Source organism: Ceratotherium simum, chromosome 5 (assembly GCF_057802395.1).
Source record: "Ceratotherium simum simum isolate JZ-2026a chromosome 5, ASM5780239v1, whole genome shotgun sequence".
Classification (NCBI taxonomy): domain Eukaryota; kingdom Metazoa; phylum Chordata; class Mammalia; order Perissodactyla; family Rhinocerotidae; genus Ceratotherium; species Ceratotherium simum.
This window is the reverse complement of record NC_141904.1, coordinates 48,172,889-48,244,620: the sequence shown is the minus strand read 5'-3', so window position 1 is coordinate 48,244,620 and position 71,732 is coordinate 48,172,889. Positions and strand designations below refer to the sequence as shown.

Here is a 71,732-nt window from a genome sequence, read left to right as displayed (position 1 = left end):
ACATAACTAAGAGTGGAAATGCTTGGTCTTAGGGTATGCGTATGTTCACCTTCAGTAGATGTGCCAGTTTTTGAAAATTTATGAGTGTTTCAATTGCTCCACTCTTCACCAGCACTTGGTGGTGTCATTCTTTTAAAATTTAGCCTTTCTAAAGGGCATGTAGAGATATCCCACTATGATTTAAATTTATGTTTCCTTGATTATTGTTAAGGGTGAGTATCTTTTCATAATGTTGATTGACCATTTGGATAGTTCCTTTTGTGAAGTACTTGGTCAAGTCTTTTCCTCATTTTAAAAACTGAGCTGTTTATCTTTTCCTTATTTGTTTGTCGGAATTTTTAAAATATATTTTCCATATTGGTTCTTTTTCAGTTACATGTGTGACAAATATGTCTCATCTTTCTACTTTGGAGATCTTTATAATAATAAACTTAAATAAAATAAATACCTACTACCTAAAATAAATAAAATAAAACCTAGAGGAAATGGGTAGCTTCCTCGAATTATAGAACATTAAAATAGACTTAACATCTGAATATTCCTATAATTATTAAAGAAAACCTCAGAAACTGGGTCTACGATCTGTGATTTGGTTTGTGTTCTAGGTGAGTTCTACAAAGCATTCAAAGAAAAGATAACTCCAGTTGTACACAGTTTTTTTTTTTACATGTCATAGAAAAGGAAGTCACACTTGATAACTCATTTTATTAGTATGGTATGACCTTGATTCATGAAATAACCAAGAAGACAAATTATAGGCCAATGTCACCTAAGAACTCAACTTATAAAAAAAACCCAAACCCACATACACAACAGCAAAAAAAAAAACCCAACAAAGTTAATCTAGCAATGTATTTTAAAATGTCTTTTTTTTGCTGAGGAAGATTTGCCCTGAGCTAACATGTGTTGCCAATCTTCCTCTATTTTGTATGTGGCTCACCACCACAGCATGGCCACTGACAGACAAGTGGTGTAGGTCCTAGTTGGGGAACTGAACCCAACTATGGTGAACAGGCCACCAATGTGGAGTGCACTGAACTTAACCACTAGGCCACCGGGGCTGGCCCTTAAAATTTATCTTGACCAAGTTGAATTTATGCTAGGAATGCAAGAATGTTTTAACATAAAATATATTATTATAATTCACCATATTAACATATAATCTTCAAAATAGATGAAAAAAACACAAATAAAAAACAGTGTTCAGTAAAATCTAACATCCATGTAAGACAAAAAGAAAAAAAATCTTAGCAAACTAGGAATACAAGGGAATTACTTTGCCTGATAGAGTAATAAAATTCTGCAGCAAAATCACTCCACAAGGTGAAACAGTAGAAGCTTACCCTTAAAAATCAGAAATGAGACAAGAGTACCTGCTGTCATTTAACACATGAGCCTTTATTCAGTGTTGTAATAGAGGTGCTAGGCAGCCAAATAAGTTATTAAAAGAAATGGTTATAGGATTGGAAAGGAGAAAGAAAAACTGCCCTTATTCACAGACAATATGATTGTTTACATAGGAAAAAATACCCCAAGAGAATCTACAGATAAACAATGAGAATTATTAAGAGTTCAACATGTTTTCTGGATATAGGATGCATAGACCAAAATTATGTGCATTTCAATACACCAACCACAAACGATCAGGCAACAAAAAATTTTCAAAGTGACATTTACAACAGCAATAACAATAACAAAACATTAAGGGACCTAAGAATAAACTTAACAAAAGATATGGAAGAACTTTATGGAAAAGTTATATAACTTTATAAAAGACATTTTAAGACCCAAATTTCTCCCGAGTTCTGAGAGAAGAACTTTCAGACGAGTTCTCCTCACGTGCACAGCCAGAGGAGTCAATAGAAAAATGTCAATGTTTTCCAAATTAATCTAAAAGCTCAATGCAATTTCAATCAAAACTCTGACGGGACTTTCCATGGAACTTGATGAGTTTGCTTCTAAAATTTTTATAGAAGAAAGGGCCAAAATAACCAAGACAATTTTAAAGAAGATCAAGTTGGGGCAGGAATTCTCCCTATTACATATCAACACTTATTAAAAACAAAACAAAACACTGTCATAATCAAGGGACTGTGCACACACTGCCTAATTAGATAGAACAGAAAGCCCAGACATGGACCCACCCACACCCAGAAATACGACACATGAGCGAGACGGCACTGAAGATTACTGGGAAAATGTGGAGCTATCAATAAATTTTTCCAGGGCAATAGGCTATCCAATAAATTCAATTAGATCCCTACCTTAATTTCTTGTGGATTAAGAACCTCAACATGAGGAGCCAAATTTGAAAATTTTTTCAAGTACATACTTTCACAAGACAGAAAAGAATGGCTATACATTTGACAAAACTTTTTTTCTTATAAGACACTCTTAAAAATGGAAAAAAGAAGCCACAAAATGGGAAAAGGTATTTTCAACACGTTTGAACAAAAAAAGAGTTAATCAATATAAGAACTTTATAAATCAAGGAGAAAAATATAAACGACCTAATAAAAAATGGGCAAAAGGTGTGAATAGTTAATTTACAGAAGAGAAAGTAGGAAAGGTCAATGAACATTTGAAAAGATGTTCAACCTCACTAGTAATCCAAAAATGAAAATTCAAGTCAAAATGAGGTAACGTTACACACCAGTCAGATTTGCAAAACCTGGAATGTTTGAAATACTGAGTGTTTATAAGCATGTGGCCCAACAGGGTTGCATAAACACTGCTGATATTGGTAGAAATTAGTACAACCACCTTGGAAAGCAGTTTGGCATTAAAGACCCACATGAATAGCCCATTCAGCTATTTAGCAATTCTACTTCTATGTATACTACCCAGAAAAACACTTACACACTTAGTACACAGATATGAACTAGACTAGTTATAGAAATGTCATTTTAATACCAGAATAACTGGAACTGCTCCATCCTCTGTGAACAGAGAAATGAATTTTATTAGAGTCACCCAGTGGAATTCTACACAGCAGTGAAAATGAATGAACCAGAATAGGAGTCAGCAAATGATGACCTGCAGCCAAATTTGGCCCATCATCTGTTTTTGTACAGCCCAAAAACTAAGAATGGTTTATAAAGATGAACATTTGCAATAGAAAGGAACATTAACTTCAACGTCATTCCCTCAAAAAGAATTCCAGTCTTCTTGTTACTAGACCTGTGTTACAAAAAAATAGCATTCAATTGTTATTATTATATTTTGAATTTCATCAATAAAAGCTTTATGGAAATTTGTCTTCCCTCTTGTTGTATAAGTGCTTACATAATATCATCAATTTCGCCTCTTGGTTCATACAGCCTAAAATATGTATTATCTGGCCCTTTACAGAAAGAGGCTTGCTGACCTCTGAATTAGAGCCACATATATCAACATGGACATATCTCCCAATCATAGGGTTGGGCAAAGAATTCAAGTTGCTGGAGAATATATACAGTATGATACCACTTATATGAAGAACAAAACCACAACACCATGCTCTGTGTCACTTAGGGAATCACTCACTTGCACTAACACATAAGAAAATACATAAACATAAAGGAGCGTGGATGCGACCAAGGAGAGGGCACATGGAGGCATTGTCTGCACTGACAATATTTCATTTCTTCAGCTGGAAGTGGAGTCTGATTGTTCAATCTTTCTATATTCATACACATTTTAAGTATTTTATAACAAATTAAAAGCACACAGACATAAGATGAGGGAAGGATTACAGAGTCTCTTCAGGGACTCCAGACTCCATGCCACTGGCTGGTCCCTGCCCAACTCAGGCCTTTCCTCAGGGTCCTGAGAGAGCCCGTGGCTGCGTTGTGGCTGTGAGCTGCCCTGGCTGTGGCACTAGGCAGTGGTTTCTATCTCGGGCTTGGGACGGTGTATGCTCCCTACCCTTCTAAATGCTGTGATGAGCATCTCTGAGAAGAGGGTGCCACGGCTAGCACAGGGAGCAGAGAACACAGTGGACTCACGTGAGAGAAAGCTGATTTGTAACTTTGGGTTCCCTTTGAGCCTGGTTTCCTTATGGGCCCTGCCCCCTTACCCCTGAGGCTGTGGCTGGCCTGTCCCTGAGACCAGCCCTCTATAGAGATGCTCACCTAGTCCAGGGACATCAGACACATCTCACTGCCACATACGATAGCCAGGGAGAGCCACCCAAGGAGGGATCCCTGGTCAGCGCCCCCAGAACCAAGATCCAAGTGAGCACTCCAGGCTAGGAGTTGGCAGTGGGAAACTAATCAGCCTGGCTGCTCCTGCCACCAGCACAGGGGTGCAGACCACCAGCCTGAGCCTGCGTTTCTCATTCCACTGGCCTTGCCCCAAGATGCCGTTAACAGTGCTGTGTTATTAAATTAGGACACATTCCTCTGGGGCCACGGCTGACCTTCCCTCCCAGCAGGAGTGCTCCTAGTGCAGCAGAGGAGTCAATAAAGAACTGTTAACTGTGATAAAGAGTAACTCCAAGGTACAAGGAAGCTCTATATGGTACCACAGGACCAGGGAGCGTGCTGAAGGAAGGACAAACCTGGAAGGGGCTCAGGTCTGTTGGAGAAGGTGTGGTCCGCACAGAGGACAGCAGAGACATTCACTGGGCGCCAGCGGGGACAGGAGGCCTTCTGAGTGCCTGAGCCACATGGAGCTTTGCACAAGGACTGCAGCTCAATATGTGACCCTTAGGGCCATAGGCCGCTGCGCGCAGGCCACGTAGAGGCATGGACAGGGAGTCTGGGCGCCAGCGCACAGCAGGCCTGAGGGCACAAAGTCTGCGCAGGGCTCCAGGCCCTGTGTTGAGAGGGCTGTGGAAAAGTTTATCACCAGGTCCAGGCTGCAAAGTTGCAGCTAGGCTGCAGGACCCCACTCCACCTCGCCCTCCCCGGCCCACATGGGAAATGGCAGGAGGGCCCTTTCCTCTTGCAGTGTTCCTCCAGCGCCCCCTACTGAGCAAGCTTACCACCGTGCTCACTCTAAAGGAGAAATACGTCAAGAATTCCAGCTCAGAGCACATACTGAAGGGTGCATTCAGAGCTGGGGCAATACGTTGATAATTGACACAAGCTTTATTACAAATACATGACCTAACTACACCGAAGGGGCTGGGGGAAAGGGAGCTGATTTGTTTCCCAGAGGGGTACAGGTTACCAATTCTGAAATTGCTTCACGCGTGTGCTGGGATTGAACCATTAAGCAAATGCATGATAGAAGGCAGGCCAGGTGGTTCCCACTGTAGGAGAAGGAAGCTACAGACACACAAGAAAGGAAGGCTGGAATGAAGCCTGAGGACTGCATTAGAACTGGAGACATCAGCATGAAGGTCAATATATACACAGATGGGTATATACAGAAACAACGCAAATATGTCTGTCTACACGATCACATATATTACCTAGCTCTGTCTGCTGGGAAGACCTAGTAGCAACAAGCTCACCCAGTACTCAGATCTTGGTTTCTAAATATCAATCTCCAATAAAAGGAATGAAGGCTTCTTGGTGAAATGGCTGCGTAAGGCACGGGGCAGGAAAAATATAAGATAAGCCTGGAACATCTTGTAGCGCCAGAAAGTAAGGAAGTTCCCCCAAACAAAAGGATGAGGGCATGTCAAAGGGATGCAGGAATCAACCTGAAAGAGCTCCCAATGGCCAAAGCTGGAACAATCTGAGCAAAAAAGTAAATAACATAGTATTGGATTATAACCCAAAGTATAAAATAAACATACATGAATTCACACTGAGCTAAATAAATGATTGAATAAATAAATAGGGGAGAAAGACAAATCTCTACGGAAGAATTCCAAATAACATACATAGATACTCCCCGCTCCAGGAGGTGAGACTTAATTTGGTCCCTACCATCCTCCTTCTGGGTAGGCTAACCTCACTTGCCTGTCCCTGCTGTGTTCCTTGGAAAAATAGTACCTTTACGGTGGGGAAGCCTAGAGACACACTTAACCAAGTGATGGAGGTGAACACCCCCAGTGATGGCATGTGGATGTCACCCACCCCTGATAGGAGGCGATGAGAAGGGCTCTCCTCCTCTATGGTGTTTTTACCAAAACCCACATCCCCAGTCTAGTCATGAGATAGACATCAGACAAAGCCAGACTGGGAGACATTCTACAGGACCCCTCAAGTATCCTCAAGGCTCCTCAGCACCTCAGCACTCCACAAGACCTTTAAGGTCGTGAAAAATAAGGAGCGACTCAAAAGCTGTCACAGACCAGAGAAGACTGAGGAGATGTGACAACTAAATGCAATGTGGTGTCTTGGATGTGGTCATGGAAGAGAAAGAGGACGTTAATGGGAAAGTTGGTGGAATCCAAATAGAGCCTAGAGTTTAGTTAATGGTAACGCACCGCTGTCAGCTTTTCAGTTTTGACAAGTGTACCATCGTAACGTGAGGTGGTAACCATGGGGGAAGATGGATGAGGGGGGTACGGGAAATCTTTGAACTATCTTTGCAACTTTACTGTAAATCTAAAATGCCCTGTGATTCTGAACCCGGGGCAGGGTGGGTCCTCAGCCTGCTCTGGCAGCACAAGCCCTGAGTTGTGAGTGAGAAGACGTGGGTTCCACCCTGTGGCCACACACACGGCTGTGAGCCCAGGATCCATCCTACCTCTCTGGGGTGTGGTGAGTGTGCAAGTAGAAGCTGTGTGTGAAAATGCTCTGGACCTGGCTGCGGGAAGCTCTGTCGGCAGCTATTAAATTAATTAAACAAGGAAGCCGTTAGGCTGAGGCGGCTCTAATGAGGAGGCAGCCTACAAAAGCAAACAAAAATCCAAGCCTGGAAATGCCTCAAGGTTATGAAATCAGAACACTGAGGACAACCAGTCACCGACAGCCCAGTAGGCTTCAAGCCAAAGCCAATCATCATTTCCTTTCTTTGCCTCCTTACCTTCTCTATATAAATATCACCCCCCCGCGGCTCCTGTTGGCAGAGCACACCTAACCACTTCCGGCCTGGTTCTGCCTGATTCGCATCGATTTTGCTCAAGGAAGCTCTTAAAATTTTTAATATGCCTCAATTGATCTTTAAACAGTTCTGATCATGTTTCCAAGCCGCCCAGGATGTTCATACTACCTACCTATCTGCCCTGTGCTGCTCCCTGAATGTCAGTTCCAAGAAGGAAGGAATTCAGTTGTGTTTGCTGGCGTAGCCTCGGGTGGGCCCAGGGCTCAGTCAAGGTTGGCTGAGTGAAGGGATGGCAGGAGTCCCTCACTGTGTCTGGGCCCCAGGGAAGGAGCCACGGTGGTCTGCAGCTATGCTCCCTCTCTCTACCTTCAGGGGACTGGCTGAGCTGGAGAGGCCCCTCAGATTTTTATTTTTAGGAGTTACAAACCTTCCTGAACACATGGCTCAGCCCTGAGGTCTGGCTGCCTGAGCCTCCAACCCCCTCCTGAGGGCACTGGGAACAGGACCTCTGCTAGCCTGCCTAGAGACGGGTTCAGCTGCCCTTCCCAGGGGGAACCCAGCCTCCCCGGCCTTCAGTTCTCTGCCTTTCAGGAAGGGTGTCTGATTTATTTGGGGGGCGGGGAAAGAGGAGGGGAGAGGGGAGAAGGAGGAGTGGTGTGAGAGATAACACAGCTGTTGAATACTTCCACAGAACAGATGGAAACCTTCCCCACATCCATGCACTGTAGCTGTCGTCCCTCTGGGGTACAGGAGGGTCACTAGAGGGGAGAGGAAATGTGTGTTCCTGCAGTTGCAAAGGTCTCTGGGAACTTTAAGTACTTTCCTGCCCCATGGGTGACCTGGCCCTGGCTTTCACTGGGAACTTCCATATCCCCTGGCAAATTCAGCCAAGTTTGCAGGGCTTTGACAGAGGCCTGTGGGGTGGGCTGGGCTGGGGTGGGGTGGGGTAGAGGGAGGTTGGGGGTGGGGAAGAGCCCTGGACCTGGAGTCCTAGCTCACCCTGGAGCCTCCCAAGGAGGCTTTGAGGAATTTGGCTGTGGAATCTGTCTTGACTAGCATTGCTACTTCCTATCCATCTCTCACCCTGCTTCCTTTCTCCCATTCATTCATTCAATCATTTAATCCTATACCAAGTGGTTGTAACATGCCAGCAGTATGTAAGTTGGGGGGTGGCAGGCAGGGCAGAAAGGAAGACTGGAACCAATATTTCTTTAGCGGGCCAGACACCGTGCCAATTTTTTTTTTACATACATTATCTAGTCCTCACGCCAGTCCTGGGAGAGTATTACTCCCATTTTAGAGATGAGAAAACTGAGCTTCAAAAAGCTGAATTAGAAATGCCACTCCTATAGCCCAGGCTCTCTGTTGGAAGCTGAAGGCTGCCATCCATCTTGTGGCTGGTTTATGTCATTCCCAAGCTCCAGGGGACTACCCTCTCTGAGATCCTTCCCCAACCTTGGCATCATTTCTCGCTCGGGCTTTCCTCTTACTCACCCCACAAGGGCCCTGCTGTGGGCAAGGAGGCAGGAAACCTTAGAGCTGCTTCCTTGTTCCTGCTGCAGGGGCAAGAGGGGGTCTGTCAGTGCAGCGTGCGGGAGAGTGGGGGTTCCTAGCACAGACGTGTTCTTCCTCCTTGAAGCGGCAGCCTCCTCTCACAGAACCCAAACAACTGTGCTCATTCCTGTCACTCCCAGAGGACAAGCTAACCTCCCTCTCCCCTTGCCTTTCTGTCCTTGCTCTTCCAGGGCTGTGACAGGCCTTAAAAGATTCCGAGGAGGGTTCTCCAGGACACTTTCTCTTCTAAGTTCCTTCCTGAGCCCTTTGCATGGAGGGCGGCAGTTCTGGTGTCTGTCTTACTGAAGTCCTCCCAGCTTCAATTCAGTCTACTGCCTCAGCTCCCTCCTCCCCCGAGAAGGAGCCCGCCTCACGCGTACTTACAAAGTGGAAGCTCCTCACCCAGTGGGCACAGCACACACCTGACCCCATCCGGAGGCCTTGGCCTCAGAAATGATGGGTGGACAGCCGACCTGACTGGGCCATGGTTTCTACACCTAGCAAATGGTAGGGGCAATTAATGCACCACAAATTGCTGGCATTACAGCAATGAACCCGGACCTGAAGCTTGACCACTTTACAGGTGTGAATTTCAGCACCGTGGGGAGTAAAGGAGCTGGTCAGCATGGGTGGGTTCTGTAAAGAGGGAGGGGCCAGGCCCAGGGAGGGTGTGGCTGGAGGGCCTTCTTGGCAACTTCTGTCCTCTGAGGAGGCCCCACATTCTCCCTAGGAGCCCTGTGGGTCCTCAGAACCCCCTCCTGCCACCAGCCTCGGCCTGTGGCCTCAGCATCCCTGTGATTGACATGAAGCAAGCAGACGGTCCTCCACTGCCACCAGCCGCTGTCACGGGAACTGTGGGTGGACACCCAGCACTGCAGAACTCCCTCTCTCCCACCATTCTCCTTCCTTGCCCCAGCACCCCCCATTCCTGCTCACTCTTGCTCCCCAGCAGGGAGCTCTGCATTCCTCCCCAGTAGACAGTGTCTTGCAGCCCTCATGGCTGGCCTGGGCCCAGAGCACAGACAGAACCCAGGGGAGTGAAGTCTGGAACCCGGCCAGCAGACCTGATCATCACCTCCCAGGCCGCCTGCCTCTGCCTCAGCCAAGCTGCACCCCTGAGCTTCCTGTGGCCAGCTTCTCTGATCCCGAAAACTCCAGCTGGGCCCTCCACTGAGGCCTGACTTGGCCCAGAATTTAGTCAACAAAAGAAAAGGAAGATGGCTCGCTCCTCCTGGAGCTGGCAGGGCCTTGGGAGAGCGGGAGGCTGGCCAGAGAGGAAGCATGGCCTCAGGGGCCAGGCCCATAGGTCACAGTGACTCTTTCTAGGCTGGAGCTCACTCTGCAGCCCCCAGGGGTGTGGAAGAGTTGGCCTTTCTGCCCCAAAGTGGCGGGTTCTTGCCCCGCAGGCACGAGATGAGATAGATTGTGCAGCTTCGGGTCTCAGCACTGGTGGGAAACGTTTGACTCGATTTTTCCTTTCTTTCCTTATTCCTCCCATGGGCCCCTTTGATGTTCCTGCTTCATCAACCATAGCTAATTTTGATCGACAGCAATAGGCTGGGCCCCCAGATTATAAGGGCTCAGTGCCAGTGTAGGAGGCGGGTGGACATCGGCAGAACATTCTGGGGCAGAACATTCTGGGCCCTTGGGCCTTTCTTGGTGCTGCTTTCCCAGCAGGAATGTGCAGTTTTCTAGGGGACTAGTGGTGGGGTGTGGAGGGGAGAGCGCAGCCCCTGGGGCTGTGGCTGCCTGGAGGGTGCTTCAGCTTCACTGCACTCCTGAGCCTCAGTCTCCTCATCTGTGAGGTGGGCAAGATGACCGCAGGCACTCGCTTGCGGGGCTGGCTGAGGATCCAGTGAGTGGCATACACACCGCGTCGTTTGTTAGTGTCAGCCGAATGTCTTTGTTTCTTCTTCTGTTCCTCCTCCCTCCCTCCTTCCCTCCTTCCTTCTCCAGAGCCCATGCCCCGGCTCCAACATCCGTCCCACTGCTGCTTGGGCAACCACGACTTTTGTCCATCTACAAAGATCCATCCCCTCTCCCTCTCCCTCTCCTCCCCAATCTCTTTGGCCCCTGCCAAGGGTTGATGTTCGAGGGAGGAGGTCATCTTCCAAGGAAAGCTTTGCTCTGCAGGTTCCAGAGGGCCTCGCAGAGGATTTCTGACACATCTGAATCAAGGACAGCCCCTTTGGGGGGTGCCAAGGAGACTACTCACAGGGCTGCAGCCATTGTATGCCTTCATGCTTGTGGCTTTTAAAAATAAACTTTTTATTGATGTACAACATACAAATAGAAAAGTGCATGGTTAGTATTTGCACAGCTAGATGAGTTATCACAAAATGAACACCCTCACGTAATCACCACTCAAGTCAGGAAAAAGATCCCACATTCCCAGCACCCGAAGCACACTTCTGCCCCCATCAGTCACTTTCCTGCCCCTCTTCCCCAGAGTTACCACTCTCCTATCTTGTGACATCATAGGCTAACTTGACCTGTTCTTGAGCTTCATATAAACCCAGTCAGGTGGTAGGTGCTCCTTCATGTCCGACGTCTTTTGCTCAGCATCGTATTTGTGAGATTCAGCCGTGTTATACTGGTTAGCAGCAATTGGCTTCTTCTCATTGCTTAGTTTATAGTATTATAATTTATTTATCCCATTGACTACTAAGAGACATTTTGGAGGTTTATGGGTAACACTCCTATGAACATTCCTGTTTACCTTATTGGTGCACACATGTACACATTTCTGTTGGGCATGTACCTGGAGAGGACGTGCCTGGTCCTAGGCTGTGCTGTGCTGGAGCTGGCTCAGCCTGGCTCACAAGAGCCAGCTGTTACATTGTCAGGAATTTGCAAAATTTTGCCGCTCTCTGACTTTCCTGCCTTTGCATTCCTGTGGCTCTTGAGGTTATTTATGTCTATTGTGTCTGTATGGTGGGAACACTATATAATGTGATATTACTCATCTCTTCCCAACTCCAAAGTCAGTGATGTCCATCCATGTTGGTAGCATGAAATCAGCCATGGGGAAGTTTTTACACTGTGGCAATTGGCAAAGCTACAAATCAGGGCTTAATAGATTTATTGCTTTGCTGATTGTCTAGACTTAGACTTAAGAAAATCATAGAGAAAATGTTAATAATGCGGATTAAATTTATAAGTGTGTCATCTCTATAGCTGTAACATTGTAAATAGCACAAAAAATTGAGGAAATATTCCTCCAGTATTGGAAAATTATTGTCTAATTCAGGAAAGAAGTTGCTCATGCCATTGACAAATGAGTAAAGTTCCACATATGTCTCTTTCGCCTTACTCTTTAACATAAACAAAAATATCAACCCAGAGCCAGTTATTAAGCACTTATCAGCCCAGCACTGGTCATAGGGCATATTCTGCTTTAGCTGATACTGACAAATACTTCTCCAAATTGGTTGTACCAATGTATATGTCTGTTGGTGGGTTTTTCAACAAAATTCAGTTGTACTTTGTCCTCCTGTCTCAGGACCAGCAGTTTCCTAGAAACTAAGACTATGGGTGAGCAAACAAGCTGGCACAGGCTGGTTGATAATTATGGGCAAAAGATTCCACAAGCAAATGCTACTTCCACATGGCCACTTGCTCAAGTGTGAGCCGGGCAGGCCAGTGGGCTGCAGGAAGGACGAGGGCATGCAGGTGCAGCTACTTGGCTTCCTGGGGGGGGCTGCACTCTGATGGCCCTGGGAGTTTGAGTGGGGAAGGGAGGCACCAGTCACTGGGGTGGGGACAGCCTGTGAGTTCTGTGGGGCAGGGAGTATGGCTGGGTCACTCCCATAAGCAGTGGCAGAGAGCTGGGGGCACTTCTCCTGGCAGATGAGTCACTCCTGTCCAGGTCTCCTGTCCTTTATGCATCAGCCCCGTGGCCTACCTGGAAGAGAACCCTAACTAGGCTGTCCCTGGGCATAATCCTAGTTGGAGGAAGCTCTGCTCCCTTCTCAAGGCTTCTCTCATAGGTTGAACTCTCACATTTTATATATCACTGCTCAGATCTAATCTCAATAAATTCTTTGGTGCACTGACATTTGTGGGCAACACAGAGTGGCCCATAAAATAATAAATCAACATTGTCCCCAAATGCACACAAACCCTTCTGAGGCTTGTGACTGGACCCATTGTTCTCTTTGCAGCCAGGCTAGACATTTCCTGCTCTTTCTCCCACGGAGAAGCCATGATGCAGTCAACAATCAACCACAGATAAGTTTCAGTTGTGAAACTCGCAGAGGCAGGCTCTGCACTCGATGTGGACCATCAAAGAAAAGCTTCAGCCTTCTTCTGAGTTCACATGCAAGGATGGACACAACATACGTGAAACAGTGGAGATGAATGTCTGCACTCTGCTGCCACAGGCTCGGGTGGGGTGGCGAAGAGGTGGGGACAGAAAGGTCAGAGTGGGGCTTGAAGGGGCAGTCAGGATAATTGTGGAGTCCCAGACTCCTAAAATGTGAGAATGATCTATGGACAGGATACAGAGTGTTTCATGAGCCCCTGGAGTTGGATACCGTGTTTTGTGTGACTAGGCATCAGTGTTATCCTGGGGAGAAAATGGACTCATGGTCCAAAAAATAATTTCAAGTCCAGTTCCAGACATCTACCTTTGAGTCCTGTGGTAGCAGCACCGCTCTGGGTGGCAGTGAGTCAGGGAGCTTCCTCTCTCACAATCCATCTGGAGGCCCAAGGGTCTTTCAATCTGATGGTATCCAGAATGGAACGTCTGGTCTACCTCCTCCCAAGCTGTTCCATCCAGACTTCCCCATCGCACTTAATACAAATCCATCCTTCTAGCTTCTCAGACCAAGTACCTTGGCCTCATCTTTCATTCCTGACCTTCACGCCCACATCTTCTGATAATGTAAGCGAATCTCATACTGTCCACCTTTAAAAGATGTCTAGAATCCAGCACATCTTGCCGCTTCCCCACAGCTGCACCCCAGACTAAGCTGTCTCATTCCTCGCCCAGATTATTGCTGAGCCTCCACAATTGTCTTTCTGCTCCCCACCTGCCCCTCCTTCTCAATCTATTCTCAGCCCCCTCAAATGGCTCCTACCTCTTCCGGAGTAAAAGTGGAAGTTCCTCCAGTTACTCACAAGGCTCCACAATTCCTGGTCTCTATAATCTCTCCCCCAGTCACTTGCTTCCAGCCAAGCCCACCTTGTGGAAGTTGTTGGAAGATACCAGAGTGGGGGAGTGTCGGGGCTGTCCCTGCTTCCTCAGAACTGCCACAGGTGGGAGGAAGACCTCCTCCCCCAGTTACAGGGCACTGGGCACAGGCATGTTCTTCCGTGCTTCTTCCTGGACATTCTCATCCTCACCTGTGGTGCAACTACCTGCCCCCTTGTCTATCGTCCTTGGGGGCACGGACCAAGTCTGATTCATGTTGGTGACCCCAGCACTTGACAAGGGCCTGGCCCAGAGTAAATGCTCCGTGAAGATATATTTTTTTTTTTTTTTAAAGATTTTATTTATTTTATTTTTCCCCCCAAAGCCCCAGTGGATAGTTGTGTGTCGTAGCTGCACATCCTTCTAGTTGCTGTATGTGGGACTCGGCCTCAGGATGAACGGAGAAGTGGTGCCTCAATGCGCACCCGGGATCCGAACCCGGGCCACCAGCATCGCAGCGCGCGCACTTAACCACCAAGCCACAGGGCCGGCCCCGTGAAGATATTTTCAACAGAAGGGACCCCCACCCCCACCCCCGACCAGCCTCACCCATGCAAGGAGTCAGGAAGCCAGAGTCTACCTAGCCCTGCCAGGGCAGGCCTGGGCAGGCCACATGAGCTCTCTGGGCTTAGAGACCGCATTTGTAAAATGGCGTCAAAGGAAACATTCAGCTCTGAGAGTGTCTGATTTTTTTGGTCAAATTATTTCATAGTAGCAACCTCAAGCCAGAATATTTCCAAATATCCTGGAAATTGCTCACTGCTCTGACTCTTCCCTCTGTTTCCAAATAGCCATCAGGTTCTGCTTCACCGACCAGGTCCTCAGGCTTTGCTCACCAGTTCCTCATTCTACGAGTCATCTTCTGCCTTTACATCCTCATCTTGGCCCTCTGGCGCCCATGTTGCAACCTGCTGCTGCTTCCTCATCAATCTGCACCTTCCCCAATGACCAGGTAATGATGGTTAAGAACCAGCTGGGCCTGGACTCACCCCTCAGTCCCTGGCACTCTCCATGGCCCCCGCCATTGCCTGCTAATAGGCAAAGCACATCATCTGTCCTTAGTCACCAACATGGTGACCTTCAGCTCCTGGGGAAGTGACCAAGTGGTCACATGGGCTCTGGGAAATCTTCTCTTATAGCCCAGAGATCCTTGGAGGTGGGAGAGAGAGGGTGTGGTGGAGCAGAGGTAGGACCTGAGAATTGGGAGGCAGCTGGCTGGGAGACAGATTAGAAAGTGCCAAGAAGAGCCACTGAGGCTGCTGGGAGGGGCCGTTAGGGGAAGTTTGAGGACTGTGGGGCTGAGGGAAGAGGGCAGGAGTAGTGAGAGAGACAGAGAGAAGTAAAGAGAGGCTGAGGCAGAGAGAGACCTGGAGATTGAGAAAGAGGTGGAAATCACAACAGAGAGAAAACAAGAGAGCAACCAAGAGTTACAGGCAGATAACGAGACAGGAGGGGACGGTGAGCTGGAGTGAGGACACTCAGGGATCAGAAAGACAAGGACAGGGGCTCACTGCCTGTTGGTTCATCTTCAAGCGGGAGACTTGGGGAAAGTGGCTCCCACTCTGTCCCCGTCCTATCTGCTCCTCCTCTGCTCTCACAGCTCCTTGTGGACGCCTCTGTCAACACCATCCACACACCAGATCATGGATCATCTGGAGCCTGAACATCTTCTCTGTGGGAAGGGATCTCCTTGCAGATTGGGATCCTCAGGGCCCCACACAGGGTCTGGCTCACAGCAGGGCTCAGAAATGTCTGGAAAGAGTAACAATAATAGTTAACATTTCCTGAGTTTTCAAAATATGGCTTGGCCTTGTACTGAACATCTTACATTCACTCATTCATTCAAAAATACCAGTTGAGGGCCGGCCCCGTGGCTTACCGGTTAAGTGCGTGCGCTCTGCTGCTGGCAGCCCGGGTTCGGATCCCGGGCGAGCACTGACGCACCGCTTCTCCGGCCATGCTGAGGCCGTGTCCCACATACAGCAACTGGAAGGATGTGCAGCTGTGACATACAACTATCTACTGGGGCTTTGGGGGGAAAAATAAATAAATAAAATCTTTAAAAAAAAAAAATACCAGTTGAGCAGCCCCCATGTGCTGGGCACTCTTCTAAGCATATTTATAAGTTACTTCATTAAATCCTAAAAATTTTATGAGGAAAGTACTTTCAATATTCTTATGTTCACATGGGGAAACTGGAAGCTCAGACAGATTATATGATTTACCCAGATTTGGAAAATGGGTAAGAGGTAGAGTTGGCTTCAAACTCCCACGCCTGTGATTTTTTTTAACCATAGATCTTATTTTATTTTATTTTTAGATTTTAAAATTATTTTATTGAAGTGATATTTGCATATAACATTGTGTACGTTATTTCAGGTGTACATTATTATATTTCAGTTTCTGTATAGACTGAATTGTGTTCACCACCAATAGTCTAGTTTTTATCTGTCACCATACACATGTGCCCCTTTACCCCTTTCGCTCTCCCCCCACCCCCTTCTCCTCTGGTAACCACTAATCTGTTCTCCTTATCCATGTGTTTGTTTAGCTTCCACATGTGAGTGAAATCATATGGTGTTTGTCTTTCTCTGTCTGTCTTATTTCTCTTAGCACAATACTCTCAAGGTCCATCCATGTTGTCGCAAATGCCATGCCTGTGATTTTTAACCACTCCCATCACTGCCTCTGCCTCTGGGGCACCAGACTATCTAGTGATGAAAGAAAGGACACGGGAACCACCTGGAATGGAATGAGCACCTTAGGATGTGCTCAGAAGAACTGAACTACATCTGAGCTTAGAAGAGCCAAGGGAAGAGGGCACAGAGCTGGTGGAGGAAATTGGAGGGAAATGGTGACTCTGAAGAATATATAAAGAACTCCTTTAAAATGATCAGAAAAAGACATACCAACCAATTAAAAAATGGGCAAATGACATTAGCAGCTACATGAAAAAAGAGGATATCCAACTGCTCCCCCCAAATAAAAAGGTGCTCGACTTCATTAGTTATCAGAGAAAGCTCAATTTAAAACCATAGTGCAATATCACTACATTCTCAACAGAATGGCTAAAAATGAAAAAGACAGAGAATTCCAAGCATTGGCAAGAATGTGAAGCCACTGGAACTCTCATATATGTTGGTGGGAATATAGCTTGTTACAATTAACTTTGGAAAACTGGCAGAATTTTCTATAGCAGAATACATGTGCTATGCGTGTGCCCAACAGAAATGAGTACATATGTTCACTACAGCACTATTGTAATAGCTCCCAACTAGAAATTACCCAAATGTTTATTACTAATGGAAAAAGACAGATTATTATTTTTGGTAGATTCACATAAACAAGGACTATATAGCAGTGAGAATATAAGAGCTATGTCTTTATGGAACAACATGGGAGAGTCTCCTAACCAAAATTTCAGACCAAAGGACTCAGGCACATTCTATATTATTCCATTTATAAAAACTTTAAACACAGTCAAAACTAATGCATTATGTTAGATGTCAGGATAGTGGTTACCTTTGGGGGTAGTGACTAGAAAGAGGCATGTGTAGGGCTTCTGGGGGCTGGTAATATTCTATTCCTTGAATTGGGAAGTGTTTTGTAGAGAAGTGTTCAGATTTTAAAAATCTACCAAACTGTACACTTACGATTTTTGCATTTGTCATATTACGTATGTTACAATTCAATGAAAAGTTACTTTTAAAAGCCGAATATTATATATATAATTTTTATCTGTGTGTGTGTGTGTGTGTGTGTGTGTGTGTGTGTGAGGGGATTAGCCTTGAGCTAACATCTGTTGCCAATCCTCCTCTTTTTGTTGAGGAAGATTGGCCTGGGGCCAACATCCATGCCCATCCTCCTCCACTTTATATGTGAGACACCTGCCACAGCATGGCTTGATAAGCCGTGTGTAGGTCTGCACCCGGGATCTGAACCCATGAACCCGGGGCCGCTGAAGTGGAATGTGCAAACTCAACAACTACACCACCAGGCTGGCCCCTATATATGACATTTCTTAAAAAAGAAATGTAATGTTGGTTTAGCATTCAAAAATAAATTAGTGCAGGGGCCAGCCCTGTGGCATAGCGGTTAAGTGCGTGCGCTCCGCTGCTGGCGGCCCGGGTTCGGATCCTGGGCACGGACCAACGCACCACTTGTCAGGCCATGCTGTGGCAGCGTTCCATATAAAGTGGAGGAAGATGGGCATGGATGTTAGCTCAGGGCCAGTCTTCCTCAGCAAAAAGAGGAGGATTGGCATGGATGTTAGCTCAGGGCTGATCTCCCTCACAAAAATAAATAAATAAATAAATAAATAAATAAATAAATAAATAAATAAATTGCAATCCATTATAACAGAAAAATCAAATGATTATCTCGATAGATGCTGAAATTCAACATCTATTTATGTTAAAAATTGGTATCAAAGGGAATTTCCTTAATTTACAAAAATCTACAAATCTACAAAAAACAACCCTACAGCAAGCAGATGTCATATTTCATGGGGGAAATGTTGAAGCTTTCCTTCTGAGGGCAGGAACAAGACTTGGATGTCATCATCTCCATATCTATTCAACATTGGACTCAAAGTCTTTCTAGTATGAAATGATGGGAAAGTAATAAAGCTCCCATTATTGTGTTTGTGGAAATTCCCAAATAATAGAATAAATAAGTGAATTTAACATGGTTGCCAGATATAAGGAAAATATACAATACTAGATGGTATTTCTAGTACTAGCAATTATTAGAAAATGAAATAAAAATCAGAAAATGAAAAAAATGGATGGTCTCACAAACATAATGTTGAATGAAAGAAACAGGTACAAAAGAATATATATTGTATGATTTCATTTATATAAAGTTCAAATATAGACAAAATAAACTATAATGTTAGATGTTAGGATAGTAGTTAACTTTGGAAATGGGGAGAGGGTGTTGGTTTAAGTAAAGGTGTAAGAGGGCTTCTGGACATTGGCAGTGCTTTCTTTTTTGACCTGGGTGGTGGTTACACGAGCGTTCTTTTTGGGATAATTTGTTGAGTTGTACATTTATGTTCTTATACTTTTCTTAATGAGAGCCATTTAAAAAAAGTAAAGAAAAGATTTCTTGGCCAGCTTGAGCTGGGTGACCCATAATGATAACTTGGCTATAGCCAGATCAAAAGAGCCATGTGGGTCAAGGGTAACCCCTTGCAGGGCAGTAAGGGTGGGAAGGATAGGAAAGAGGTGGGGGAGGGGAGAGCCAGAAGAAAGTGATCTCATTTCACAGGGGATTTCCCTGAAGAATCATAGGGTGCTCTCTCTCTTTCCTTCTCACATATCTGAACCCTCATACCTGTGTTGCTCAAATATGTTGGCTTAGCTGCTTGTTCCAGAACTACCTGGCTGCTTATTCGAAGTCACTGCTTCAGAATCTTTCGGAAGGAACTCAAGTTCCCCATTTCCGACTCTTCGACTGATTGATTATTTAGCTGTGTGATGTTTAGTTTCTAAGTGTTTGGAGATTTTCCTATCTTTTTGTTATTGATTTCTAGTTTGATTTAATTGTGATCAAAGAATACATTTTGTAGGATTTCAATTCTTTTAAATTTGTTTGAGGTTAGTTTTATGTCCCAGAACATGGTCTATCTTGGTAAATGTTCCATGGGAACTTGAGAAGAATGTGTATTCTGCTGTTGTTCGGCAGAGCATTCCATAAATGTTGATTAGATCTTGTTGTTTGATAGTGTTGTTGGATTCTTCTACACCCTTGCTAATTTGCTGTCTCTTTGTTCTATCACTTGTTGAGAGAGGGCTTTGAAGTCTTCAACTATAATTGTGGATTTGTCTATTTCTCCTTTCAGGTCTATCGGTTTTCTCTTCATGTTTTTTGCAGCTCTGTTTTTTGGTGCATACACATTTAGGATTGTTGTGATCTCTTGGCGTACTGACTCTTTTATCATTATGTAATGTCCCTCTCTGCCCCTAATAATTTTCTTTGCTCTGAATTTGACTTTGTCTGATATAAATACAGCCACTTCTACTTTCTTTTTTTAATCTTTGCATGGTATATATTTTTTCATCCTTTTACTTTCAACCTGGCTATGTAGTTATTTTTTTAGTGAGTTTCTTGTAGACAGCCAATAGCTGGGTTGTTTTTTTAAATCACCCTTCCAATTCCAGTCTTTTAACTGGAATATTTAGACTATTTATACTTGATATAATTATGATATATTAGGGTTACGTCTGCCATTTTATTTTTTTGTTTGTTTCCTCTGTTTTTACATTTTCACTGTTTTCTTTTTCCTACTGTCCTGTGGGTTACTTAAACATTTTTTAGAATTCGTATTACGTATAGTGTCTTTGAGTGTATCTCTTTGTATAGTTTACTTAGTGGTTGCTCTAGGTATTACTTCATACACGTGATTTATCACAATCACCTAGCCTGTTAGGCTGAATAATGGACCCCAAAGATGTCTGTGTCCTAATTCCTGGAACCTGTAAATATGGTACCTTACATGGCAAAAGGGACTTAGCAGATATGACTAGATTAAAGATCTTGAGATGGGAAGATTATCCTGGATTTTCCAGGTGGGCCCAATGTAATCACAAGAGTTTTTATAAAAATGAGGCAGGAGAATCGGAGTGAGAGACAGAGATGTGATGATGGAAACAGAAGTGGGAGTGATGTGGGGCCAAGATCCAAGGAATATGGTCAGGCTCTGGAAGCCGAAAAGGGCAAGAAGATGGATTCCCCCCAGAGTCTCCAGAAGGAATGCAGTCAGGTGTTCTTTAGCCCATTGAGGATGATTTGAGCCTCTACCCTTAGAACTTTAAGACGACAAATTTGTGATGTTTCACGCCACTATATCTATCATCTCCAGGGTTTTAAGCTGTACTTAGTAGTAGGAATAGCAAGAATAGGGAGAGATGTGTCTACTTCATCTTGATCCAGAATTGGAAGTTGGTCATGTTATTCTGAGGTGCTGGTGGGACTTCCAGGTTGAGATGTCTGGTTCATGGTTGAGTACACCTCCAACAGAGTACATGTGAGATCTGGGTGGGCAATACAGTTCTGGGACTTTTCAGCACAGATCAGGTAGTTTGATCCAAAGGAGGAAGGAGGGTGAGATTCCTCAGGGACAGAGTGTAGGGAGAAGAGAAGAGGGGCAAAGAAAGATGCTTTGGAACCACTGTTAACTCTATGGCCTTGAAAGATTCTCTCAGGGAAAGACTGTGGTGGGAGAGACGAGAGGCAGGGAGAGTGGTCAGATGCTGAGGCAGGAGCCCAAGGCCATCTCATGACCATGGAATGGAAAGAAATGTGTGGGCACAAGAGGCAGGATGAAGGAAGTTTGAGTGCATTTGGGCACCAGATCACACATAGTGAGTGAAGGAGAAGAGGGAGTCGGAAAGGATGCACAAGTGTTGACCTAGAGAGACTAAGAGCCTGGGCCCAGCCCTGCCAGACTGGAGTGAAGAGAAGACCATGAGGAGGGGTGGGGGTTGCAGAGAGGGAGGAAGACACAGAGAAAGGGCAAGAAGGAGAAGCAGAGAGAAGCTCTTTGATTGCTGAGTTTCCTTTACAAATGGGGCAACATTGGGCAACAACATTATTGGTTCACAGCGATTGCTCTCCTGAACCCCCAGCCCCTACCTCCTCAGCTTCCTCCTAATCCCCCACAAACACCATCCGCTCCAGGCAGTTCAGCTCTCTTTTCAAGAGGGCCAACCAGGTGGCTGAACTTTAAAAGTCTTTTCGCAAATGGATTTTTCTGGAAATTGACGCTCTCTGGAGGAAGATTTTGCTCAGGATCAAGATCTGCTTGGTGGATCAAGAAAAGGGGGCGTCTTGCTCTTCCTCTTTGCCGTTCCTCTTACTCTGAACGTGACCACAAGAAGGTTAAAGATGAGTGGACAGGATGCCCTGGAGCAAACCCTGGGCTACTGCTCTCTGGAACTCACCTGCTATGTGACCTTGGCAGAGTGTAATTGCAATAATAATCACACACTTGTAGGATTAAATGCCACAGCTCACGTGCAAGCACATGAGTGCTTGATTCAGCTGAACAAGAGTAGAGGGAGGAAAGAGGAGGATAGATTCTAGCGCTGGGAGGGAGAGGGAAGGGAAGGTCTAGGAAGGGAGGAGGAGTGTCCCTGGAGAAGACCTGTACGTGGAAGGTGCTAGAGAGAGAGGTCCTAGGCTACCATGGACCCCTCTGGAGATTCCAACAAGCCTTTGACTGCAAACTAATCCACTAAGATGAGAGCATCTCTGGCCTTGAAAGTGGAGTGCATTAGGGTTTGGGGGGCCTGGCTTCCTGCCTCCACAATTCTCCCAGCTCATCACTGGTATTTCCCCGGTGCCCTCCTGCTGCCCCCCTCTCCTTGTCTTTGGAAGCTGAAGGGAGCTGTAGGGCAGGAAAGAACCTTTCAGTACAAGTAGGTCCTAGCTTCCCTGTAGGAGAGTGCTAGGTGCTGGGGAGTGATGGAGGAATCTCTTCTCCAGCCTTTCCCATCAACTCCCTAGCTGCTGTCCTCATACCAACCCTCCTCAGGACACCAGACAGGCAGATGCTGCACAGGGCAGGGCAGGGGCACTCCTCAAGTCTCCCTGTGCTTTTATGCAGGGCTCGTCCTTCTCTGTTCCATTAGATGAGGACTTCGGTTCTGCTCAGCTCTGATGTTCCTGCTCCTCCTCAAGGTCAGAGGCAGGACCAGAATGTCTCACCTGCTGGGAGGTCTCTGCATGGCACAGACTGGGGAAAAGGAAAGATGTGTGCAGACACCCCTCCCGCACACACTGCGCTGGAGCTCAGTGCTCCAGTCATGCTCATGAGCCAGCTTCTTCCTCCCTCCAGGAGGATGAGAAGGGTGCTGTCAGTTAGAGTTGTAACCAAAGGATTTGTGGGGAGTCTTGGCCTCTCACCCCACCTCTCTCCACACTTGCCCAGTCAACAAGCCCTCAGTGACACTCTCCCCTGGAACAGGCCTTGAGCTGGGCCTTGAGGATCCAGAGATGGGTCAGCCACAGCCCTTCCCTCCTGGAGCTCAGCATCAGGGTGTGGGTGTGGGGAGATGGGTCACCAATTACAGTTGCTGTGCCAGAAGGAAGCTCAGCTGGGGTCAGAGCAGGCTCCCAGTGGAGGCGCATCCATCACAAATGTAGACGCATGTGTTTAAGAGGTAGAGAGGGAGAGGCAGAGCTGGAGATGGAGAAGGAAGCACAGGAGAGAGAGACAGAAAGAGAGATGGAGAGAGGAGAGCAGGGATCAGAGACAGAGATATGGAGACGGAGCCAGTGAGCAGGACAGGGTAAGACTGAACACTCTAGAAAACATGGCCAATTGGGGGCAGCCACTGCTCCGTTAGAAGGAGGGGCACGTAGGAAAAATAACTTTGCCATTGCCTCGGCCCCAGGGTGAGCTGTCCCGCACCCACCCCCGCCCCCGCTGTCAAAGCTCTCTGCAACACCTCTGTCAGGAGACCTGCACCCTGGATGTCGACTCTCAGCACACATGGCCACTCCCGCTGGGCCAGGCGCCCCCAGAGGCCACTTCCTGCTGCTCCTTGGACTCCTGTGCCCAGCAGAGCCCCCCACAGGGTTGGCTCATGAGGGCCTGCAAATATGGACAAGAGCTTGCCTGTACTGAGCGCTGTGGAAGCACCTAGAACATCGGGTTTTAACTCCACCCTCTTCATGAGGCAGTTATTATTTGTATCCATATTTCATACATGGGGAAACTGAGGCTTAGACAGGTGAGAGACTGGCCCAGGTCCAGGTGGCTGTTTCAGGTGGAGCAGGTTCAAACCCAGGTATCCAAACTCAATCTCCTGTGCTTCTAACCATTTCTCCCCCATGCCCTCCAGCCGGCCAGGCTGTCCAGCGAAGAAGTGAGTGGAAGGCTGAGGAAGGGAAGTCCCCCTGGAGCAGTGGTCAGGGGCCCGGGCACTCCCGTCTGGAGAAGCTGGGGAGGGAGAGCTCCGGCCTCATCCAGGAAAATGGAGGAAAACTGGCTCCTCGCTCCTCTGAGCACCCATCTTGAGCTCCTTCTCAGTAAAGGCCCGCCTGGCCTTCCCCTATATGGCGCAGGCAGCAGACACGGAGACCCCAGCCAGCTGAGCTGCAGATGCTGAAGGCTGTGGAGCAGGCCCCTTCCCTGCCAGAATGCAGCCCCAGGGGAGGGACAGCAAAAGGCACCCCAGGCTTGGGTGCTTCCCGCCTGGGGGTTTTCCTGGGCAGGGGCCTCATTCCTTCTGGGAAGAAATTTGCATGGCTGGCCCCGGGCCAGGCACTGCTACCCTCCAGGCTGCCCTTGGCTGGCACCTTCTTGGCAAACTCTCCCTGGGCCTGGCCTGCTGCACATTCTCACCTCAGAGGATGTGGTGATTAGGTGCTCATGGAGTCTGGATTTCTGCCAGGGACATGGGGTGCTACCCTGCCCAGGAGAATTGAAATCTTGCAACTGGGGAAACCTAGGATGTTTCCACTGCCCCTTGGATCACCGGGGAGAGGGGTGCAGTGTCGCTCAGCAGGTCTGTGGGGTGCCAGTTCCAGAGGGTCTGGGCCTGTGAGGAGAGGGTCCAGTGGGGCAGAGGGTCCTGATTATGAGGAGGAGTAGGTGAGGAGGAGGAGGAAGCGGGCTGTCCAGGGAGACAGAAGCTTTTTGTCTCTGTGGGTTCTTTGTAAATTGGGCAACATTTGGCAACAAGACATATTAGTTAATAAAGCCACTGCTTTCCTGCCTACTGCCCTTCAGCTGAGATCCCTCCTGATGGCAGCCCCCCCACCCCCAGGCACGCCCAAAGACTCTCCAGGACCTTCGGCTCTGTGCTAGGGGGCCCATGCGGGGCCAGTGTGAAGGCCTTGCTCTGGAAACCATGGTCTCTGTGACGGGATCTGTGAGGACTAGGGCTGGTTGAGAAGCAGGGAGCTGTCAGTCCATCTCCTCCTCATTCTGGCTCACTTCCTGCTCTCTCTTCAGGGTGGTCAGCAAAGGGTCACTGGATAGGGGTCAGCTGTGTGGCCATGGGTCAGTTGCTCGGTCTGAGTCCCTCATCTGGAAACAGGTCTACTGAGGCACTCCATGGTGCTTCCATGAGGACCAGAAGCCACGGCCAACGTGTGGAAGGGGTGGACAGTGCCTGGTCCAAGAAGGAGTTCAGTGCTTGCTGGGTTTCCCTCCTGCTGAGATCAAGAGTGGAGGATAGCCCTGGGCCTCAGTCTCTGCATCCTGAGCTCTCAGAGAGTTCTAGGCCCTGGGAAGAGAGAGCCCCTGGCTGTGGGCCTAACGGGACACTCAGGGCTAGCATCTCTTGTCTGTATCTTACTGGGTGACCACAGGCAACCCTCGGTTTACCTGTTTTTAGAGGGAACAGTGACTTTCTTCATTCACAGAGCTGTTGTTAGAGTCACATGAGACAAAGTCACTGACAGCTCTGTTTGGAGTTAAACGTGTCATCCAAATGCTGAGGATTATCATCTTGTCTCTCTCCTAGGATGGCACCCCCCCACACACACCAACATGGGCGATGCACGCCTCCAAACAATGACAAAGAAGGCAGCGGTGGGCTGTAAACTGGCTCTCCAGGAGGGGAAAATGCCCTGATTTGTAGCATTTGCTAATTTCCATGGTGTAAATACTCCCACTATGACTGATTTCAAGCTACCAATGGTTTAATGACCCACCACAAAATGCCTAAATATTTAACAAGTGGCTCTCTTCCAAGCCAGTAACCTTAAGCCACTGGCAGGGGCAGGAAGCAAGGCCCGGGTCGCCAGGCTGGAGTCCCCATGTGAGGGGCTGTCTGGGGAACTCCTTTTTTCTTTTATTCCATCCGGAGCTGGTTCTGCCCAAATCCCACACTTCTTTCCCAGCATTCCTCTTGGGGTTTGAAGCTAGAGGACTCCATGGAGGACAGGGTGTGGGGTTTACTGCCTATCTGTGGGGAGGTCTTAGCTTGGGCCAGTCCGTGAGCTGGCAAAGGGTCTCTGTGTGAGTTTCTGGGATGGAGAGGGAGGGGGGTTGTGGGAGAAGAGAGTTAGCCTCCCTCACCTGCCTGTGAAACACCAGGTCCTGCCATTACATGGTGGTTTGTACCATAGCCACCTTGTTTGTTCTCCTTATATTCATGCCATGCCACCCTTGCAGCATTTGGAAACCTGCATCCTGCTTCCCTGCAGGCTCTTCAAGATCTAGCCTAGCTCCTGGCACATTGGAGATGCCCCATGGATGGATATTGAATGAATGGGTAAATTAGTGACTCCATGCACACAGGCTGTGGGCAGCCCAGCATAGCCAGCCCTGGCCCTCACTGTCTTTCAGACTTGACACTTTGCCCTCCTTCTGTCCTTTCTCCTCATCCAGTCATTCATTCAGCCAATATTGATCATCAAGTGCCCATCACACATACAGGGCTGGCTGGTCAGAAGATTTGAGGATGACTCTGAGGCTCTTCATTTGGTGGCTTTGGCGGAAAGTGGTAGGGAATATGGGAGAAGGTGCAGGGCCTGAGGGAGCAGATGAGTTCCATTTTAGATGCACTGAATTTAGGTGCCTACAGGACCTGCAAGAGGAGCTGTCCAGAGGCAGATAGACACCTGGTGTGGAGCTCAGGATAGAGGGGGTGACTTTGTCAATCCTTCTTCCAAATCCTTCTGCCCTCTCCTCCGCATTGTGCTGTGAGCTCCTTAGGGCACGGATGGACCCATCTTTTCTGTGTCTGTCATGGTACCCACCAGTTCTGGCATGAATGAATGAATGAACGAATGTTGATAAGAAATCAGTTGAACTCAATTGAACTTCATCTGTCTTCTGGGCAGACTCACCCTTACATCAGCTTCCTCTGCAGATGGCCTTGGAGGGCTGCTCTGCATGTGTCCAGCTGAGCACATCCCTGGCCTGGGGCTGGGCCATTCCCTACAGACACAGCATAAAAACAGTCTGCTCTGTCGTCTCCCCCGTCCTGCTTCCAGGGCACCTCTTAAGCTCAGCCTCTTGGTTGTGGACCCAGGTTCTCTGTGTTCCCGCCAATGCTGTAATAGACATAGAGGCTCTGGAGGCCTCTGACCTCCCCACTCATCCTTTTTCTAATTTGCACTCAGAGATCGAGACATGGGTTGTGACATTTCTTAATTCTTTTATAATCACGCAAAGGCAAAGCTGAGTTGTTACTTTAGGAACAAAGATCTTCAGTGCTCTTGAGAATTAGTCAATTTTGTATTTCTTCACTATTTTTGAAATAGCTTATTGCAATTATTGATGAAAGCAACTTTTAATGTTGCGATACTGTGTTTCCAAACAATGAGACACCCTGGATCTGTCACCCCAACACCCAGCTGGTAATTCTAGTGCTGAACCGGGGAACTTACTCTCATGCACAGCAAGCAGGATTCCTGATCAGACCCCACTCTCGTGCCTTGGCAGGATCCAAGCCCAGGGCGGAGGGGCCCCATAGCCTCCTTGCTGGTCTCAAAGACCTGGGCTGGGTCTGCTTCTCCATGGCTGAGGGGCTGCTGCATGCCCACCCTCAGCAGGGCTGCCTCCCTAGCTCTTGCCCATCTTCTCTGGGAAATGCTTTCTGTACCAAGCAGTCTAAGCAAAGAGTCAAGACCAGCTTTTCAGGACAAGCAGATTTCAGAATAACACAATGGCCAGACTGACCCGTCAAGAGGGGGTGTTCAGGTGACCTGTGATTTTCCTCTGTTAGTACCTTACTTCTTCACTCAGTATCCCTTGGAGCTAAGTTCACATCAGATCATACAGGGCAGCCTGTCCTTTCTGAGGTCCCCAGCGTGTCCCACTGTGTGCACTGCACTACACTCTGTGTGACACCCCTTGAGATGGATGCTTAGTTTGCTTCCGATTGGTTCATGACACACAGTGCTGCCCTGGAATCCTGGCACATGAGCCATTGTGCATCTTGGGAGTGATTTACAAGATTTATTCTTAGAAGAAAAATTCTAGCTTTAGAATTTAAAAACAGCTTCCCGAAATAGAGTCAGCTTGTGTACGGAGGAGAAAATATGACATTTATCAAAATGAGGTGCCCATCTCCCACCTTATACTGCCACAAAATAAAAACAAAACAAATGGTAGGACATCCTTCTCATTGGCAAAGGAGAAAGGGAGATGGCCATTGGGCACTGGGTGGTGGGCATTCTCTCTGAGACCTCTGGCTCTGTTTTTTGGGAGCTGTACTGTGTTCTCAGCAGGGCTGGGAGGGACCCCATGGGCAGCTTGGTCAGACTCTGGGCGGCCTCTGTTATCTCTGCCAGCTGTCCCAGGCTGCTGCTGACCTCAGGCGGAGGCAGTTGGGTCCTCTTTAGGATTCCAGGCTGATTGCTGCCTCAAGATGGAGGCGAACCCACTTGTCCTGACTGGCTCTCAGGTACTTTAGACACCATCTGCTAAAGGAAAGGTCAGTCTCGCAATCAACATGACCCACAAATACTCACCTTAGGACCCCTGCTCTGTGCCCAACCCTCTAGGAGGCACTGAGACCAGAGGGAGGACAAAACTTGGGGGCTGCAACCCACCAGAGGCTTGCAGACTAGTGGGAGAGAAAGAACATCCCAGTAACCAGGCAGCACCAGGGTGGACTTGGGAGGTGGGGTGGGGGCTGGGTTTCCTCTCTTGTGGTGTCAAGCCCTGCCCAGGCACCATTCCTTCTCCCCTCCCCCTTCTGACCCCTCCCTCCACGGTTCTTCAGCCTCAAGGAAATGGGGGGGGGGCAGGGACAGCTACTGGCCAAAGGGCGGGGCAAACCCCGTGAGGTCACCAAGCCCTGGATAAAAGGGTGCAGAGCCAGCGCAGGTGGCAGAGCCTTCGTTCACTGGAGTCGCCTCAGGACCCCAGACATGAAGCTCCTCTTCCCCGCCCTGTTGTCCCTCGGGGCCCTGGGTGAGTGCAGGTACCTGGGGGTGCGACTGGCCGCTGGGCGTCCTGCTCCCTGTGCCCACCACCGGTGAGCGTCCTGGCCCCTGCGCCTGCAGCCGAAGAGGCGGCTGGGTCCCGCCCATGCCTAGGGCGGAGCCAGAGCAGGGATCCTCTAAGCCGGTCCGGGCAGTGCCTAGAGCTTCCCAAAGGAGCTTCCAGGACCCTGTCCCATTTTGTCTTACTAGGACCTTTGGTACCCATAGTACTGCATGCATTTTATGTGGTAGGAAAATGAGTCTAAGAAAGGCTGAGTGACTTGCCCAAGACACACAGGAGACGGGAGTTCAGATCTCAGCTCCTGCAAGGACTGTAACTTGGGCAAGACGCAGCCTTTCTGAGCCTTAGTTTCTTCATTTAAAAACTGTCCAACCATCATCTCACAGAGCTTTGAGGAGAAGGTGGGGTGCCGTCTGCTTCGTGGTGGGCAAAGTGGACACAAGCCTTCAACAACCCCCCCCTCCCCGGGGCACAGACCCTCCTGATGGGACCCCTCTGTCAGAAGGTGTGAGAGAGAAATGATTGATTTCTGGTTTTAAATGTGCCCAGACTAGAAGGGACTAAACAATGGTTAGCTCCGTACGCAAGAACCTGAAATAATTTCTGGGGTGCTCAGAGGGCACTCGCCAGTGATGGACGTTGGTGATGTAAATGTGTAAGAGCAGGGCCTCCTGTGGTGGAGGGGGAGGGGCTGAGGCAGCAGCAGAAAGGGCTGTGATGGGCATCAGCCCCTCGGCAGTGTGGCGGGCTCCGAGTGAAAGCCCAGGGGACCCCCCTCCCCCCATCAGCCCAGTGCAGCCTCCTCCTGTCTTAGGGCATCTACTCTACGTTGGAGGCTTCCTGGGTGGAAGGGGGTGGTTAGAGAGCAGCAGTGAGCTTGTGCCCCCACACCTGGGGAGCATGATGCCATCCCTGTCCCTGCCTTCTGGTCCTCTTCTCCAAATTCTTTCCCAAGGCTGTTGGTCACCTTTCTCTTCTCTAAGGCAGGATTGGGCCTGGCCAGGACCCTTCTGCTCCCTGATGTGTGGCCTCCTGGGCCCACAGCACAGAGTTAGGGCCACCTGGGAGAGGCCCGAGAGGTAGGAAGCCTTGCTTTTCCGGAGGTGGTCATGGGCCGTGGTCCAGGATCCTCGCTCAGAGTTGCACCAGTAGGTTCCATTTTCACTTGCATCTTTGGTTGTCTTGGCCCCCACACAGGTCTGCAGTTTAAATCCTGCAGTCAGTGGGGTGGTGGCCAGCACCCCAAAGTGTCCCGAAACCCTTGTCTTACCTGAGGAAGGAGTGGCAGCTGCCCAAGGGGGGTCCTGCCCTGCTCCCAATGGGTGCCCTGGCCAGCAGAGGTTGGGTAGGGTGAGAAGATTAACTCCATCCAGCTCCTGCCTTTGAGGCCAGGGCACTGCATGTCTGCACAGAAGGAATCTGAGGATGTGTACTTTCAGGAAGTCTCCATCCAGGCTCAGGTGGGCAGCATCTGAGTGGCTGACACAGTTCAGGTGCTGGGTCGGGCATACAGGAGGGGCCACACCCAGACCTGCTTCAGGGAGCACTCAGTCTTGAGGGGGCCGCATAGCTTTGGAGCTGGATGGTGGGAGCTGTGAGAGGGGATGAACGGAGTGACATGTTCTGCACCCAGCCCCTGGTGTTTGGGGGGCTGGGGCCTGTGGGTCTCTGAAATCCCCTCAGTGGTCCTTTAGTCTCCTGGTCAGCCCCTCCCAGGGGAAGAAGGGAGCTCTGCCCCGGGTTCCCTATTCCTGCCCCAGCTCATGCCCTCCCCCCAGCCTGAGGCCAGGTCTTCGTTTTGCTCTCTCCCTTCACCCCCAGGTCCCATCCATTACCAAGCTAATTTCTGACACCAACTCCCTTTTCCCGCCCTCTTCTACATTCCCAGTGCTTCTCTGCCTGGTTCCCAGGTTTCAGTCCACTCTCCTCCCTGCCCTAGGCAGAGCAGCTCTGATCTCTACTTTCTCCCATGAGTCACAGCTCCACGACCTCTGGAATAAGACCTCCTTGGACCAGCACTTTCCTTGGACCAGGAGGCTTTCCATGATCTGACCTCAAACTCTTTACCAACCCGATCTCCACAGCAGCGTGTCTCTAACCTATATAAGCAGGCTGCCTAATGGTAAGAGCAGAGCGGTTTGGTGTCTGACTGCCTAGGTGCAATTCCTAGATCCAATACTTACTACTGGGACTTGGGCAAGCCACATAACTAATTAAAGCCACAATTTCCTCTCCTGGCAAATGGGGATGCTGGCCGAACTCACAATCAAGAGGGGCTGGGGGGATCGATGGAGAGAGAACGTGTGAGGTGTGAGTAAAGCACCTGGCATGGAATGTGCCTGCGACAGTGCTGTGCACATGGGCCCATTGTTGCCTCCTCCTGGAGTGCCCTGCTCTAGTTACCAGCTCAGGTCATGGGGACCTCACTCTTGGTTTGGTATTTGTTTTCTTCTAGAGCATTCATCATACTTAACTTCCTCTTTTTTGGCCCTTTGCCTTTCCAGAGGGGAGATCTGGTCCTGTCTCCTTACATGTTCCTCTGCATATCACACAGTGCTGTGTATACAGAGTGCATCCAGTAAATGCTATTGGGTCACAAATGGCTGAATCTTCCAGGGTTAATTCTCATTTTGGGACAGTTCCGTGAGGGCTTCCGAGGATAGATTACATCTCCTGGGATTTCCCAGGATGATGGCTGGTGGAGGAGGACTGTGGCAGCCAGTCCCCCGAGCCCCTGCTGACCCAGCCTGGGAGCCACAGGTCTCCTCCCCACACCCTCCCACACTCTAGTGGGTCTGACTGTGCAGGGGATGGCTCATGAATAGGAGGTGGCAGAGGGCGAGTGTTCCACCCCAAAGCACATCCAAAGGGGAAGTGGGCTTTTGCAGCCAAGTGTTTGGTTTTTGTTTGTAACAGCTTCGCTGAGGTATATTTTACATATAATAAAATTTACCTATTTCAAGTGTACAATTCAATGATTTTTAGTAACTTTACCAAGTGGTGCATCCATCACCATAAATCAGTTTTAGAACATTTCCATGCCCCCACTAAGATTCCTCTTCCGACACAGAGGTGAATGCTGGTAGTGCAGGCACACTGCCCCATTTGGTACACTGCTTACTGCAGCTACTGACAAAGACTCAGGTGTATTTCCTTAGTTCCTGGCATCCTCTGGGGCGATGCTTGTAGACACAACAATCTAGAGGGATCTGGATTCCAGGCTGGACTTTGCCACTGCTGAGCAGCCATCACTCAGCCTCCTCAAGAGCCGGTTTTCACACCAGAAAAACAGGAGCAATAATCCTTTTCCTGCCTACCTCCCAGGTTCAAGTGGGACAAAGCAGGTAGAACTCCGTAAACTGATGCAAGGGATCATCATCATATTTTTAGGGGTAGGAACTGTGTCAGTCAAAGGAAGGAAAAGAATCCAAAGGCTCTGAGTGTCTCCTCTAATTTATTGAGAGTCACAGCCCTCTGGGCAGCGCTGAGCTCTCATTAGGCCAGCAAGACAACTCCACTTGAGGAGAGTGCCTGACTTAGCCACAGATTGGAGAGGGAAGGAGAGGAGCAGGGAGACATGGAGGGGTCTGGGGAGGTCCGTCAGAGGGTGAGGCACTCTCTTCCGTGGGCAGTGGGTCAGCCCTTGCTCCTTGGCCTCTTTCTCCCAGGACTGTGTCTGGCTGCCCCTAAGAGAAGAGTTCGATGGTGCACCATATCACCAGCAGAGGTAGCAAAATGCATCAAATTCCAAAGGAATATCAAAAAAGTGCGTGGCCCCTCTGTCCACTGCATAAAGAAAACCTCCCGCTTTGAATGTATCCAGGCCATTGCGGTAAGTCAGCGCCATATTTTGGGTGGGACCAAAGTGCACGGAAGGGAAAGGAGTGGAGTACAATAGAAAACGTGCTCTCCCCTTCTCCCTCTGCCTTTCTTCCTGGGTGCTTGTAAGTAGGGAGCAGTCCTCTCTCGTAGGACACAGTGCTATTTTGAAAGCAGAAACTAACATTCTGAAGTGGAGAGACCGTGTGTGGGGAAACTGGGATCTCAGCATGAACTGTTAATACAACTGTGCAGAAATGACACAGAAGTAGCCTTATTGGAAGAACATGTGCCACTGGCAGAAGTCAAGGTTACTCTGAAAGGTAAAACCTCCAGAAGATCATCACCTCTAAACCCCGAGAGAAATAAGCTCAGCTGGTCACCATCACCACGACACACTGCTGAGGCGGGGCCTGCTGGGCATCGGGCGTTGGAAAGACATTTGTCCAAGACATTTGCAGAGAAAGAGAAAAGGGAATCGTGACTTGTGGATGATTTCAGATTCTTTTTGTTTTTTGAGATATAAGATCTACGGAAGTAATTTTTACTCCTTCAGTCAACGGATACGTTCTGTGTGCCTGCCGCGGGCCCTGGTTGTGTGTACCCCACTCTAGCACAGCCTGGGGAATTTGCGTAAAAGTTTCCAACTATATCTAGGGTTATTGGAAAGCACTTAGGGAAAAAATCTAGTTTGAGCAATGTTCTAGGCTATTATTCTACAACTGTGGCCTGTGGATGAGCAGCGGCAGCATTTCCTGCTGGTTTACAATGCAGATTCCCAGGCCCTATTCTAACCCAGTCAACCCAAATACCTGTGAATGAGCTCACAAAATCCACCTTTTTAGTAAGAGCCCCATTTGAAATCAGTACTACATATCATGCATCAAAATAAAGTTGAGATAGATTAAATGGTTAAAAATAAAATGTGTATTATTGAAAAACTAGAGGACAGGTTAATTAGCAGAACTGTAGAGGGGAGAGAAATCTCTTAGCTTTTAAGCGATGAACCAAATCATGAAGTAAACTGACAGATTTCAAGATATAAAAAATTTAATTCATAGCCATTAAGAACATTTGAACAAAAAATTTAGAAAGTGCCAGAGTGAACATGTACCAGTTCTGAGAGTGATTACTGTTTACAGTCTATAAAGAACTAACTCAAATTGGTAAGAAAGGTAGGACTGAATAAGAAAAATAATATGAATTCGTAAGAGGGAATTCATAATTAATAAAAATACTTAGAAATGTCCCCCTTAATAATCAGAGAAATACAAACCTAAGCAATTTGTCAGCACTTGCATTTTCTAAAGTAGTAACACTTAATAAAATGAAAGCATGTCCAGCTGGTGATTCCATACTGAAACTGATCTTCACAGGCACTGGCATTCCAAATTGGCATTATGAATCTTCTGGAAAGCAGAATGGCAACAGCAGCCAGGGCTCTGAAGCTAAACATGCTCATTGTCTGGGTGATTCCACCCTCAGATGCCTATCCCAAGGCAACAGGTCATCAGGAGGAGAGAAGCTATGAGGACAAAGTTATCTATGAAAGCATAGTTTTGACAGCAAAAAGTTAGAAATAACCCAAGTGCTAAACATTTGGGGAATTACTTAATAAATCATGGAACAACCAAATTATAATAAAATATTATGAAGTCAATAAAATCAATAAAGGCTCTATAGAAGTAAGAAAATGTATGTAGTTTTAGATAAACATAGCAGTCCACAAAATATTATCTATACCAGATTGCAAATATAAGAAATACATAAGCATATGAGAATATGCCAAAGAGGATGAACGTGGTTTATTATGATAATTTTAAGATATCATAATAGTTATATTTTCTATTCAATAAAAAGGAACTTGAAATAAATATAAAGCAAAAACAGGAGAGAAAGCTTCTAGAACAAACAAGATTAAATATAAACGACTGTGAAGGGTACAGTGCAGAGCCATATAGGCGGGTGGGCACATCAGAGGCCATGTGCAAACCTCAGGAGTTAAAGCAGTTGAGCTGGTGCTCATTGCCCAAAATGAGGGTCCCTCGGCTCGTGCCACCTCTCACAGGACGTGAGTGGACATGATCGAGAGCTGACTTTTTTGAAGATTCTTCCAGCCATGGAGGCTTCTGACATCCTGAAATCCACTTGCCTGGGTTAGGGTGGGTTTTCTCCTGAAGTCTGTCTGGCCTCTTTGCTTTCAGGCAAACAAGGCAGATGCTGTGACACTTGATGGTGGTTTGGTGTATGATGCAGGCCTGGAACCCTACAAACTGCGACCTATAGCAGCAGAGGTCTATGAGACCGGAGGGAGTGAGTTCTCCCTGGGGACCCAGAAGCTGGGGTGGCCTTGGCTTTGGCCCTGGGCTCTGTGGAGTCAGAGTGGATGAGGTGCAGAGGTGGGGTCTCGGGCAGTATCACACTTGCTGGGAAAGGAGTTCCTGGGCCTTTAGGCCAGACGCTGACCCAATGGGGGAGGACACGTGTGTGCTTGCTGGGGAAACAGAGCAGGCTCTGGGCTGCCCGGCACCAGATGAAACTGCAGCATACAGTTCTCCTTCCCACCAGGGGCTTGGTCAGGGTGGGCTATTTTTTCCCCTCTGGTCCACGCTAAGAGCTTTCAATTCTCGCTGGCCTTTTGCAGAGCCACAAACCCACTATTATGCTGTGGCCATAGTGAAGAAGGGCAGCGGCTTTCAGCTGAGCCAAACACGAGGTGTGAAGTCCTGCCACACCGGCCTTGGCAGGTCCGCTGGGTGGAACATCCCTGTGGGGATACTTCGTCCGTACTTGAACTGGACAGGGCCCCCAGAGCCCCTTGAGAAAGGTGAGAGGGCTGGGAGATTGTGGGTGATCTCAGGCAGGGGTCTCTACTCCAGTTGCATACACAAGCCACCACTTTGGGATCACACACGTGAACATATGTGGTGAATCCAAGGTAGGGGTGAGGTTAGCCAGCTTGAATCATGCCCTGGCAGGCTCTGCTGCACCAGCAGCCCTCGGGAGGTGGCAGCTGAGTCTACTCTCAGCCAAGGTGCGTCTCTCTGAGCTCCCAGCCTCACAAGGAGGCTGTCAGGCAGGGGTGGAGGAAGCGGTTCTCTGCCCAAGGGAGCGTACACTGGGAGGTGTGACTGTCTGTGGCCGGGGCTCGCTCACACTCTGTGGTCCATTTCTCTGTATTCAACAGCTGTGGCCAACTTCTTCTCCGCCAGCTGTGTTCCCTGTGCAGATGGAACACAGTACCCTAACCTGTGTCGCTTGTGTGCGGGGACAGGGACAAATAAATGTGCCTGCTCCTCCCAGGAACCATACTTTGGCTACTCCGGTGCCTTCAAGTGAGTGAGACTGTCCTCTTCTCCCCTGCGGCCCTAGCACCACATGTCCTTGGGTCAGGAGGCCTTTTCTCTGGCCCCAAATAGAGCTCAGCCTGCTAGCGGGGACCACAGAGGAGGTTCAGTCCTCCTACTGCTGTGGAGATAGAGAAACTGAGTCCAAAGAGGGTGCTGACTTTACCCAGTGCATGTTCCTCTCCAGCCTCCCAGGCCTCACATGTTCCCCCTCACCTCTGCATCAGCCTGATGAGCAGTCACCTCGGCAGTGGCCCCTTCCGTCTCCCCAGAGAACCCTGAATCTGGCTTTGTCCCTGTGTTGTCCTAGGTTGACTTCTGCCCCCTCCCTAACCACAGAGGGACTGAAGGAGTCTTATCATGAGACCACTAGTCCCGGGCTTCCGGCCAGGCAGGACAGCCGGAGTGTCCAGGCTGATGTCGGTCTGCCACACCTGGGCCTCTCCCTCAGGCAGGAGACAGTGAGCTCTGCCTGATTCGCCCCTGCACCCTCTCTGCCCTCATGCTGAGGCTGACGCTGCTCCTCTTCCCCCATCTGCCCCCTGGGCTCAAGCAATTCTGCAGAGGGAAGCCTCCCTGCTTCTCCGCCGGCCAGGGCACATTTGCTGACTCAGTCCTGGGAGAAAGAACCACATGGCCAAGAATACTAAGCCTGTATCCTCCCATGTAGAGGTTTTGAAACTCTCTTTTACATAGAAAGACAAGTTTCGCCCTCTCGGTCCTTCAAGTGGAAGGCAGGGGTCTCTGGCCAGCACTTGAGTCCTTCTTCCTCAGAACCTACCTGGACGTGGCCCCTGACGTCTGCCCAGTCGAGGTGCCCCAAAGTCTCAGAGCCCTGCCCTTCTGTGATCAGACGCCCACGGGAGACAAGCCCCAGGGCCTGTTCCACAGGGAGGCATGAGGATGAAGTCTGGAGCGCCGCTCCCTGCTGACACTTCTGGTGCTTTCTCCTTTCACAGGTGTCTGCAAGAAGGGGATGGAGATGTGGCTTTTGTCAAGGATAGTACAGTGTTTGGTAAGAGGAGGGGGAAGAGCCACGGGTACTGCCTCCTATTATTTTATTTTATCGTAACTCTGAGTATTGAGCTAATTAGATTTCTCACTTCTTGGCACACTATTATCAAGGTTCCCTACAGGGCACAGCTCTTATTTTATGTTATTTCATATTTTAAATGATCAGTTTTCTTTAATCTCCCAGACCCGCTGCCTTTTTCTTCCCCTCATAGACACCATGCCAAGGTACTTGACATGTGTCCTCTGAGATATAGGTGGTCTTGCAAAAGGTATAGTACTGGTTTGTTTTACTAAGCTCACAGAATTTTTACTGAGCATTAGAAACCATGCTGCTGCCAAGGTTTTCCACTCAGCATTTTGTTTTATAGATTTATCCATGTTGTTGTATATGTCTAGTTCAGTGGTTCTAACAGTTGAGGAATGTTCCATGGAACACATCCACCAGATTTTACTTATCTATCACCCTGGTGATGGACTAGGTCATCCTGTCCTTCTCTCTACCACAAACAGCTCCATGAATCATGCCCTTATGTGTGTCCTCTTACTGTCCTTCAGGAGAATGTCCCTGAGAGACCACTCACTGAAGCACAGTTGCTCAGAATGCACAGGCTGAACACATTCTACCCAGGACCACCAGAGACAGGCCCACCACATTCACCCAGGGCCACCAGAGACAGGTCCATCACATTCACTCAGGACGGCCAGAGACAGGTCCATCACATTCACTCAGGACCACCAGAGACAGGCCCACCACATTCACCCAGGGCCACCAGAGACAGGTCCATCACATTCACTCAGGACCACCAGAGACAGGTCCATCACATTCACTCAGGACCACCAGAGACAGGCCCACCACATTCACCCAGGGCCACCAGAGACAGGCCCACCACATTCACCCAGGACCACCAGAGACAGGTCCATCACATTCACTCAGGACCACCAGAGACAGGTCCATCACATTCACTCAGGACCACCAGAGACAGGCCCACCACATTCACCCAGGGCCACCAGAGACAGGCCCACCACATTCACTCAGGGCCACCAGAGACACGTACATCACATTCACTCAGGACCACCAGAGACAGGCCCACCACATTCACCCAGGGCCACCGGAGACAGGTCCATCACATTCACCCAGGACCACCGGAGACAGGCCCACCACATTCACCCAGGATCATTGGAGACAGGTCCATCACATTCACCCAGGACCACCGGAGACAGGCCCACCACATTGACCCAGGACCACCAGAGACAGGCCCACCACATTGACCCAGGACCACCAGAGACAGGCCCACCACATTCACCCAGGACCACCAGAGACAAGCCCACCACATTCACTTAGGGTCACTGGAGACAGTCTCACCACATTCACCCAGGACCACTGGAGACAGGCCCACCACATTCTCCCAGGACCACCAGACACAGGCCCACCACATTCACTTAGGGTCACTGGAGACAGTCTCACCACATTCACCCAGGACCACTGGAGACAGGCCCACCACATTCTCCCAGGACCACCAGAGACAGGCCCACCACATTCACTTAGGGTCACTGGAGACAGTCTCACCACATGGATCCAGATATTAAGTTATTGTTGGTTCTGGAATTTAGGAAGATCTTTTCTAAGTCAAAAATATCTGTCAGTAGCACACTTTGTTGAACAAAAGTCCTTGATGTTGACAGGGTCAAATCCATCAGTTTTGCCCTGTTGGTCTGTGCTTTTGGGTTTTTTTTTAAAGATGTCCTCTTCACTCCCAAATCATAAAGAGTTCCTACAATAAGATTTAAAGGCCACCCTCCCCAGCACACATTTGTTTGTATGTACTCCACCTCGGAAATTAGGTGTGGCTTTGGCCTAAGCATTTTCCCTTTATAGGGAGACCATTTTCTTTACAATAGCAACGATAAAAAATTCAACCTTTTTCCTACTAATATGTGGAGGCACTCCTATACCAAGTTTGTATATATCCATGGATCAGTTTCTGAGCTATTTTGTTTTGTTGGTGTATTTGTATTTTTCTGCTTTTATTACCCTAGCTTGTAGTGAGTCTTAATATCTGGTGGAGAGAGAGAGACAGCAAGAGAGAGACCGAGCCTTCTCATCCTACGTTTTGCTCTTCATTTTCAAAAATTTTTAACTAAAATTTTAGAAATGTTTTGTTGAATTTCTAAAAACATCATACTTTAATTTTAGTTAGAATTGTTTTGAATTTAAATTGATCCATGAAAAACTGACATATTTATAATGTTAAATTGTCATAATAAATCTCCTTCATTTGATCACATCTTTTTTTATATCCTTTATAACTTAAAGAGAAGTTAAAAATTTTCTCTTTGTTGAGCTCATGCATTTTTTGTGAGGCTAATTACCAGCTATTTACTCATTTTAGTTGCTATTATATTATCTTATATTCTGTATTAGTTTCCGCTTGGTTATTGCTAATGAGGATAACACTTGATTTTTGTAGTGTTACCCTGCTGAACTCTCTTAGTTTTATTAGTTCTTTCTCGGCTTTGTTGGCTTTTCTATGTAGATGATCACATCATGTTTAAATAGAGTTTGTCTTTTTCCTTCCAGTGTTTATTTCTCTTATTTCTTTTGTAAATTGTGTAATTCAGGCTGCCTGGTATTTGTTGGTAATGTGATAGCTGGCATCCTTGCCTTGTTCCTGATTTTGAAGGGAATGCTTAAATTTTCTTCTTTTAGTATGATTTTGCTGTAGATATTTTGATAAATGTCATTTATCAAGTTCAATAACTTTACCAAGTTCTCTATATTACTAGTTTTCTGAAACTAAAAGAAAATCACAGATGTTCAATATGTAAATGCTTTTCCTACTTTTCTTTTTCTTATTAAAATTAAGATGATCTCATAGTTTTTCTCCCTTAATATTGTGGCTTACTCTAGCTTTTTTGACATTTGACCATTCTTTTGTTAATGGAATAAACTGATAAACCTTAATCCTGATCTATTAATATTTTAAATACTCTGTTAGATTGAGTTACCTAATACATTATTTGGGATTTTTATCTTTATGTTCATAAGTAAAATAAGCCTGTAATTCTTCCCTCCTGTACTTCTTTCTCTGATTTTGAGACCAAGATTGCACTAATCTCATAAAATGACTTGGGCAGGTTCCTGTCACTTTATATATTCTGAAGCAACTTACATATGATATAGATGCACAGTTTCAAATTGGGCTGAACTCACTCATAAAATTAGTCTTTTCCCTTCTTGTGATACACCCAGTGTTGGAAAGTGACTCAACTGTATTTCTTGCCTTGAAATTGTTGTGATTTTTATTCTTTCTATAGACATGGTAAGGCCCCTGGCTTGTCTCCACCATGTGGCCCTGTTCTAGGCAGGATTGCCGTGGAAACAGATGGGGTTGGTTCAGTCTCCTTGGCTTGCCAGGTAGCAGTCACAACAATCCCAGTGCAGCCAGTGTGATCCAGTCAGAGGAACACTGGGCTGGCCCCCAAGGCTCTCTGGACACTGTCTTTATCTTTCTGAGTGTTCTGGAGAAATCCACTGCCTTTCTGATCCCCAGCTCTATCAACTGTGTAAGATGTCTCCTCCAGCTCAAATTCTATGGGGCAAGGGGAACTACAGGTCATGGTTACTGCCTGGAGTTGGCTCACCCGGGCTCCCCTCCACCTCCCCACCTTTCTCCCAGAAAACCTGCCAGACAAGGCTGACAGGGACGAGTATGAGCTGCTCTGTCCAGACAATACTCGGAAGCCAGTGGAGGACTTCGAGAGGTGCCACCTGGCCCGGGTCCCTTCTCATGCTGTTGTGGCCCGAAGTGTGGATGGCAAGGAAGACTTGATCTGGGAGCTTCTCTTCAAGGCACAGGTATCCCCAGCCACAGTCCTCTTGACCTACTTGGATTAGGTAGAGGGGAGGTTCCTTCTTTCCCTAACTTCCTGCCACTCTGGACGTCCTTCTGTAGCCTCACTGCACAGATGGTTACAAAGTCAGTGGACTGCTTGCCTAGGCTGTACCCTGGACAGCAGAAACAATGAAGCCCCTTCTAGCATTGCAGACTGACAGCGTCTTGTGGGCTGGAGCAGAAGCAGGGGGAGTATGATGCAATATTCTCAGGACTCTAACGTTCTTAGACTCCAGCAACTTTCTAAAGAAACCATAGCTGAGCTCATGTCACAGGGATGGCACGGGTCCCTCTCCAGGAGGAAGTCGACCAGGGTTCCAGCTCTCAGAATCATCCCTAAGTTCCAGATACTCTTTGTCAACATCGTTTTTTTTTTGTTTCCTCCCTATTTACCACTGACATCATAATTCTATTTTTCCTTAATTAGGACAGGTTTGGAAAAAACAAGTCATCAGCGTTCCAGCTCTTTGGCTCCCCTCCTGAGACTAAGGACCTGCTGTTCAAGGACGCTGCTGTTGGGTTTTTGAGGATCCCCTCGAAGATAGATTCTGGCCTGTACCTTGGCTCCGGCTACCTCACTGCCATTCAGAGCCTGAGGCAAAGTGAGTGAGGCCCAGGCAGGCCCTGAGGGTGGGCTGGTGCGGGTGGTGGGCCACGGGTGAGGCCCTCCAGGAAGCACTTCCCACCCCGCTTGTGGGCATTGTGGCCCTGCTTAGCAGTGGTCACTTCTCCAACTCCCAGCCACTGGAGGTCTTCCCCGTGGTAGGTGTGATGTAGGTGCGAGTGTCTTCTGTCGACCAAGTCAGGCCATTTTAACATGAGGGAGTGTCTCCAATGTGTCGGCCACTGGATTAATGCTGCCATATGTCCCTGTGTACCTCAGGCTCTCCAGCCCTGACAGGAAGATCAGTTTGCCTCCTATGAAGTGAGAAATATGAACGTGAACCAAGAGAGCCAGGGCCCCTCCTGGGATGAACCCCCAGAGGCCTGGTAGAACATGCTTCTGTGCCTGGGCCGCCTGCACTGGGCTGGGGATACCGCAGTGGGCCAGCTCAGCCTTGGCTCTTCCAATCCTGGGGTGCTTGGGGTAGAGTCTGGGTGAACCAGGAGGCTGCACTGTAGTTAATGGTGGTGACTGCTGGCCTTAGGGGAGGTCAGGGACCAGCTCAAGGTCCACTAGGCCATTTCTTGGGGCTGCCACTGTGTCCTGGAGCTTATATCCCACAGGACTGAGATATTAGGCAAATTATTACACTAAGGATTGAAGGGTGGATTAGAAACCAGGGGAAGTCTCCAAAGGAACCGAAATGAGAAACAAGGGGGGGCTATGCCTGCCTGAAGAAAGGGTGGGGGAGCTGAGAGTGGAGGGGGAGAGGGGCAGGTGGCCAACTCTTCCAGTGGAGGAAGTAGCTCCCGTCCAGGGTCCTAGTAGGAAGGGTGCTCCGAGTGGAGCCTGGGCTCCAGGGATGTCGGGGGCGCCTGGGTGTCCCTCCAAAGGCTCCGGGCCCCTGTCGACCGGCTGTGTCCCTCTGCGCAGCGGCGGCGGAGGTGGAGGCGCGGCGCGCTCGGGTCGTGTGGTGCGCCGTGGGCCCTGACGAGGAGAGCAAGTGCAAGCGGTGGAGCGACCTGAGCGGCCAAAGCGTGGCCTGCGTCACGGCCTCCACCAGCGAGGACTGCATCGCCCTGGTCATGGTAGGTGGCGACCCCGCGCGGTGAGAGCCTGCGGCACGTGCGCGTGGGGAGGTGCGCTCCGTGGAAGACGCAGATCCCGGGCTCAGGAGCGGGGAGGCACTGCCCGAGGGTTAGGCGGGGACTGCTGGGGAGGGGCTGCGCACAGCCAGCGCACAGTGTGCAAACAGGCACAGCTTTCTGTTAAAAATCTGTTTATTGGGGGCTTTCCACTCCTCTTTATAAGAACGACTCATGAGTATTGCAGGTAATTTGAAAAATATAGACAGGTACGAGGAAAAAAAATAAATAGATAAGAACCACTTGTGGCCTCACACAGAGAGACACCACGGTTCAGGTTCTGATAATTTCCCACTCAATTATCGTGATTTCTCAGTACATCTGTGCATAGGCTCGCAACAGTACTGGATCGCAGCAGTTAGGTGGTTTTTGAGTCCTTTTCACATAACAGTATATCATGGCCATTTTCCCAAGTTAATACATATTCTTTGAAAACACTTTTTAAGAAATGATTTCAGGATATCTTTCATGTCCCCTTATTTTATTATCGGTAACCCAGTGATGCCCATCCTTAATAGGCATCTTCCTCCACATCTCCAATTATTTTTACTATAGTTGTAAAAAATTATTACTGGGCCAAAGAGGGGGTTTTGCAATCTTGATGAATCCCTGTTCCAGTGATGGTGTGCAGGCTCATGCATTCTGATGGTGAGCCGATTTGATGATTTCTGCTCATTTGTTGAACAACTCGGTGCAGCACTGAGTGTAGTGTTGACAAGCGGAGACTAAAGGAGGCCAGCTGTTGCCATCTGCCTCCCAGTGAGCGAGGCTGGTCCAGGAGGGTGTCCCAGGGGTGCTGGGAGTCCAGAAAGGGTTTTGTTCAGAGGACAGAGGGTTGGTGCAAACTATACCTGGTCTTTCCAATGGAAGTGACTGCATGAAAGGCATGTGGGGCTGGTAGACAATTAATAGTGCACATGGTGTTTCCTTTGGGTGCTCAGTTCAAACACCGCCTGCCTCTTTTTGCTGCTTCATTGGGACATGTGACATAAAGCCATTCTCTCCAAGAACTGTAAAGACAGGCGGGGCAGGAAACAGCCTCACTGTGATGCTGGTGAGTTGCTTTGCTTTTGCAGAAAGGAGAAGCCGATGCCCTGAGCTTGGATGGAGGATATATCTACATTGCCGGCAAGTGTGGGTTGGTGCCTGTCTTGGCAGAGAACCAAAGTAAGTGGGGGGACTGTCCTCTCAGGTTTATTTCCTCTGGTCATGGGGGTGGGAGTAGGGAGGAGTGACCCCACTCGTGGGTCCAGGGGAGATGTTAAGATGGAAGGATACATTCAAACAGGAGAATCAGGAAAAAATAAATGAAAGGGGCTGTCTTACCTACAGAGCCTATTGTGTTGAGAACTGACAAAGCACAGGTTGGTTTCCTATTCTTAATTTTTAAAAAGATTTTAGTAAAGTATAATATACATATGGAAAAGTGCACAGAACTGTACAACTCAATGAAATTTCACAAATTGGTACATCCCTAGGCACTAGTGCCCAGATCAAGACATGGCAAGTTTCACAAGTCCCCTTGTGTCCTCCTGTCCCCAGGCCCCTTACTCCAGCAGGAGTAATGACTCCTGACTTCAAATGGTGCAGATCAGTTCTGCCTATTCTTGAACTTTATGTCAAAGGAGTGGCACAGAGTGTACTTTTTTTATGTCTCTTGCTCAGCATTATATTTGTGCTATTCATCTGTATAAGTGTGTAGTTGTAGAAAATTCAGTTTCATTGTATGGGATTCTATTATGTGACTCTACCACAATTATTTATCCATTGTACTATGGATGGGCGTTTGAGTAATTTCTAGTTGGTGGCTGTTGCAAATAGTGCTGCTGTGAACATCTGTGTCCATGTCTTTTGGTGGAAATATATATGCATTTCTGCTGCACGGAACTGCTGGGACAGTCTCTTCGGGTTTGATTCTGTATTGTTGAGATTTAAAAGTTTGTGACTTCTCAATAAATCTGAGTGTTTAATGACCTTTTGCTTTCTTTATTCTTTTAGAATCTGAAAACAGCAATGTCCCAGATTGCGTGCATAGACCAGCGGAAGGTGAGTTGGAATTGATCATTTTCAGGGTGAAGGGTAGGTTCTTGTTGCTGGAGGAGGAGATGGTGGGAACTTTAAAACGTCATGGAAAGAGATGCAGCCATAGAAGCCATAAGTTCTTTTGAAGATGCAAATAATTCGTAGATGAGTAATTATAGTTAATGTTTATGTCGATCTTCACACTTGACAGAGAACTGTCAGAGTTTCTCATTGTGTCCTGGCCACGCAGAAGGAGGGGTGTTAATCCCATCTCATATAGATGAGGGAACAGTGGCCCAGAGAGTCTCCCGAAGTGCCCAGGATCTCACTCACAGCCGTAGATGATACTGTGGTAGATTCCAGCCTTGAACCAGGGCCTCCTATGCTAAATCCCAGGCTCTGTGCACCACTCCCACCTGCCCGCCGGAGCTGGTGCTTGCTCAGCTTCACAAGAGCTCGGCACTTGCCCACAGCAGGGGTCTGTTGGGTTTACTCTATCAGGGGGAGGATTGCCACCACCCTGACCCTCTCACAGTGCAGGGCTGGTTCAGACTCAGCACAGGGAGACACACCCCCTGCATCCACACAGCACTCAGTCTGGTGGCTGTCATTGCTCTGGCCTGATGCATATTGCAGCTGGTGATTTATGCACTGTTGGGGTCATGCTTCTTATTCACTGTTTGTTGCTTTAGTGGCCTTCATCTAAAGGTGAACTCCTGGTTTATAACTCAGGGACAGTGTGTGGCTGGTCAACAACAGTCCCCAGCAATCACTTAAAGTGTCAGGTTTTCTTCCTATTTCATTTCATAGCCCAGATCAGTCTCACCTTACCGTAGAGCAGCAGCTTAAGCTTTTTTGGTAGACCTGACAGTGGCCTCTTATCTGGGGGCATCATTGCTGGCGATGCTTCTTGGCCTATTTTGGCCCGGGTTATAGACAGCTGCACCAGAGTCTGTATCCCAGGCCCCCTGGAGGTTAAGACTTGCTCTTCTGTCATCCAAGGGTATCTGGCTGTGGCAGTTGTCAGGAAATCTGATGCCGACATCACCTGGAATTCTGTGAGAGACAAGAAGTCCTGCCACACTGCTGTGGACAGGACCGCAGGCTGGAACATCCCCATGGGCCTGCTCTTCAACCAGAGACGCTCCTGCAGATTTGGTAAGGATTCCTGAGGTTGTCATGGGTGGGCCATCCTGGGGGGTAGACACATGGAGCTGTGGAACTTCAGGGAAGGGAGGGAGGGGGCGGGGATTTGCAGGCTGACTGTGACCCGCAGCCTCTCTGGGTATAAGAAATTCCCCCTGTGGCTGCCTCCTCTAGTCATGGATGCACTGAGTGGTTCTCCACACAACACTTCCCATGCCCCATCCACCCCACGCCTAGGTAAAACGCTGGAATATCAGTCTGATCCTCTGCACCCTAAGAATGGATGCAGGTTCTGAGAAGTATAAATACTATTTTTTACCTCTTTGAGCTCCAGATGGAAATTCCTCACAGGCGCTGGCTTCCTAATTTGGGAAAAGGCACCAGCCTACCTCCTGATGGATGACTTCTTTTACTAGATAGGACTGACTTCTTACTCCACACTGCAAGGGAAACCGAATAAGACCTCAAGGGTTCTGGCTGAACCTCCTTCTGGGGCCTTCTCTCCCTGCCACACCCCACTCTCACTTCTCATGCATAAGCCATGCCTTACCTGCTGTGGGCCTGGTGACGTGGTGTGTGGCACGTTCTCACCGTGGCTCACCTCTTGTGCAGGCATCTCCTTGAGTGGGGTCCTGCTGCACTTTGAATGGGTTTGCGGTCCTGGCTCAGGCAGGCTTGCTTGTGACTCTGCTCCTTACCAGCAATGCACACGGTTGTCACTCTCTCCAACCCCCCTCAGCTGCCTCCAAGCTGTGGGGAAGTTGCCGGGACCACAGCCCTTTCCCAAGATTGGCACGTGGTGTGGCTCTTCCAGTGTAGGGGCTGCACGAGTCTGACAGTGGGTGCTACTTGCTTATCGAGGCAGGGCTCTCTGTTTCCTCTCCTTAACCTGTATTAATCCATGTTAACTCCCTCATGTGAGTTAAACCATACAATGGATTAGTTCAGATTAGGTTCAGCTGCAAGGACAGACAACCCCAAATAGCAGAGGCTTATACAAGACGTAAGTTTATTTCTCTCTCATGTAAGTGAAGAGGTGGATTGTCCAGAGCTAGTATGATGACAACAGAGTGTCAGGGACCTGGGCTTCAAACATCTGGCTACTCTGACATATGTGGCTTCCATGCCCATGGTCATCACATGGCCCATGTCACAACTGGAGGTCCGGTCCCCGTCTTCATTCCATTGCAGGATGAAGGAAGGGAAGGAGAAGAGGCAAAAGGTGTGTACCAACTGTGCTTTAAGGATGTTTCCAAGATGCTGGCACCCAACACTCCTGCTCATATTTCACTGGCCAGTCCCTAGCCACCTGGCTGTACTAGCCACAGGGCATCTGATAAAGCTAATCTTTAAGGGACCAAGTGCCCAGGTAAAAAGCAGGTTTTCCATTACCGAGGAAAAGGGGAAATCAGATCCTGGAGTAGGCAACCAGCAGGTTCTGCTGCAGATGGCCTTCAAGTTCATCACCTGAGTCCCCAGCTCAAGGCTGTGATGACGGGACCCTCTGGGTAGTCACAGACTCTCTTCCCCAGCCCCAGTCAGACTCCCAGTCAGTGCCTACAGTCTGAAGCTTTTCTGATTTCTGGTGGGTCCTGGGTTGGTGGTAACATGTCACTCCTTTTGACAGAGACTGTATCCTATCTGTCTTGGGCAATGTAATGAATCAAAAGCCAGCTGTGTCACCTGTTAGGTAGAGGTTCTTACGTTGACTCAGGTAGGAAGAACTGACTTCCCACGTTCCTTCTCTGCAGATGAGTACTTTAGTCAAAGCTGTGCCCCTGGATCTGACCCGGCATCCAGTCTCTGTGCACTGTGTATTGGCAATGATAGGGGCGAGGACAAGTGCGTGCCCAACAGCAATGAGAGATACTATGGCTACACTGGGGCTTTCAGGTGAGTGCTGCGGCCAAGCTTCACCAGGATAGGGCCTTGTCCCTCATCCTCCAGCATCTTGGTGCTGCATTTCCAAGGGGCCAGATGTGGCCTGTCACAGCAGAGTCAGGGTCAGCTAATGGGCAGCACCACTGAGGGCTCCTCCCACCAAATCCACCACTCGAGAGTGGAAGCTGGCACCAGGGCTGTCTGACCTCAGCTCTGCTGGGCTCTTCCCTGTGGCCCAGAGCGAAAGTCAACCTCAGTGGAGCTCATGTCCTCCCCTCAAAGCCAAATGGGTAGAGTGTGTGGTATCTTAAGTCCTTTCTACAGTTCAGTTTTATGGGGAAGAATTCTCTTCCATAGCCACCACTCTCTCCCCGCATCTGGATCATTATTATGTCTTATTTTTCGCTTCTTTCTTTGATTTTAGCCTTAGAAATGGCAAAGGGAAAGCAGTGTTGCCATGTTATTCTTCAGTGGTGAAGTGAAAAATAACCAAAAAATAAGCTTTCAGAATTCACCAATTGTAACCACTTAGTGATTCACAGTAACTATCTACAACCTACATTTTACAATCCCATTCATCCAGGCGTTGCTCCTCAGCGGTACTGTTAGTGGTTTGAGGGCACGAAGAGTCCTCCCAATCCCTTTTCCTCCATTCTTCATGAATATATTTCACCACCAGATGGTGTCATGTATCTGAGAATGACGGTGGCCGAACTGTGGTCTTTGAACTTTTTAATATAAATTCAGTAGCCTTCTTTCCGTTAATGGGATAGCTTTTACTGTACTCCAAGTGACTCATAAAAAAATTGTGAATGTACAAAAATACCTTTAATAGACTAAGGATTTTCAAATGGAAAAGTTATGATATGATTCCACTCAGAAATATCGAATAGACACGTGTCTAATAAAAACCCAAAGGAATAATGTTGTTTTTTTTTTTTTCCAAACCTATGGCAAGGTATTATTTCACTAGAAACACCTAACTTAAGTATTCCTATTTATACTAGAAGAAAATGCTTTGTCTTTTCTTCAAATTGAAAGCTGGAACCAGAAGTCCTATTTATCTCTCTATTTCTAACTGACATCCTTATATTGCTGGTTTTAAATTTTTAACTGTCAGCGATTTTCTGCAGACTTTCTGTTGTAGAAGAAGAAGATCTAGCCTCTCATACCGCTCCTGTGCCTTTTCCACCCCTCAGCCACAAACTTCACCTCCTTTTACTACCCAACAAGATGATGTCATATTCAGGGCTTACATTATTATGAATATATAAATATTATTCTCGTATTAAATATGTGGCATAATAAGATTGTATTTCCCTTATAGTACAAAGTTTTTGTTTACTCTAGAGTTAATAGGTGTCTTATTTTTTATTTGTTTAATTTTCTGTGCTTTTTAACAAAATCACTAATTCATCTCAAAACCCTCTACCAGTAATGTAAATCTCTTGACAATGCATACGCAAACAGAGTGGGTACAGTTAGTTTCATCATTTACTTGGGAATGTTGCTCCTGAAGACCTCCATCCTCCTGGCCTGCTCTGGACTGGTGCCCTCTAGGCCTCCTGCACATCTGTGGTCCTGGGATTCCCCTTGACCATCATTCTGGGATTTCCCTTTGTTTTACTTCATGTTTAATTGCCTGTTTCTTGGATCCCATATCTTTAGCTTTCTTGGTTTTGTTGGAACAGAACACATCTTCTTGAGAAAGGGTGAATAGGAGTTGCTGTTCTTATAGTATTTACATGTCTGCAGACATCTTTTTTCTACTCTTGAAATGACTTATAGTTTGGTTGGATAACTGAGTGTAGATTGGAGAGCATTTTCACTAGGAATTTTGACAGGATTTCCATATCTGGGAAATGGCAGCATTAGGCTCTTTTGACCAACTGTCACACTAAAAACAAGCAAAAATGCTGGATTAAGTACACACACACACACACACACATACACATGCACACACGTTCTTAAGAACATCGAATAACTGACAAAGTAATAAGGGATTATTAGACTAAAATCTAAGGGAGGATAGGAATTCAGAGAGCTAAGTGGAGCTGTCCTGAGGGCATTTACCTATTCTGACAGACTTGAACCCAGAGGTTACATACATCTTTAAGGTAAGAGTGAACTAGAAGTAACTTCCATGCCTTCTCCCAGGGGGCTTCAAGTTGCCTGGATGCTGAGGAAAATACACACCAACTCTGAGAAATTGAAACCATGAGCCAGCTCTTGCATGGATTTGCAGCTCAAATTTGTGTACCTTAGAATAGTCCAGAAATATTCAACTCATAATTTTTTTTAAAGTGGTCCCAGACTAGTGGTCCCTCTAGGAACCTATCTGGAAGACAGCATCTTCAGGTTAGGCCTCAAATACCACTCAGAAATACTCTTTCAAGAAGTACTCTTGCAGTACACAGTAAAAATTATACTTAAATAATAATAATTATTATAATCATTATAATAATATTAACCAAACACACAGGGAAAAAAGTCATCGAAAGCAAAATCCAGCAGAAAAAAGCAAGTTAGTATTTTTCAAAAGGAATAAATAACACTTTTAGAAAAAAAAAAAGAATACAGCAATTGAAATTAGCTATGCAATTGACCAGTTTAACAGATTAGACATAGCTAAAAAGAGAATTAGTGAAGTGGAAGATATGTAAAAAAAATTAATCCAGAATATAACACAGAGAGACAGAAAATATAGCAAACAAAATTTTAAAGCATTAATCGTCTTCTAAATTTAGAGTGTTGAGAAATCTGATACCATTTTTGATTTCTGATTCTTTGTATATGACTTTCTTTCTTCTTGAAAAAAATTTTTTTGAGTTTTCAACAATTTATTTTTGGCTTCCTAATTCTGAGAGAATAAGCTTTTAAAGCTTATGAAGTGTCTTAGACAAACAAGTCACACAAAGAATATATGTGAAGAGTAAATAAATCAGACACATATGATTGATATTTCTCTCTAAATTTACAGAGATTTTACAATGAATACTCTTTAGGAAAAATGACTTTTGGGTTTCATCAAATGTAAAATGCTTTGAAAACTAGTTTCTTGAGAAGTTTTTGGGTTTAAAAATAATATCTCTAGTGTCCTGAAACTTTACAATGATATTTGTTTATGTGGGTCTTTTTAAAATTCAATAGATTGGGCACTTGGCAGGCCCTTTTCATCTGGAAACTCAAGTTGTTCAATTCTGGGAAATGTTACTTCATTATTTATTTGATAATTTCCATCCTGTTTTCTCTGATTTCTGTTTAAACTTTAATTCTTAAATTGTAGACCTTCCTGGATTATCATCTCATTTTCTTATTATTTCTTTTTTATTATCTCCTCTTTATCTTCTAGTTTCTGGGATATTTGCTCAGTTTAGTCTTCTAACCATTATATCATTTTAAAGAATTTTTTTATTTTTTACTTTTTAAGAATTCTTTTTGATTGTTATTTTTTACTTTCTAAGAATTCGTTTTGTATTCTGACTGCTCCTGTTTTAGAGCTTCCTATTCTTGTTTTATGAATGCTGCCTTTCTTTCATCTCTTTAATGATATCAATTTTAGTCTTTTTAAAAAGTTTTATTCTCCCTCCTTTATTGCCTCTATCTTCTGAGTATAATTGCTTTGGTTTCCATCTTTTCTGGTATTTCTTCAAATATCCGATGGTCTCTGACTGCTTGTCCATATTTAAGAGTGAAGCACCAGGGCTGACTATTAGCTCTGCATCTGTTGCCACATCTTGATGAGTATGAGTTTCACTGTAGGGCAGTTGGTTTGTGTCATTTTACTGTGGGACATTCAAATATCAGAATCTGTAGGTATTTTCCTTGAGTGGATCAGATTCTCCAGAGACAGCTTTCTTTGCTCTGCTCGTTCAATTACTGCTCATCCAGTTGTTTTCTAACTTCCAAACATTATCATTATTACCTAACCCCCCTGCCCCAACCCCTCATGGGCTTTTGACTTTTATTTATTTATTTATTTTATTTTTTTAAAATTTTATTTATTTATTTTTCCCCCCAAAGCCCCAGTAGATAGTTGTATGTCATAGCTGCACATCCTTCTAGTTGCTGTATGTGGGACGTGGCCTCAGCATGGCCGGACAAGCGGTGCTTCGGTGCGCGCCCAGGATCCAAACCCGTGCCACCAGCTGCGGAGCGCGCGCACTTAACCGCTAAGCCACGGAGCCGGCCCAGGCTTTTGACTTTTAAAAAATCTCTTTAATGTCATTTATTGGGATTTTAGGAGGGAAGGTATACATGTATGTTCAATCTTCCATTTTAAACCATAAGTTCCTAAAAATATTTATCTTTATCTTTTCCATGTTTAACTTCATGTTTCATATTTTGGAATGTATATTATAGATATTTATGAAAACTCTAATAGTTTCCCTTCTCTGGCAACATGTTTATTTTCTGAAACATTTTAGGTGCCTGGCTGAGAAAGCTGGAGACGTTGCATTTGTGAAAGATGTCACTGTCCTGCAGAACACTAACGGTGAGTGAAGATGTTTCCCTTTCCCCTTCAGAGCAGAGTCTTTGGCATCACAACACATCCTAGTATTCAGATCTGCAATTGGGAAGCTATCATACCCTTTTCCAGACTTTTGATCAAGTTAATTCTAAATTTTTTTTACCTTAGTATGCAAAGTGGTAACATCTATAGGTGTCACATTGATTTTGAAAATGAATTCTCCCTGCCCCTGCTCCTGCCACACACACACACACACACACACACACACACACACACACACACACCAGCCATACTCAGTAGCAAATGTCTCCCTGGCTTTGTCTTGTCAACCCAGAAGTGCACCATCTGCCTGTCCCTGACTAAGGGAAACTGTGAATGATACTAAAAAAAAATTTGAACATATGCAAATAAAATTTCCCTTTTTAAAAAAGGAGGTAGGGGCCTTCATTCAGCCTCATGTGAGCCCTTGTCTGGAAACTCCTTGGGAGTTAACCGGGACAAAACACAGGCAGATGCAGATGACGAAAGGTAACCTACCAGCTAATGTTGAGTAATCACTCTCTCTTCTGATCTCTAGATGCAAATAAGAATGACCAAATTCAAGACTCCTAGCCATTTGCCACCTTCCAAATTGCACCTCTCTCCTTAGTCCCCACTCAGCCTCCCCACCCCTCCTTCTCACCACATGACTTCCCACTTCATCACCTAAGAAAGAACTGCCTCAACTTTCCGCCTCCCTCCTTCAAAGGTATCAATAGTCACAGCCGCTCCTCTCTCCTCACGTCTCTTGGGAGAGGCATTGAGGCCAGACATATAAATGTGGAATGATCTCAATATCAAATAGACAAAGCCGTGAGAATGGAAGAAGTGTTTTCTTGATGGGAGAGGGCAGAAGGGGAGAAGCAGGGGCTTGAACAATGAACCTGTATTTGCCCACACACAGACACGCATACGATTACATCTTGAATTTATGAACCGTTAATTTAAGTGACCTCCAGGGACCAGATTGATGTCAAATTTAATTTTAAGCTTCTCTAGGATTTTACAACTGTATGTTATTGGAATTGACTAAACACGTTTGATAAACCCATAGAAGTTCCTAGCCTTTCTCTAGTTATACTAAGAGTATTTGAATATGAAAGGAAGGAGAAAACAATTTCTTCTTAAACATAAACCAGCTATTCTTTTTCTGGAACCCACTGGAAAATATGGCACAGGTAGAGGGTTTCCTTTTTAAAAATTAAAAGAAAATTTAACAGCTTTATTGAGATACAATTCACATACTATAAAATTTACCCACTCAGAGTATACAATTCAGTGGTCTCCAACACATTCACAGAGTTGTGCAACCACCAACAAAATCCAATTCTAGAACACTCACATAATCTCATAAAGAAACCCTGCACCTATTAGCAGTCACTTCCCCACTCCCCCAAGAGCTGCAACCATCAATCCACTTTCTGTCTCTGTAGATTTGCCTATTCTAGACATTTCACGTAAATGGAATCCTACAATATCTGGCCTTTTGTGACTGGCTTCTTTCACTTAGCATCATGTTTTCAAGATTCATCTAGGTTGTAGTATGATTCAGTACTTCACTCGTTTTTATGGCTGAATTCTATTCCATTGTGTGAATACAGCACTAACGTTGGCTGTATTTGAAGTTTGGATAGCTTGTGCAAAGCTTCCGTCTCTCTCCTTTATATCACTTTACATCCCATCCTTTACATGCAACCCCAGTGTGTGCGACTCAAGAGGCCATTGGATCGTCACACCCAACCAGAAAAGACCTTTTGACTAAGCTGAGCAGCCGTGGCTGATGCCACCTTCTTTCTCTCCCCAGGAAACAGCCCTGAACCATGGGCTAGGGATTTGAAGTTGGAGGACTTTGAGCTGCTGTGTCTTGATGGCACCCGGAAGGCTGTGACTAAGGCTGAGGACTGCCACCTGGCCAGGGCCCCAAATCATGCTGTGGTATCTCGGAATGATAAGGCAAAACACGTGGAAGAGGTGCTGCTCCGCCAACAGGTGTGGACCACCAGGGCCTCCTGCCCTTTCTTAACTGCATGGGCTCCTGTTACCTGGGATAATCACAGAGTGAGGTGATTCTTTCTAGTCCTTATGCTTTAAGCTGCTGGTGACAGTATTTGCTTCGTGCCAGGGGGCTGCCCAGAGCCTCAATGAGGACAACAGAGGCTTCTGATGCTGGGCTTTCTGGGACTGACCTAACTTCTGCCCGGAGTCTCATACCCCTGGACTTGTGCCCACTGCTTGGCTCGGAGACGCTTCCTCTCCACGTCTCTCCCTCTGTTCTTCAAGCAAATGAGAGAGGCTACTGAGCCTTCCTCCCACAGCGCCTGCACAGAGAGTGGTTACTCTGATGGTGTTTCCTGAGCTTGGGCCAACTGAGCAATGTTCTAGACAAAGCCCTGCATTTGTAATCTCTAAAAGCAGCAAACCCAGAACTTTTATAGATTTAAGGCTCTCTATGTGAAGTGGTTTGAAGGAAATCCTACAATTTCCTTAAAGTCTGTGATTCTCAATTAGAGCTTCTAGTTTTCTATTAAAACATCATTTCTCTAGGTGTGCTTTAAAGATGGTGGCCCTGGAATGGTAATAATAGGCCCCAAACTGGCATTTATGAGCCCTCAGTGTGACACGCTCACTGGGGCTCCCGTCGTTGAGGTGCCTGGTTCTTACAGCTCACCCCTGCGGGAGCCCTGAGCAGGGAGGAGGAACTGTGGCCAAGGAGGCTAAGTGACCTGCCCAAGGCAATGATGTGGTCAGTGGCAGAGATGATTTTCAATGCAGACTGCCTCTTTGGGAGAGCTGGCCTGTTAGAATGCTATAGGTGATCAACTTTTGGGGCAGATCTCAAAAATCCTCAGCTGTCACTTAGTCACTCATAAGAAGTTCTAAGGGAAGAGGCCACAAACTAAGAAGAAAGGAAAGATGGCAGGAGGTGAGATCAGAAGTGGTGAGGGGCCTGGGTGCTGCACTGGGTAGGTCTGCCACCTGGGGCCTGGGCAGCAGGAGGACAGGGGGCAGGGGAACACCCAGCCGAGGCGGCTGAACAACTCGAGGACTCAGCTCCTTTTGCCCACAGTTTTCCCAGGGCTGATTCTGGATGGAAGAAATGTCCTTGGCCTCCCCTAATCCGTAAACTCTCCTCTTTTCTTTGGCTACTCACTTACTGTCTGCCCCTTTGACACAGAAACTGTTTGGAAGAAATGGACAGGATTGCCCAGGCAAGTTTTGCTTGTTCCAGTCTGAAACCAAAAACCTTCTGTTCAATGACAACACTGAATGTCTGGCTGAGCTCCAAGGCAAAACAACGTACGAACAATATTTGGGATCAAACTATGTCACGGCCGTCGCTAACCTGAGACAATGCTCAACCTCCCGTAAGTGGACCATAGATAGTGTTGCTGAGAAACCATGGGTGAAGGTCAAGGTTGGAGGGCCAGACAGCATTCTAGGAATGAAGATGGGTATAAAGATGTTAAGGCAATATAATATCTCTGTGCCTCAGGAAATTAAAATCTCATTGATGAGGTGAAAGAATTAGAGAATAAAATAAAGTAGTAGATAATATGCTAAATTTTTATAATGCTGATAGTGACTGTCATGGATGTTTTAGAAACTGATCATTCATTTCATTCATTTTATTTTATTTATTCATTTTATTCAGTAAAATCAAGTGTGTATGTGTACATATACATGCATGTACATAAGTATATATACATATGTATTGAGAAGTGACAAATTCTGGTTTCTAGACAGTTACCATAAATACCAACTATTGAGAATGCAAATTCTCAAAAACATTTTAGCCGGGAAAAGGTAATGACAATAATTTAACCCTTTAAAACATTTACAAGACATCGCAAATTGTTGTAAGGCTCCAGGTGATGGTTCTCAGACTTCAGCATGCACCGGCTTCGTCCAGATTCCTCTTCCTGGCCCCTCACCCAGGGAGTCGGAGGCATTGAGGGGGTGGTGGTCCAGGGATGGGGGTTGGGGCAAGAATCTCTGTATCAGTGGTTCTCAACTGATTTTGCCGCCCGAGGGGGCATTTGGCAAAGCCTGGCGATATTTTTGATTCTCACAACTTAGGCGGCGCTGCTGGTATCTGTGGGTAGAAGCCAGGGGTGCTCCGAAAGCACAGAACAGCCCTGACAACATAGTATTCCCCAACCCCAAATGTCAATAGTGCCATGGTTGAGAAACCCTGCTCTATATCACCGACACCTCAGGGCAATGTGAGGCCGGTGGTTCCAGGACTATCCTTGGAGAAATGCAGCTGTGGAGCTATGCCTGTAAGCAGCCAGCTCACGACTGCATAGACTATATGCCCCTTGACAGCAGGGCCTGTCTGTCTGGGCTGAATCCCCAGCACTTAGCACAGTGACTCACACAAAGCAGGGGCTCAGCAAGTATTTGTGAATGAATGAATGAATGAGAAGGTGAACACTGTTGCAAACAGATTTGCATGAAGACTATGTGGTTAATTGCTCACATTGCAGAAGTTAGAGGGCCATCAATGTCTTGTGAACTTGAGAGTGGGGCTGGTTGACTCAGTTAGAGACAAGTAGGGTGGAGGGTGTGTCACTCCTGCCAGAGCAGAGAAACACCCTGGGTGGTGAGGCCAGAGCTGCTGTGCCTCCTGGGACCCTGCAGCTGCTGGGAGGAGGGGCAGTGGGGAAGTGTGAGTAGGGCAAGCAGAAAGTCTTTGTTTTAGTATCCTCCTTGATTTATTGACTCAAGAAAAAGGAAATCAGTTTCTGAATCTCCTGCTTTGTTGTGTCCCACAGCACTTCTGGAAGCCTGCGCCTTCCTGAGGGAGTAAAACCCGAGAAGATGGCCCAGTGCCTCCGGGGAGCCTCAGCCCCTCCCTGCTCCTACCCCTCACCCCTTCCTGAGAGTGAAGTTTGCCAGTCTCCTCTGTTTTCGCAGTTCCAGCTGTCATCGTAGCAAGAAATAAACTGAGAAGTGCCATTGATTTCCATTCCTTGTAAAGTGCCATTCATCTTTTCTAGAATTTTACACTGAAATCACATGCCTGACCAAATACCTGCACAGTTGGACTTTTCCTTCCAAGTTTTCCAGGTCCAACTCCTCCTCTTTCCTGCAGCTTTGGGTATGATCCTGATGGCCTGGAATCTAAGGATAGGCCAAGCAACCATTCTCCCTAAGGGCAGCTGGTTGGTCATGCACACAGTTGTCTCAGTGTGCGTGCACGTGTGTGCGCGTGCACGCAGGTGTGGCTGTACGTGTGTGTGTGCGTCAGTGCGTGTGTGAGTGTGCATGTATGTGAGTGTGTGTGTGTGTGTGTGTGTTTCTAGGGCAAGGAATAGAGAGTAGGAATCAAGGGATGAGTGAAAGGAACTGGATTATCAAGAAGGTTTATGAATATTTGGTGTTTTAAGTAAACAGCATCAGGTATAGTAAACGTACAAATATAGGCGTCACAGGAAAATGTGAAATACTTCTATCCCTTGGCCTTATTGGTCCTCATCCTCGAGTTAACCTCTAGTCACTAGTGTTTTTCCCATTTTTCTCAGCCAGTCTCTTCCAAGCATGGTCTAAGTGGGCTGCCTTCACTTTCTTCAGCAAGTGAGGTGGAGTGGTTGGGTCACTGTTTCATTCTCTCTCCACCCCACTGTAATTTGATTCTAACCTACTCACTCTCCTGAGTTCTGGAAAAGGTTCTGGAAAAGGACATGCCCTCCCAAGTTGCCAAGCTTAGTAGGGTTTTTAGATATCTTCTGCCTGAGCCCTTGCTATTTCTGATCCTGGAGATCGTGCACTCCTTCTTGAAACTCTTTTCCCTCAGCTTCTGTGCCACTCCGCCTCCTTTCCAGCCTTCCTTTCTCTGCCTTTTTGAGGGTCCATGCTTTGTCCTTTAAGTGTGTCTCTCATGATTTCCTTCTCAAGAGTTTTGTTTCTGACCCACTGTCTCAATGCAAGAGAAAGGAATTAAGAGAGAACCAAATGATTGGGTTTTAGCTATAATGCACAGCCTCCCTTCACCAGGAAATAGGGCCCAATGGTGTCCAGGTGCCTGGTCCCTCAGATTAGTAACCCTTCCCTGAAGAGATCATTTTCCTGCTTTTAGTTTTTTCCATTGTCTCCCTGGACCCAACAGGTAAACTTGTGTCAACCAGGCGAGACTGCCCCTTCAAAGGCAGAGATGAGACAAGGGTGGCCAGCATTGACCACTGTCAATGAGATAGGCAGTTCTGCTGCTGCCCGCAGAAGCCTCTGAAATCTGTCAGGAAAGGGCATTAATTAGAGTCCCCTAATCCTAGGATGAAAACTCTCTTTTTTGCTATTTTGAATTATGGCCCAGATATGTAGTCCATCCTCACTAGCTTGAGAAGGTTATTTAGTGAGCAACAATTAATGGTGTAGCCATATTAGTTATACTAGTACCATAAAACACAAGATTTGTCTTTTTGTATAAATAAGACACCCAGATGAAAGTCTCCTTTTCTGGCTGAAATTAAATTTCAAAATATAACATCATTGTGTCCATCAGCTCATGCTAAGTTATATCAAAATCTTAGTGGCTTACACAACAAAGATTTGTTTGTCTCGTATCCATGTCTGTCGTGGGTCATCTCTGCTGCTCATCTCTTCATTCTAAGACCCAGGCTGAACGAGCAGCCCCATCCGGGGCATGTCAGCCTTAAGACAGAGGGAGAAATAAAAGAGAGATGGAAGCACCACAAAATAACTCTTAAAGCTTCTGCTTCAGAGAGACCATATTGTTTCCATCATTTCAATGCCCAAGGAAAGTCAGGTGGCCATGAACTCAATGAGGTAGGCATATGATGCCCCACAGGGAGAGGCCCAAAAGGAAGAGGCAGTGACTGTTTTGGCAATAGGACACTCTATTTCTCTTTCCCTTCTGGATCTGAGGCAGTACCCTCATTAATTTCAACCCTAAGTCTCTTGTATATCTCTCTTTTCTAAAATTTAGTGTTGTCAACAGAATTCATAGACATATCTGTACATCAGGCCCACGCTTGTGAAATGTAGAGAATGTCAGCCAATCTTCAGCCACTGTGGTGGCTGTGGGTATGAGCACCAGGCTGTTCTTTTCAACCAAAGTGACAATCCTGCTAGGCTGTGAGCACCACGGCCCAAAGCAGGTCGTTACTAGCATTTGAGCAAGAATGAAAAAAATGGCTGAAGCTATGTCTGAATTTTAGGGTAGAGCTGGACAGATCATCTTAGAGTAGAAGTCTGTTAGGAAAGCGTCTTGTGAGGCCACTTGGATTAAAAACGTGAGCCCTCTACCCTAAAGGTCGGAAGATGGAGCTAAATAAGTAGAGCTGACCTGCTCTACTAAATGAGTAGGGGAAACTTATAGTTGACTGCAGGTGGGGAGAAAAACCTGCTTGGAGAGGATGGATGAGCCCCAGAAACGCAGCAACTCAGTTCTAGAGAAGAATGTAGTCATGGAGACAACTCCATGACTTGGGAGATTTATCACCGATGCCTAAAATTTATTGATGACTGACCTATGTTGGCTCTCATGCCACTTTCTTTGGGGCATAAATACCCAGGACAGTGTTTGCACGAGGGGAAAGCCTATGCAGAGAGCACAGCCGCTCCCAGAAGGGAAAGGGTGGGAGAGCTCAGTGGCTGAGGGAGCAGCTGGGATGCGGTGGCGAGAGGCGTCCAGAAGGAAGCAAGGCCCCGGGAATCCGTGGGAATTCTGAGGAAGAGCCTGAGCTTTCTGCAGTGCAGGAGATAGGCGGTGGGGGTGTATTATTTGAATGTTAAAGGAGAGTTTCACCCCAGAAAGTTAGAGGATGTGGAGACCCTTGGGCGAGGCAGGGACAGATGGAGGAAAAGAAGAAGCACAGTGTTTCCTTGGCTTCAGCTTTGCCAGCACAACAGTCAGAGCTTTGCAGTCATCAGAAGGAGCCGGCATGTGGACTTTGTCTTGGCCAAGAGAAACATCCTTCTGAAAGGGCTGCTGAGACTCTGTGTCTCGTATCCTTGGGGGAAAAACAAACCCAAAAGCTATTGACAGTAAACTATCTCAGAGAGTCATATTGATGAATTCTTACAAAAGTTAGAAATGTGCACACAGAGTCCCATAACTACCCAGATGCTTCTTTCTCCTCCCACTCAATGTCCACGCCCTGGAGTTCAATCCTCTGAACTGCCACACGACCTTTGGTCCCTGGATTCTTTCGCCCTCACACTGAATTGAATGTGGGCTCCGTTTGGTCTCCGTGCTTTCACTTCCTCAAGCCCCAGGTTCCTTACAGTTTTCAAGGGAAGCTCATGGCCTTGCGGTCTGCTCAGTTCCCATCCTGTGTCTTTTTCTCTACTTCTCTATCCTGTGGCGGGCCCTGAGGGCCTTTCTAGTCCTGCATTAAGTTGCAGTGGTCTCTGCCTTCCTGCCTGAAGTCCCTTCTGCCCCGGATCATGGTCCCTGGGGAAGATTCTCCCTTGTCCCGATGGTCCTGGTGGGAGAATGACCTCCAACAGATTCGAGAAGTTAACATGACTTTCTTGGTATCAGACCTTTGCCCTCAGAAACCCAAAATGAAACACTGCTTTCCTGGCCTATGGTTCTGCTCTAGGCCCCTTGTCTAAAATGTTGAATTTTCTAGAGTTCGGTTGTGCTATTTTAACTGCAGAGTACAAAAACAAAAATAGAAAAAAAAACCCTTGAATTTCTGTTTTCTCCTCGTTGAGTTGGGAGACAGCCTGAGGGTCATACCCCACTATTTCAAATTATTAAACTTAGGATGTATTTGCTCCTCCACTCTCTGCCATCAGGGAAAGGGGGCAAAGGAAGACAAGGCAAAGAGAATACAACCTGTGGCCGTGAGAACACTCTTGTCCCAGACCTTGCTCCAAGGGACGTGAACAAGAAGAAGCAAACACACTCCCCAGACCAGTGCCAGAGAGACACAGGGCAGGCTGAGCCTTTCCGACCCTGCCCTTCTGCCCACCTTTGGCCTCCAGGAAGGGTGGTTTAGCACTGCTTTATAGAACCGTAAGAAGAAAGCCAAAAATGGCATAGCAGACATCTCCTCTGTTCTGAGCCCGACCTTGTGAGAGGAGGTCATGCCTTCCGCATCTCCCCTGAAGTGGAATTAACCTTCTACATATGTGCAGAGTCCTCAAACAAACCGAATCACTGGGAATCCCAAGGACAGCTTCACAGGAAGACACCCGTGCACATGTGCCCACACACAGGACACGGGGACAGCGGGATGGCGCAGGAAGCATACCACATTAGAAGGAGCGGCTGCACAGCATTTCATGGCGCCTGGTCAGAGAGAGTCAGAGGGCGGCCCTGCCAGCTTCCATGCAAAGTCTGAGGGAGGTGCCGCTTTCCCAGGGTAGCTACAGTCCCCTTCCGAGGGGCATGGCCTGGCGAGCAGCGTAGGCTGGATCTCAGCCCCCGTGTGCTCCCTCATTGGGGTGCCTCAGGCAGGGCTCTACCCGCGCAGCTGCACAGGCCACCATAGAAACAGAAGACTGACCAGGTACAGCATCACCCCTGTCACCCCCTCCCCTCCTCCAGTGCCTTCTGTGGTATTTCACAATTTATCTTGCATTGCTGATACTTCCTCATACAGAGAACCACAAAATAGCTTCAGAGATTGGGCTCCCTGTGGGCGAATCATTCACATTTGATCTCATTTACCCTCCAGTCAGGCCACTGCCCCATCTTGTTGTAACATCAGTCACTCTCCCTGGCTCAGTAACAACTTCATCTCCCCTACTCCAGGCCACATCTTTAGGCCTGGTTTGGGCACCTCTCCTGATCATTTTTATCTCTGTCTACTGGGGACTCTAAGTGTTATGGGTGTAGTAATTCTGAAACCTTTTTATGTGTGTGTAGGATTGAGGAAGTGAGGAAATGAGTAAATGTGTTGGGGACCTAGAGTTACTGTGAAAGAAGGAAGGAAGATAGAAATATGGAATGGGGCAGGCAAGGCAGAGCCAGTGGATTGGAGTGGAGTGGGAGGTATCCGTACCGACTCATAACTGGAGTGCAATTTTTTTGGTAATACGGGTCTACTAATGGGAAGAATGGAATTCTTTTGGGAGGGATAACATTTTGCTTAATTGGGGGTCAAGGTTAGTATTCCCTATTATTAAAATTGATTGCAAATGTTCATCTTTTAATGCTGATCTGTAAGTGAAATTTTACATATTTCATGTTTGAAAATGTCCTTTTACATTTTTACATAGGTACTGCCAAATACTGATACTAATCTGCAAGCATATAATTTTAATTGTGCATATTTATCACTTGGAAACATTTATAGATTTCTATTAGATTCTTCTCCTGATGTTCTTCTAGCATGACCTTCTAGCATGGCATGTCATTAGATTGCAGACCACTTCCAACTGAAGATTAGACGGAAGCTCTTCAATTGTACAGTTAAATTGATTTTGAAATATGGACATCTCTTTAGTCCTGCACTAAGTTCTGAAAAACACCACTGGAGCTGTAGTTTGAGCTCAGAAAATATATCTGATACAAATTTGTATGAGAATGGAGACCTCGTGTTTTATCTTAACTTTGATAGCGTGGGAAGTGCCCCTGATGGGGCCGGCCCGGAGGCGTAGTGGTTAAGTTCGTGTGCTCCGCTTAGGCAGCCCGGGGTTCACAGGTTCAGATCCCAGGTGCAGACCTATGCACTCCTTATTAAGTCATGCTGTGGCAGGCGTCCCACATGTAAAAGTAGAGGAGGATGGGCACAGGTGTTAGCCCAGGGCCAATCTTCCTCAGCAATAAATAAATAAATAAATAAATAAAGTGGCTTGATATTTCTTGTGATTCAAACATTAGTTGTCAAGTGACTTCACTGCAGTATATGTTTCATATGTAAGTGCTATTTTGCCTTGTGCTTCTAGGTTGAGTTTATTAAGAAACATGATCAATTTTGCAGAAAAATCTAATTTTCAAAGCCATTCAGTGTTCTATAAAGTAGACAAGGACAGTCCTTCTTGTTCAGAAAAATTTCAATCTCGGCCCTGACCTCAAAATATCACCGTAAAACTTGACCACTGCTAAGCCATCAAACTGCTGTGTGGTAGGGTAAATCAGGGTATTGAATTTCTGTTTCTGAAACAGATTCACAGAACTGATGATGGTTAAGTCCATGAAAGCAAATGAAGTTCATTGTTGACACTACGGTTTGATCCACATCATACATTCAAATATTTTCCACAAAGTACTAGGTATTTTTAATGAATAGTCACAGACTTGAAACACCTCCCATTTTTACAAATTTTGTAAATTTGCCTAACTAAGCCTGTTTCTGCTCAACACATATTTTAACCACGATCAGTTGTAATACATTATAGCAGGTTCCACTTTAGATTGCACTGAATTATTGTTTTCTCAATTTCTTTATTATTCCATAAATAAAGAAGCCTGTATTATTCCACCCAGACTACTCATGGAGGCTAATTCTTCACTCACTTCAAACTCACCCTACTCTTCAAATAAACAATTGACAGCAACTGTAACATCTGTTGACTCATCAAAAGCCAAGGAAAACCATTCAAAATCATTTATCTTGTTTTTAATTGACTATTGATGTTTTTCCCAATGTCCTCAAGTCTTTGAGCAACTGTTGTCAGTAGAACGCTAACAGGCTTAAATGAGTTTATTTTCTCCAGATATTTTTTTATTGCTGCAATCAAACATGATTTAATGTACTCAACATAGTTAAGTGGCTGTCCTTGCTTGGCTAACAAATGAGCCATTCAGAAACTTATTTTGCTTGCAGCCTTATTTTCAATTTTTGTTTTGAAGAAATTCTGTCGTGATGAGATAGTTCACTTTAAAACTTCTAATTTTCCTGACCATTTTTTGGCTGTGAGTTGGAAATACTGCTATGAATGCTTAATCTGGAAATGTCAACCCATATTGTATTCTTTTAGCACAACGATTGTTTCATTGCATAATAAATACAATGCTTTGCCATCCAACTTGATAACAAAATAATCCATACTCCATAGTGTCTTAACAGTGTGACATGCAAAGTTCAATGTTCTATTCTTTTCTTGTTTTGACCTGATGGATACGTACGGGTAATAAAAATAAAATAAAAGGTTGTGCTATGGCTCTACGTGTGTAAAGGGAAACTCCTTCTCTACTCACAATACTTATGACACCAAATATGTGGGTTTTCTACATCAAGCAATTCTCTAATTCTCTGTGGGGACCAACTGAGTGTCCTATAAGTCAATTCAATTCGACACTAACCACCTGGAGTTAACACAGACCCCATGGGCTAAGGGCTCAGTCCCACAAGACTGCCCTCCTCCTTCAGATGCCAATTGCAAGTAGCAGGTTCCCAGGTTACCCTCACTTCTTTCTAACTTGGCTACAAATTGGGGATTCTCATGACCCCCTCCTCAAGTTTGGTAATTTGCTATAATGGCTCACCGAACCAGGGAAACACTCTACTTACAACTACTGATTTATTATAAAGGATACAAATGAACAGCCAGATGAAGAGTTACACGGGGTGAGGTCTGGAAGGGTTCTGAGAGCAGGAGCTTCTATCTCCATGGAGTTAGGGAGGGCCACTCTCCAAGCACGTGGATGCATTCACTAACCAAGAAGCTCTGCGAATCCTGTAGTTTAAGGTTTTATGGAAGTTCCATTATATAGGCACAATGGATTAAATCCCTGGAGGTCAGGAAGTAGGGCTGAGAGTTCCAACCTTCTAATCACCTGGTTGGTTCCCCTGGCAACCATCTCTCATTGTGAAGTTATCTAGAGAACCACCAAGTCCCCTCATTACCATAAACTCAGGTATAGTTGAAAGAGGCTTATTATGCATACCAAAAGACATTCCTATCATTCAGGGAGGAAGACCATATATATAAACTTCTTATCACATCACAACATCACAGTGTGGTTCTTGAAATGCTATTGAACTGTAACCGCCTCATTGGGACTTGTAAGTACCAAGCACCGGTGGGAAGTGATGAGATGAGAGCCCGCATACCGTCTCTGTCACAACTACTCGACTCAGCCATTGCAGTGCAAAAGCAACCACAGGCAATATATATATAAATGAATGTGGCTGTGTTCCAATAAAACTTTATTTATGGACACTGAAATTTGAATTTCACGTAATTTTCATGTGTCATGAAATATCGTTCTTCTTTTGATTTTTTCCCAACTATTTAAAAATGTAAAAGTCATTCTTTGCTCAGGGGCCATACGAAAATAGGTGGTAGGCTGGATTTGGCCCAAGGGCTGTAGTTTGATGACTCTCTTCTAGTCCATATGTATCTGTCCTGTGGTCAGAAAACTTGTGTCTCCTTCCATCCACTCTTTGAGGGTGGGCTCTGCCTTTGCCTGACGTGCAGGACCAGTTCCTGGAGATGCTCTAGGAGCACAACGTTGATGACCATCGCAGCACTGCACCAGGTGAGGGCCTGGAGCTGCTCTGCTGCAGGGACAGCTCTGCTGCGGGGGCCTCGGTGCCAGGGCCTGGGTGCTGGGGAGCATCGGTGCAGCGTGGACTCTGAGCTGCTGTCTGTGTCCGCTCCAGTGCGGAAGGACCAGAAGGCACACCTGCAGGCCTCCTCCCCAGCGGTGTGGGGTTACTTTCGAGGGAAAAGCCACTGCTCTGTGGTGCTCAAGTTTCCTGTCACATCACATCAGGAGGAATGTCATGTGCTCTTAGGTCACTGGGAAATTGACTGACAGTCTGCACACTTTTTTCTCAGGGAGTCAGCCTTTACCCATAAAGGATATTCAGATTCATTTAGGGGGACATTGTTTTCAGAAATAATTACAGGCTAGGCCTGAGTGGGAGAAGGAAGTGGCTTGTGTGGCGGGACATCTAGAGCCCAGTCCCGGCTCTGCTGCTACAAGGCTGTGTGACTATGAGTAAGCCCCTTACCTTCCCTGGGCTTGGCTTTATATGTGGGTAAAATGAGGGGCCTGGGCTTGTTCTCTCCACGACTTTGCTACAGATTGAGTCTGACTCCAATCTTGAGGGACCGGAGAGGAAGAGACTCTTAAAATTTGTACTTGTGGTTGATCTTTTTTCGTTGTTTTTATCCAGACAACATCAAAGTCAGTTCTCCCCTTCGACTTTGTTTGAACACTTCCGTTTATGCAGTATGGGTCAAAGAGGGCTCAGTGAACGTTCACATGCCATCCATCTAGATCTGACATTTGTTAACATTTGACATATTTTCCTCCTCGCTTCCTTTACATGTAGATGTTGTGTGAGTGAATGTGTGTGTGTGTGTGTGTGTGAGTGAGAGAGCGAGATTAAACTATTTGAATGTAAGTTGCAGCCACTATGACATTTCACTCCTAAATTCTTCGGCATGGGTCTGTAAGAATAAGGACATTCTCCTACATAATCATAATTTCATTATCACACTTGATAATGATAATTCTATATCATCGAACACCGTGTTCATATTCATGTTTTCCCAACAGTCCCTAGAATGTCTGTAAGCCTTTTTGAGAAAGTGCTCGTATTACCCACTGGTTGTCAGCCCCACTCTCCTGACTTCCCTCACAGGCATGAGCGTCACCCCTCTCTGGGGAGTACCAGCCCCTGCGTTGGCTGCAATCTGTCTCCAGGCCACCTCCTCATCCATCACCACACCCCATCGGCTCTAGTTCATTCAGGATGAACTAGACAGACTCTGCCCTGGAGTCCTTCAGAGATGAGGGTAGAGACACAATGAGTATATGGATGAATTGCCATCAGATAGAATTGACACAAGCTTGGGGACATAGGTGTTGTGCTTTGCAGAGGACAGAGGTCCTGTTTGCATGGGGTAGCTGGGGAAGGTCCTGAGCCCTGGTGAGCAGTGTGTGCAGCCCAGGAAGTGTGCGGTGGGTGCACTGCAAAGACTGCTGCCTGAAAGGGCATGTGGGCAGGGGGTCCGATGGGGACGGCTGTCCACAGATTCACAGAGCAAAGCTGCTGAGCTGACCACACGGTTGAGGGCAGAGGAGAACGAGTTTTGTCTTTGGTGATGATCTAATCCTCCCCACCACCCCCTCCAATGAGGAAGCAGGGCCTGAGCCACTAGTCTCTCCTCAGTTCCTGTTGTTAAACATACTTGTCATTTACCTGGAGCAGACGCAGGAGGCAGACGTGGGGAGGAGGGGGCTGTGAGAACTGCAATTCAAGCACCACCAAGGTGCAGGCGGAATCTGTGGAGGGAGCAAGGGATAGGGTTGTGTGGACAGCGCTCCGCGGGCCAGTCGCCGTGCAGCTCACCCAGACCTCTTCACGGCTAGCAGCCCTGCGAGGGGAGGCGCCTCATCCCCCGTTGTCTGAGGCTCAAGGAGGCCAGACGGCTCATGTCAGGTCCCACAGGAAGAGACAGACACTCCCTCCCACCATCTCCCAGATCAGCATGGCGGGGGCCTCCAGAGAAGTGACTCACCCCCCTGCTTGTAGCTAAAGGCCACATCACAGGGGAAAATCAAGAGATTTAGAGTCTGAAATTTGGATCAAAGATTTTCTTCTGTTAGATGTGCCAGAGATGGTTCTTTGTGGAAGAATTTCGCCTCTCAGTGTCTATAAATGAGTGGCTGAGGGGTCCAGCGATCATAGGACCTGTCTTCCCTCAATCCTTTGGATTGTTGTGAAAAATCCAGTACAGTAATGTAGGGAATTCACTCTATAGATGAAGCCCTATGGACAAGCGAGGAAGTACCAGGTGGAAAAGGACAAGTCCAGGTTCTGACGCTTGAGAGCTGTGATTTAAGGCTCAGCTTTCACTGATAAAATGAGGCTGATGATACTCAGCTTTCTTTGAAGAACTGTTATGCAGTACAGATAAGATGTCTGTGAAAGCACATTTGAAAAAATGAAAGGACAAAATTATTTGTTGCTTAACTGAAATTCAAATTTAACTGGGCATCCTGTATTTTTTTTCAATTTCAAATTTTATTGTTTTTCTATTTACTATATCAACCGTGTTTCCTGTTTTCAAATTTGTTCCGTTTGTACCCACAGATACATAGAATTGAAATGAATCAGATATTGCTCATGAGATTTCAATCTTTCTCTAAAATGTCCCAAATCAGAATTACCTTGACCTGATAGGAAGTTTTTTTGCATTAGAAAATAATTTACAGGCAAAACAGAAAGAAGCACTCTCAGTTTTTCTTGAATGCACGAGCACTTTCTCTTTTGCTTTTCATTGGTTGTTAGTTTTCTAATGCAATAGTTTGAGGAAAAGGATGTGTTATTTTTATCTTTAGGATAGCTATATTCTTGTTCTGACATGGGAGGAAGACCTTATTGGAATCTTAATGTTCTAAATATACTGCTTTACGTGTGTGGGCTCTCGGAGCTGGATCATCTGTCACAAACTTTTGATTTGCAACAACCATTTCACTCTCAGTCACTGTAAGTTTGTAGATCTTTATTCTCTACACACTTCATGTTTTCATTCTGGAAATTCTGACAGGATTGTTCTTTGAGTTCATCTCTGTCTGTAAACATCCAAAAATGAAGTCGTTTTCTCTGAGATTTCTGTCCCACGTGTGGTAGGAGAAGTGGATGGGCAGACCAGACCCACTTGTATAAATGTGTGAAGAGACTTTCTCTATCCCTTCTGTTTTTCCTCTTCTTGAACTTCTTTTTTTTTTTTTTTTTTAATTTTTTGTTTATTGCAGTAACATTGGTTTATAACATTGTAAAAATTTCAGGTGTACATCATTGTACTTCTATTTCTGCATGGACTACATCATGTTCACCACCAAAATACTAATTACAACCCATCATCACACACATGTACTGAATTATCCCTTTCCCCCTCCTCCCTCCCCCCTTCCCCTCTGGTAACCACCAATCCAATCTCTGTCCCTATGTATTTGTTTATTGTTGTTATTATCTACTACTTAATGAAGGAAATCATATGGTATTTGACCTTCTCCCTCTGACTTATTTCACTTTGCATTATACCCTCAATGTCCATCCATGTTGTCACAAATGGCTGGATTTCATCGTTTCTTATGGCTGAGTAGTATTCCATTGTGTATATATACCACAGCTTCTTTATCCATTCGTCCCTTGATGGGCACTTAGGTTGCTTCCAAGTCTTGGCTATCGTGAATAAGGCTGCAATGAACACAGGGGTGCATGTACCTTTGCAAATTGGTGTTTTCAAGTTCTTTGGATAAATACCCAACAGTGGAATAGCTGGATCATATGGTAGTTCTATCCTTGATGTTTTGAGGAATCTCCATACTGTTTTCCATAGTGGCTGCACCAGTTTGCACTCCCACCAGCAGTGTATGAGAGTTCCCTTCTCTCCACATCCTCTCCAACACATGTTGTTTCCTGTCTTGTTAATTATAGCCATTCTGACGGGCGTGAGGTGATATCTCATTGTAGTTTTGATTTGCATTTCCCTGATAATTAGTGATTTTGAACATCTTTTCATGTGTCTGTTGGCCATCTGTATATCTTCTTTGGAGAAATGTCTGTTCAGGTCTTTTGCCCATTTTTTAATTGGGTTGGTAGTTTTTGTTGTTGAGATGCATGAGTTCTTTATATATTTTGGAGATTAAGCCCTTATCAGATGTATGGTTTGCAAATATCTTCTCCCAATTGTTAGGTTGTCTTTTCGTTTTGTTGATGGTTTCCTTTGCTGTGCAGAAGCTTTTTAGTTTGATGTAGTCCCATTTGTTTATTTTTTCTATTGTTTCTCTTGCCCGGTCAGATGTGGTGTTTGAAAAGATGTTGCTAAGACTGATGTCGAAGAGCATACTGCCTATGTTTTCTTCTAGAACTTTCACAGTTTCAGGTCTTACATTCAAGTCTTTAATCCATTTGGAGTTAATTTTTGTGTATGGTGTAAGGTAAGGATCTACTTTCATTTTTTTGCATATGGCTATCCAGTTTTCCCAACACCATTTGTTGAAGAGACTTTCTTTTCCCCATTGTATGTTCTTGGCTCCTTTGTCAAAGATTAGCTGTCCATAGATGTGTGGGTTTATTTCTGGGCTTTCGATTCTATTCCATTGATCTGTGTGTCTGTTTTTGTGCCAGTACCATGCTGTTTTGGTTACTATAGCTTTGTAGTACATTTTGAAATCAGGGAGTGTGATACCTCCAGCTTTGTTCTTTTTCTCAGGATTCCTTTAGCTATTCGGGGTCTTTTGTTGTTCCATATAAATTTTAGAATTCTTTGTTCTATTTCTGTGAAAAATGTTGTTGGAACTTTGATAGGGATTGCATTGAATCTATAAATGGCTTTAGGAAGTATGGACATCTTAACTATGTTAATTCTTCCAATCCAAGAGCACGGAATATCTTTCCATTTCTTTGTGTCTTCTTCAATTTCTTTCAGAAATGTTTTATAGTTTTTGGTGTACAGATCTTTCACCTCTTTGGTTAAGTTTATTCCTAGGTATTTAATTCTTTTTGTTGCAATTGTAAATGGGATGGTATTCTTAATTTCTCTTTCTGCTACTTCGTTGTTAGTGTACAGAAATGCAACTGATTTTTGTATGTTGATTTTGTATCCTGCAACTTTACCATATTCGTTTATTACTTCTAAAAGTTTTCTGGTGGAGTCTTTAGGGTTTTCTATATATAAAATCATGTCATCTGCAAATAGTGACAGTTTCACTTCTTCCTTTCCAATTTGGATCCCTTTTATTTCTTTCTCTTGCCTGATTGCTCTGGCTAGGACTTCCAATACTATGTTAAATAGGAGTGGTGACAGTGGGCATCCTTGTCTGGTTCCTGTTCTTACAGGGATAGCTTTCAGTTTTTCACCATTGAGGATGATATTAGCTGTGGGTTTCTCATATATGGTCTTTATTATGTTGAGGTACTTTCCTTCTATACCCATTTTATTCAGAGTTTTTATCATAAATGGATGCTGGATCTTGTCAAATGCTTTCTCTGCATCTATTGAGATGATCATGTGATTTTTGTTCTTCATTTTATTAATGTGGTGTATTACGTTGATTGATTTGCGAATGTTAAACCATCCCTGCATACCTGGAATAAATCCCACTTGATCATGGTGTATAATCTTTTTAACGTATTGTTGTATGTGATTTGCTAGTATTTTGTTGAGGATTTTCGCATCGATGTTCATCAGTGATATTGGCCTGTAATTTTCTTTTTTTGTGTTGTCCTTGTCTGGTTTTGGTATCAGGGTAATGTCAGCTTCGTAGAATGAGTTAGGGAGCTTCCCCCCCTCCTCAATTTTTTGGAAGAATTTGAGAAGGATAGGTATTAAGTCTTCTTTGAATGTTTGGTAGAATTCACCAGGGAAGCCGTCTGGTCTTGGACTTTTATTTTTGGGGAGGTTTTTGATTACTGTTTCGATCTCCTTACTGGTGATTGGTCTATTCAAATTGACTCTCTTTTCAGATCTGCCGGGGTACTTTCTTCCAAGGTCTTGCTCTTGCCTTGTCATAATGTTTTAATTTGCTATTTAGGCACTCTGGATGAGCTCTGTCTTAGTTAGCTCAGGCTGCCATAACAAAATACCATAGATGAGTGGCTTAAACAACAGAAGTTTACTTCTCCCAGTTCTGGAGGCTGGAAGTTCAAGATCAAGGTGCCAGTATGGTTGAGTTTTTGTGCAGGCTGTCTTCTCTCTGTGTGCTCACGTGATGGAGAGAGAAACTGCAAGCTCCGTGGTGTCTCTTCTCATAAGGGCTCTAATCGCGTGATGAGGGCTACATCCTCATGTTCTCATCTAGACCTAATTCCCTCCAAAAGGCCCTATCTCCAAATACCATCATATTGGGAGTTAGTTCTTCAACATATGAATTTTG

General features: G+C 46.4%; 1 protein-coding gene across 1 annotated transcript; it reads left to right on the top strand.

The window, feature by feature from the left end:
• The first annotated feature begins 28,454 nt into the window (after positions 1 to 28,454).
• LTF (lactotransferrin) lies at positions 28,455 to 56,939 on the top strand. Its single transcript, XM_087430851.1, has 17 exons — positions 28,455 to 28,556; positions 32,258 to 32,421; positions 34,613 to 34,721; positions 35,053 to 35,235; positions 35,596 to 35,743; positions 36,715 to 36,770; positions 40,447 to 40,625; positions 41,090 to 41,264; positions 42,200 to 42,354; positions 43,488 to 43,578; positions 44,410 to 44,457; positions 45,436 to 45,591; positions 47,331 to 47,472; positions 51,888 to 51,955; positions 53,775 to 53,959; positions 55,146 to 55,335; positions 56,746 to 56,939. Exons 1-17 carry the CDS (start codon positions 28,514 to 28,516, stop codon positions 56,778 to 56,780), a joined length of 2,127 nt encoding a protein of 708 aa, XP_087286977.1. The 5' UTR covers positions 28,455 to 28,513; the 3' UTR covers positions 56,781 to 56,939.
• The last annotated feature ends 14,793 nt before the right edge of the window (positions 56,940 to 71,732 follow it).

Coding starts and splice junctions, on each gene's coding strand:
- LTF (XM_087430851.1), top strand. CDS start 28,514: ATGAAGCTCCTCTTCCCCGCCCTGTTGTCCCTCGGGGCCCTGG. Junction 40,626..41,089: donor AGCTTCTCTTCAAGGCACAG/GTATCCCCAGCC, acceptor TTCCTTAATTAG/GACAGGTTTGGAAAAAACAA. Junction 55,336..56,745: donor GAGACAATGCTCAACCTCCC/GTAAGTGGACCA, acceptor TGTGTCCCACAG/CACTTCTGGAAGCCTGCGCC.